General features: G+C 39.4%; 3 protein-coding genes across 8 annotated transcripts; 1 reads left to right on the top strand and 2 right to left on the bottom strand.

Moving 5' to 3' along the window:
- Positions 1 to 13333: 13333 nt before the first annotated feature.
- Positions 13334 to 35308, bottom strand: snx27a (sorting nexin 27a). The gene is made up of 13 exons (XM_026927911.3): positions 34949 to 35308; positions 25796 to 26027; positions 23628 to 23820; positions 23427 to 23491; positions 23227 to 23331; positions 22850 to 22928; positions 21882 to 22045; positions 19640 to 19729; positions 18992 to 19141; positions 18717 to 18845; positions 16377 to 16436; positions 16212 to 16254; positions 13334 to 15950 (listed from the first exon to the last, which is right to left on the bottom strand). The coding sequence occupies exons 1-13, from the start codon at positions 35245 to 35247 to the stop codon at positions 15883 to 15885; spliced, it is 1677 nt and encodes a 558-aa protein (XP_026783712.1). The 5' UTR covers positions 35248 to 35308; the 3' UTR covers positions 13334 to 15882.
- Positions 35309 to 35314: 6 nt separating this feature from the next.
- Positions 35315 to 70544, top strand: trim46b (tripartite motif containing 46b). Of its 6 annotated transcripts, none has more exons than XM_026927908.3 (13): positions 35315 to 35489; positions 50513 to 50800; positions 57277 to 57514; positions 58225 to 58375; positions 58741 to 58939; positions 59699 to 59845; positions 61274 to 61369; positions 61665 to 61918; positions 63364 to 63485; positions 63805 to 64143; positions 65850 to 66079; positions 67279 to 67346; positions 68218 to 70544. In XM_026927908.3, the coding sequence occupies exons 2-13, from the start codon at positions 50798 to 50800 to the stop codon at positions 68648 to 68650; spliced, it is 2280 nt and encodes a 759-aa protein (XP_026783709.1). In that variant the 5' UTR covers positions 35315 to 35489; positions 50513 to 50797; the 3' UTR covers positions 68651 to 70544. The 6 variants fall into 6 exon arrangements, with proteins under 6 accessions (XP_026783709.1, XP_026783707.1, XP_026783710.3 ...); XM_026927906.3 differs by having other exon boundaries at positions 50513 to 51093; XM_026927909.3 differs by lacking the exons at positions 65850 to 66079; positions 67279 to 67346; positions 68218 to 70544 and adding an exon at positions 65059 to 65800 and having other exon boundaries at positions 50513 to 51093.
- Positions 40835 to 43392, bottom strand: s100a10a (S100 calcium binding protein A10a). The gene is made up of 3 exons (XM_026927912.3): positions 43274 to 43392; positions 42020 to 42177; positions 40835 to 41709 (listed from the first exon to the last, which is right to left on the bottom strand). Exons 2-3 carry the CDS (start codon positions 42158 to 42160, stop codon positions 41545 to 41547), a joined length of 306 nt encoding a protein of 101 aa, XP_026783713.1. The 5' UTR covers positions 42161 to 42177; positions 43274 to 43392; the 3' UTR covers positions 40835 to 41544.
- Positions 70545 to 72089: the final 1545 nt, after the last annotated feature.

Raw genomic sequence — 72089 nt, 5'->3', positions numbered from 1 at the left:
CTTAAGAGACAGGTTTATCTACTGACCTGCTCCCTTAAATGTTCTGATGATTACTGCTACAGTGAAGCAGCTCAAATTGGGGTGCACTCTGTGTCCTCCTTCCTGCAGGCTCATTCCATTATTGATAACATTTTCAATCAGTATGGCTGTAATTTCATTTGAAGTGCATTGGCGTCCTCTTCCTCCACCTCTATTTCTTCATCTACCTCTAGCCCTAGGTGGCAGTTGTTCAGTACACAGCATGTCTGTGACCATTTTATAATTGAGAACTGAGCATAGACTTTGGATTGATCGTACTTGCCCAAGTTAAGGCTTTTGTGGTTCATTAGCCCTTTGAATGTTATCAGGTGTTTCATGTACTAGCAGTAAAGGTACTAGTGTTCTTACAAGATTGTTGTGCTTATATACTGATCACTGTGTGTAGTGTTTTGCAACTTGAGTGGACTTCAGTTGCAACTTGAGCTGAAGCAAGTACAAAGTTTACTCATTTCTGGCAGTCTGTTATAAAGATCAGATCAGTGTGTGTGTGCATTTTGTGACAATGCGAAACCCGGGAGGAAGTTCAGACAACAATGTCGCATGGACATGGAGCAGAGTCCTGCAGGAGCAATAGCACCAGGCTCTTGTGAGTCTGCAACAGCAGCAACAAGAAATCCTTGCCAAATTTATGGACAAGCAAGCTGAGGACTGAGTTGGCATCCAGAGCCCATTAACCTACTTCTCTTCCTTTCCTGTGAGCCCCTCCATAAGCTCCTTCTCTATGGACCAGATGACACCCGTTTGAGGGTACCACCTCAGCATGTGGATGGCCAGGGACAGAATGAAGACTCCATATTCAAGCTCACCACACAGGTGAAACACAGCTGACTGTTCGTAGTCTCCCACCCAGCTGAATTATGCAGCAATGAGGAGAGCTGTGCTTAAGCAGGTCAGACTGTTGCCAGAAGAATCACTGGCAATTCCAGTGCATGCTGTTAGAGCATAGAGAATTGGCTGTTTACTTATGCCCACCAACTCCTTGGCTCCTGCAAATGCTGGCTGACACTGGACCCTGCCCATATGGAGAAGGTCATCAAACAGTTCGCAGTTCGAGCAGTTCCCACCCAGAATATCAGAGTAGGTCCAGTGCCACCAAACCGACTCACTGAATGAAGGCGTCTAACTGCTGAAGGATCACATGCCCATGTACCTGGACCCAGGGACATGGCGAGCACCCTGCCCACTTCCAGACATTCTCTCACCCTGGCACCACATAGAAAGAGACTGCTACAGCCTGTGGCTGCCCGGAGTGTGGTAGCCCCGCCCTTGGACGTACCTTTCCTCCACAACCAAAAGTTGGAGATCCAGACAGGGGCATCAGGAACAAAAGCAGTATGCTCGGGCTATCTAAATCTCTCCTCACCCTGCTGTTAATTTTTCCTTTTCCCCTGGGTGTCACTGAGTCGCAAAGAGCTGAAATGGGGCCTGGGCAGGTTCGCTGGGGCTGTGGAGAACCAGAGCATTTCCAAGCGGAGTGCCAAAGCATGGATGTGAGTCAGGTGCTTCAGATCTCCACAGTCCCAATGCCCTCCCCCAATCCAGAGTAATCATACAGAATGCCAGTTAGTACTCAAGGCGGTATACATATAAAATGTTAAATTCAGTTATTGTAATTGAAACAGGAGGAATATTATTATGAAAAGAAAACCCCAACAGATTATTTGATTACAAACTACCTGACTGACTGAGAAGCAAGAGATACTGTACTATCAAATCTTTATTCTTTAATCTGAGCTGTGCTGGTTTAATGCTTATTATGTAAGATTTTTTTAAGATGACCTTTGCCTTTTTTCCTTACAGTCTTTTTTTCTCTTGATGGGCCAAAACTTTACTGTTGCAACCAAGTGTAGCAGATGGGGGTGTGGTTTAGTAGGAGTCAGCAGCAAGAGTGTGGGGGAATAGGCAATTAATGTGGCACACCTGTTGCTTATTTTTTGGTGGGTTATATTAACAAGCTGTGTTGTCTCTCTCTCTCCGTTTGTGAGCTGTGGGTGTGAGAGTGAGAAAAGAGTTGCACAGACACTGCTGGAAAGCAGCCAAGTGTTTTTTCTTTCTGAGCGAAATAATAAAAGCTCAGGTTTGTTGGGGTTGTGGAGAACAAGAACATTTACAAGTGGAGTGCCAAAGCATAGATGTGAATCAGGTGCTCCAGATCTCCACAGTCCAATGGCCCTCCCCCAATCTGGAGCAGACATAGAGTGCCAGTTGGTACTCAAGGTGGTATACTTCAGGCCTTGGTACATTCAGGCAGTGGGCAGACCTTGATCCACTAAAGCCTGATTCAAGACAAAGCTTTGGAAAATTGTTAGGAGGTTAAAGTGAGGTGTATTTACAGGGATTTGCATCTCACCATCATATATAAGGGAGAAAAACGTAGCATAAAGGTGGCGGTTAGTCCCCACCTTGCCCACCCAGTCATTTTCCAACCCAGTAAACTGGACTGATTGGCCAGGGTTTAGAGTGTTATCTGCAGTCTACTATCTAGAACAGTGTGGGTCCCAGCAGTTAGCACAGTGAGCACAGGGCTGACTTCAGGGTACATCAAACCAAGAACAGGAGGGGGTGAGCAGTGAGATTGCAGGGCCTCCTGAGGGAGAAATCCTGCTTCCTCTACTTGAGCCCCAATATATTTCCCACTGGAACACCATGTGACAAAACTTTGAAGAATGCATTCAGGCAACAGTGATTGACAGGGAAAAAGTTTAAGTTGGGGCAGTACCTTTCCCCATTTTGCTATTTTTCAGGATTGTTTATTCTGAGAGGGCCAGGACACTTAAAAAGGAGAGCCCATGATCCAGATGTTGGTACCAAAAAGCCACAGGGAAATGCTTCTCCATGCAGCTCAATAACCCTAGGAGCCCCATGGCAGGGCACCTCATGGTGGATAAAACAATAGCCCTAGGAGCCATTAAATAGGTTCCTGGCTCCTTTTTACTGGCCAGGCATTCATAATGATGTCTGGCAGTGGTGTGTGTCTTGCTGCAAATGTCAGCTGATGAATCCACCGGTCACCCAAACATGCCCTTTATTGAAAGAACTGGCATGAATCCCGTCAGGCCATTAGACAGGTCAGCACGAGGATATCAGTTTTTTTAAAATTCTTGACTATGCAACGCTATATCCCGAAGCAGTGTCTCTGAGAAAAGCGTAGTGGAGGCACTGTTTGGAATGTCCTGAGTTGGGATCCTGAAAAAGATTCTAACCGGACAATGAACATCATTCATGTCATGTACACTATGCAAAATGTATGAATTATTAGGAATTAAAGCAATCTGCACTGCAATCTACAAATGGACAGGTTAGTGGAGTGATTTAATAAAATGCTTAAGAACATAAGTACATGAATGAGGATAGCTGAAATTGAGATCAATGGTTGGAAGCCCTATTATTTGAAGTCCGGGTAGTTCCCTCAAGTAGTTCCCCAGGCCTTCAAAGCGTTTTCCCTATCTGAACTATTATATGGGCAGAAGCCCGTGGGTGTGTTGATTAAAGAAAACTGGAAGGATGGGTCAACGCCGGGGAACTGAGGAAAATGTTAGAGATAGGAGTAATAGAGGAATCCCACAGCAAATGGAACAGCTCAATCATGCTGCTGCCCAAGGCCAACAGGGTGGTCCATTTTTGTGTGTATTTCCACAGAGTGAACATGACTTGAAATTTGATGCCTATCCCATGCATCAAATTGATGAGCTCCTGCATTGGATAGACTAAGGGCTGTTGGCAGACTCCCTTGTCACCAAAGTCCAAGGAAAAAACATCTTTCTATACCCTGTTTGGTTTCACCAATTGTCACACTTCTGTGTGGGTTTTTCAGGCAGTGGTCAAAGGATTGATGGATCCAGTGTTACGGTCCCACAGTGCATATGCCCTTAAACATTTTACATAATAATCTATAGTAATGATTGGGAGCAGGATATGCAGCATGTGAGGGCAGTCCTAAAATTTTTGAGATGGCCTCATGGTGTACCTGGCGAAAGTGTGTGATTGGACTGGTGGAGGTATGGTATCTTGGCTTGCACTTGAGACTTGGGCAGATGTGTCCCATCTTGGGCAGGTGTGTTCCTAAATTAATGACTGTTGCAACTGCGGCCTGCCCGAGACCCAGGACCAAAAAGGAGGTGAGACATTTCCTGGCACTGGCAGGATATTATTATAGGTCTGTGTGTGTGTGTGTGTAGGCTAGTTAAAAACAGAAATACTTATGAAAAAGCATTAGTACAAACTCTGCCTGTCTATTCTCACTACAAGCCAGATGAGTACAGAGTGAGTTATACTATGCTCATAATAAAAATGAACTAATTTTACTGTAGATATTTAAGTGTAGATAAATATTTAAGTGAAAATAATATATGAATATGTTATTTAAGTCACTAAATAATTCAACTGAAGTGAGCAGGGAGTAAAATTTTATATCCATTTCAACTTGAGACTATTAAACAAATCAGATCACAGTCTCTTGAGCTATACTCAGAATAAAAACTGTTTTAATTTTACTGCAGAATTTTAAAGTAATTGGTATTCAAATTCATAAGATAATTCAATCAAATTGAGCCAGAAGTCAAATTTAAGATACAATAAAATGGCCATTCACTTTATGGCACCATAAAATGAACTGATTTCACTGGAAAGGTTTTACATTTACATTATTTTTTTTTACATTATTTAAGCAAAGAATTTATTTGTCTCGATTTTATCTTTCTTAGGTTTTGTCAGGAGTATGTACTGCACAGTTGTTGCTTACATCTTGTTGGTGATCTTGCACATCTCACCTTTGCTTTGTGGTCTAGAGGGCACATACAGTAATAGCATACTCTCTCAACAAAGCTATGTAATACTACCATAATATTTCACTTCCATGGTTCTACCATAGGGTCAACAGATGCTGGGACCACTGCTGTAGCAATAAATTGTGTTATTTAAAGAAAATACAAGCAACTGAGACAGACTTGGTTCATCATCTGACTCTATTGAACTTGAGGAGATGATACAGTAGCTAATGCACAGTTGTTTCCTTACTGAATTCACACGAGACTTTATCTTTCATTTTTATTACATAATTGGTTGAATATTATAAATTGTTCTTGACAGACTAGTCTTCTATAAACTTTGTGCTTGTTAAAGATGATTTTAAAAAACAATATTACAAACATTATCAAAAAAATTTTCTATTATTAAAGAACATTTTCAGATTTCTTTCAGAAATTTCTTGGGGCTCTTTTCCCAATCTGACAATGAAAAACAAATCCATGCATTAATCTTCAACATTTAATTGTTTGTTTAGTGTGTTGTTTATTGTTGATTGTCAGGCTGTATGAAACCCAATTACCATCAACACCACTGTGTGACAATAATCATGAATGTTGAATTAAACATGTCAAAATACTGCAGCAAGATCATGGTAAGAAGAAGAAAAAATTTAACTTATAACTACTCTCCTTAGATCACTCCATTAGGTAGCAATCACTACAGAATTCATTTAAACATATATTTACTTGTCTACAAAGCTCTTAATTGCATTGCAGACAAATATACCTGCTCACTGTGGTATAAATGACCAGAGCTCTCAGCATGTCATCCACTGGTATTTTAGTCATTCTTTGAATTTAAACTAAATGCTATTAAATATATATCTCCAACCATTTACTGATCCATTTTGAAATCAAAAAATAAAAAACATTTTTTTTTTCTTTTCCATTTTATTTTATTACAAAACAACCTATCTGATAGACCATAAAACCAACACAGATGAGTACAGAGTGTGCTACACTATGCTCAGAATAAAAATGGGAAGTAATTGGAAGTAACTCAAAGTCATTAGTACATAATTCAATATAACTGACCCAGGAGTCAGTTATAAGTTATAAACGGCCAATAAAAAATGGCCATTTCAAATTGGTAGACTACCAAAACAACTCAAATTAGCTCACATTGTGTAGGCCTATTCTCCAAATGAATACTTTTTAGCTATCCATTGCTGGGAGCCAAGGGAGCAAAACTGGCAGTGCTGTCTGGGTGGGAGGAATGGAATACTCTTACTCCACTGACAATTACAGTGAGACTATCAGCCAATAGTAGGTGTCTGTGAGTACATATATGAGGAAGAGGGCGGATAGCACTTTCCTCTGAGTGTGTTACGCTGCCCTGTGACACAGCATAAACAGAAGTTCAAAAAAATTGGCCCGATGTGTCTTTAAGGAAGCACGTGTTTGGGGCATTCAAAAACACAAGATCAGTCAATCAAAATAAGTCAACTTTTAGGTACTATACGTTCAGTTCAAATTGGTAGACTATCAAACCAACACAAAGAACTGTAGTGTATAATTGGAGTATAATAATATGGAGAATAATGGAGTAGAACTGTGGTCAGAAATAAAAATATTAATTTTACTGCAGAATTGTAAAAAGTAATTGGAAGCTTAATGACAAACAGCAACTATACTTGCATGTTAGATTTGAACAATTTAACTTTACAGTTTAAAAACAATTTTTGCATATGCATCACTGGACACCAGTGATGTATTGGGCAGTTTTCACCACCCGCTGGAGGGGCTTCTGATCTGAGACGGTGCAATTGCCGTACCACACTGTGATGCAATTGTTAAGACGCTCTCAATAGTGCAGCAGTAAAAGTTCAGTAGTATCTAGGGGGATAAGTGAACTTTCCTTAGTTTTCTAAGGAAATAAAGGTGCTGTTGCACCTTTTTGATCAGTGTAGATGTGTTGAGTGCCCAGGAAAGATCCTCAGAAATATGTACACCCAGGAACTTGATGCTGGTCACACACTCTACCTCGACTCCATCGATGGGGATGGGTGTGTGTGTATGGCCCCTTCTTGTCCTCCGGTGGTCCAAAATAAGCTCTTTAGTCTTCTGAGTGCAAGACTGTTGTTGGCATACCAGGCTGCCAGGTGCTGAACCTCTTCCCTGTAGGCCGTCTCATCACTGCCACTGATCAGGCCTACCACCGTGGTGTCATCTGCAGACTTGGTTATGGAGTTAGAGCCATGCAAAGGTATGCAATCGTGGGTGAAGAGGGAGTAGAGGATTGAGCTCAGCACACAGCCCTGTGGTACGCCAGTGTTCTGAATGAGGGTGGAGGAGTTGTGGTTGTCCAAGGTCCAACTACTGATGGAGGTGCTGATGCCAAGATCAGTGAGCTTGGAGATCAGCTAGGGATGGGATGACATTATTGAAGGCAGAACTGAAATCAACAAACAACATCCTGACATAGGTGTTGCTATTGTGTAGGTGAGTCAGGGCGGATTGGAGAGCTGAGGTGATGACATCCTCAGTTGACCTGTTGGGTCTGTAGGCAAACTGATATGGGTCCAGTGTTTGGGGCAGGCATGTTTTCAGGTGAGAGAGGACCAGTCTCTCAAAACATTTGGCAGTGATGAGAGTGAGAGCGACAGGGCGGAGTCATTGAGGGTCATAGCAGCAGCATGTTTAGGTACTGGTACAATGGTGGCTGTCTTGAAGCAGGTGGGATCAACTGCCTCGGCCAAGGACAAGTTGAAAATGTCAGTGAAGACCTCAGCCAACTGCTGTGCACAGGACCTGATCACACACCCTGGGATGCCATCAGGGCCAGCAGCTTTCCATTGCGTACAACTGTGCACACGAACGGGTGATAAATACCAATTTTCTTGTGAGTAAGGGCATCTCTACTGCACAACATTAGTACTTGTTTTATGCACACTTTGATAAATGACACCCCAAGTCTTCTTACTCAACATCAGGGCCTAACCTCACTAATGCTCTTTTGGCCGAATGAACACAAATCCCAACAGCCACGCTATAAAATGTAGTGAAAAGCCTCCCCAGAAGATCGGAGTCTGTTTTGGCAGCAAAAGGGGACAAAATCTGGGATGTTCAACAATCACATTGGTTGATGGTCATGTCCACATACTTTTAGCCATATAGTATATTTTCAATGCTTCATTACATACTTATATATCAATGTACTGAGTAAAATAACTCACTCACTTGATATAACCAAGTTTGAAATTCAGAACTGTGTGTGAAAGTGTTGGAGTGTTGGCGCTTTCAGGTGAATTTTGAGAATGTTGTAGACGTAGGCAATGCCTTTACTCATTTATTCATTCATCTTCAGTTCCCACTTCAAAGGAAACCTCTTTTCAACATCTGAGCTGTTTGTCTGTGTGAATGGTAAGGCATATGTTAACCCCCTGAAGCTGTGTGCGAGAGGCCAGTGTATTATGGGAGGCAATCTATAATCAGGGTAAATGGAAATAAATCTTCTTAATGAAGCACAGCCACAGCAGGGCACTGCAGGGATGCACATTGTCAATGTGCCTTTGTAGTGCCTGAGCTGATTTAGGCAAATCATTATTTAAATACATTTTATTAAATGCACTGCTACGTAATGTTATTCTGTTAGAAAGAATTCACCTCTGTTAGTAGGATTTCACCTGAGCCACACTGTTGTGCAATGTTTACAAAAAGCCAGACTTGTCATTTATAATATATGATGCATGCTCCACTGACAAATTATATGAGATCTAGTGACTGTGAAGGCCATAGCTTATGATTTACATCATTTTAATACTCATCAAATCATTCAGTGAGCCCTCTCTGGAAGAGACTACTCCAATCAGGGTAGAAGTGGTCTAAACCATGCCAGCAAAATGCCACCACAGCATAACCCAGATAGTTTTTCCTTTAATTTGTCACGCATCTATATGTTATACAAGCTCTCTGCATTACTGATTTATGTGGTTGTATGCATACACCCTCCCAAGCATAGTATATATCATCATCTTGGAACCCCAACTCTAAGACAATCCAAAGCTGCATGGAAACGCTGTGAAAAAGCATGATTCATTTCAAAGAAATCAATTTATAGCCTACAGTCATGGGGAAAAAAGTACACCCACCTTCACTTCTAAGTTTTTATTTATCAGGGTCTAAATAACAGTTGTGTGGTCCTCACCAACTTATATAAACAAACAAATAAGAGATTTCATTGTGTTTCCAAAAAGTAAACCAACATTCAGAAACCAGGTGGGAAAAAATAAGTACACCCTATAATTCAGTAACTTGTAGAACCACGTTTGGCAACAATAACTTGAAGTACCCATTTTCTGTAGGAGTTTATCAGTCTCACATCATTTTGAAGAAATTTTGGCTTACCATTCTTTACAACATCGCTTCAGTTCATTGATGTTTGAGGGCATTTATTTATGCACAGCTCTCTTAAGATCCCACCACAGCATCTCAATGGGGTTGAGGACTGGACTTCGACTTGGCTATTCCAACACCTTGTTTTTTCTTCTTTAGCCATTCAGATGTTTATTTGCTGGTGTGCTTGGGATCATTGTCCTGTTGCATGACCCAGTTTTGGCCCAGCTTAAGCTGCTGGAAAGATGGCCTCACATTTGTCTCAAGAATATTCGGATATAAAGTGGAGTTCATTGTTGTCTCAATAACTGCAAGTTTCCCAGGTCCTATGGCTGCAAAACAAACCCAAATCATCACCCCTCCACCACCATACTTGACAGTTGGTATGAGGTGTTTGTGATGAGACACTGTGTTTTTTTTTTGCCAAACATGGTCCTGTGCATGATGAGCACACATCTCCACCTTGGTGACATCAGTCCAAAGGATATTGTTCTTTTGTGGTTTGTTCAGATGCAATTTTGCAAACCTGAGTTGTGCTGCTATATTCTTTTTGGAGAGAAGGGGCTTTTTCCTAGCCACTCTTCTATTAAAGTCATACTTGTTCAGTGTTTTTCTGATTGTGCTGTCATGAACATAAACATTCGGTGTGCTTACAGAGGCCTGAAGATCACATGATGTAGCTCTTGGGTTTTCTTTATATCTCTGAGCATTAAATGGTCTGTCCTTGGATCTGCTGGGACATCCACTCCTGGGATGACTGGCAACTGTCTTGAAGACTCTCCATTTGTAAACAGTCCTTCTTAATGTAAAAAGGTGAATTTCAAATTGTTTGGAGATAGCCTTATAACCCTTCCCAGATTGAGCAACAATTGCTTCTTAAGTTCATTTTTATGGGATTGTTATGGTAGAGGAGTATATTATGCATTTTCAATACAATCATAATACAGCCCTGATATAGTAAAAAAAAAAAAAAAATCAAGAGTTGTGTACAAATAATAAATAATTAAATTTATTATAATTAATTAATATAATTTAAATAATATTAAAGCACCATCCAAATAGCTTTTTTTTTTTTTTTTTACTATATCAGGGCTGTATTATAATTGTATTGAAAATACATAATATACTCCTCCACCATAACAATCCCATAATGATTGTTATATGATTATAACCCACCAGTCTGGTATATGATTATATATGTTTATATATATGATATAAACATATATGTTTATATATGATCATGTAATTATATGATTACATTATTACCAGACCCACCAGACCAACTCCCTCACTTTGCGAAGTGTATTTAACTAAATAGAAATCTCGTATTTATCTTATTATCTCTTATCTCTTATATCTCATCAGTGCCCGTGACCTTCTCATGCTACACAATACAGTTCGCTCTATAGCTATTCATGTGTGTGTCTGAATGTGGATAAGCCACCAGACTGCAGTGAACTTAAGGTCGAGTACCCCTGGCCCTACCTCAGCAAAATGTTTCAATTTGCTTGAGTAAGCAAATACTCATATTAAATGAGGCATCTCCTTTTGCCTCCCTAGAGGGCATGAACTCATTTGAAAAAAGACTTCGAGGCAAGTTTCACTAATTTGCTAATGTTAACTGGCTATATTTAACTAAATTAGCCTGTTTGCTATTGGCTGAGAAGATTAGCATCAATTCTAGTAGCTTACATAATTGGCTAGGCAGTAAGTCAGATAGTTAATGGTAAATGTTGCAAACTTACATGCCTCCCCTATCCCTCTCTCTCTCCCCGTCTCTCTCAAGCAACATGTTACACCTGAGATACCAGTGATCCTGATTCCTTCTGCCCTCTGGACATGGATCCATCCTGATGCACCCACTTCTGCTCAGAGCCACGAGCACCTGAATATCACTCACTGCTGCTGAAGATGGCCCTGCATGGATAGCCTACAGATCACCATGGGTTTACTGTTGATGGTACCACACAGACACCATAAAGATGGCTGTGGATGTTCTTTCTTGGATAGCCTTAAGCCAGCAATTACTAAGAACAGTTTACACCCAAGTCTCTATCAGTGAACAGCTGATAACTTCAGTTTGATACAAGAAACGTAAAGTTTAAACTCTAATGATGCTCATACTCTTAAATACTTTTAACACACCTAGCACTGCTTGACTTTATAGTATACAGTTATAGAAGTGGAATGATTTATAATCTTCTCAAAGTTTCTTCCTCTTTGCCTGTCTCGCACTTCTGGGATAAATTTAAATTAAAATTCTACATCTGGATTTCTGTAAAGCTGCTTTGTGACAATGTCCATTGTTAAAAGCACTATACAAATAAAATTTATTTGAATTTACTTTCACTTGAGTACATTTTTTGGCTGGATACTTCCAATTTTATTTGAGTAAGATTTTGGCACATTAGTACATACTTTCACTTAGGTATGATTTCTAAGTACATTGTCTACCCCAGCCCAAATGTTAGACGTATGGAATACGTAGTGCATTAAATATATTTAATAAATATAAAATTTGTAATTAAATAAATAAACCTGATCCCACACTTGAAATTACAAAAAGAGTGATTTCTTTGGAATTCTTACACATAAGGAAAGCTGTGACTGCAAACTCTAGTTCTCACCTTAAACTTAACCACCCACAATACCAGCTTTTTATGAGCTGATTTATGATTTGATTTATGAATTCATACGACTTTGCAATTATGAAATCTCATTGCACCTCTACTGAAAGGACAACTGCATTCTGAAGTACACCGTTAATAAACCAGAGTATAATAGGTACCATACAGTAAATGCTGCTGGAAGAGAAGAAAAATGCCCTTATCAACAACAAAACATTCGACCAAGTGAGAGGGATGAATTTAATCAGTAAGGCTGCTAGATAAAGAGCGAAATCATTTCACAGCAGATCAACTAAACAGAGGTCATGCAGAATCTCTTGGAGCACCTCTGACTCTTACGCCTCTCATCCCAGCACCCAGCCATCGACTGGTGCTCTTAAAATGCTGGACTGTGTCCAAAGCTCTGCATGCATATTCTAGCATCCTCAGCTGTTGTAAAGCACCTATTCAGCACAGCTGAGGGGCTTCCAACAAGCTCAATATTAAAGAGGAACTTTGGCAAGATTAATATAGAACCACAACTGCACTATTCATGAAATTTGTATGTGCTAAGCAGAATGAAAAGAGCACAAACAGGTATAGTGTGAGGTCTGGTTCAACACACAAGCCAATATATATATTTTTTGCTTTATTAGAGTGTATTCAAACAAATATAGAATTAAGTATATTTTTAGTTCAATTTTGAAAGGGTTGTATTCTATTCGCAGATATTCACATTTTTATTTATTTCCAGAAAGAAGAAAACTGCCAATAAAATTAACCTTTTTTCACCATGAAATGAGTAAATAGGTCTAGAAATAGTTTTATATTTATGTAATAATCTAATTATGAGAAATATTAGAAAAACTTCTCCTTTAATAACAAACTCTTCACTTGCTAAGATATTTTCTGCAGTGTGATTTAAGCTGCTTAAACATCAAACCCAAAATTGCAATTTGCAAGTATTTTATCCATTCCCAAAAATGCATCTAATAATATTACAACAGCAAAGTAATGAAATATATCCTACAATTCATTATAGCATAAATATATAGCAAGTGTGATTGTGTGTGCATAGGTTGACAGTTGGCCCCAAGTACACAAGGAGCAATTGTGTGAGTCAAATCCCTGCTGCTGTGCTTCCTCCCCTATATAAACACTGCACTACAGTTCCTTCCAAAAGTATTGAAAATGAAAGCTGAAATTCTGATCCATTATCTTATATTCATTTTCTGATCTCAAACCCAAATGTCTCCAGTGTATTGCATAAACAAACAAAAAAATTGGCCTTGCTGTTCCAATACTTTTGGAGGGGATTATATACGCAAGACGGTTTTTACACACTCTCTTATTGTGTGTGTATGAACTTTCAAAACAGGTCAAATCTTGACTGCATAATCAGCAGCTTCAGTAGCTTTCAGAAAAAAAGGCAGGATAGATTTATCTCTCTCTGAAAGAACGTTTGGGAATATGGAAATACTCAGACCTGGATCTGCCAGCAGTGAACAAGCACAGCATCTTACCTCCCTCCTGAAAAAAGACAATCACTTTCAAGAGACAGTTTTATTTAAAATTATGTTAATGTTTTATTCTACATGGCATTTTTCCAAACCAAGCTTTTATAACTTTTTACTGGTTAGTGAAATCATACATTTTAGATATAAAACTATCATTTACCAATGGTGATTGTTATTTTTTTTATGAAGCTATATGAAATAAAGCATCACTGTTTCTCCATTTCCACTTATAAATTAAATCCCTTCCCATTCAAGCCCTAAAAGAGCCTCGGTTCAATTGCCTATCACAAATAGGCTTAATTAATGTTGATTAAGCAGGAAAATAATAAATTAATAATTTCAGTCAAAGGCTACAGTGAATGCTTTGTCAAAAGGACACATAAGCAATACACCAAAGAAAAACACACAAAGACAAATGCATTTTCAGACCAGCTCATCACCTGACAAAACCCTCTAACATGTCATGCAGGGGAGGAATAAAACAGAGCAAAACAAAACAAAAAAATATTTGTATATAAATATGATCTAAAAATTAGAAACTTAGTTTTAAATTTCATAATTACAAGTTCTCTATCAGCCTGCTGTGGACCTTTTGTATTTGTAAGTCAAATTTCAGCTGCAAAATTCTACTCCATATGGGGAAAAGGAAACCATTTGCATTGCAAATACATTCTGGTACGTTTATATTTTTTTAGATGTTTTGGATGAACACAGAAAAATATAGCCTACTTTGTGTAGCGCTGGATAATATTACGACAAACGCACAATAACCACAAAAGAACCAGCGATACCTGTGGCTACAACAGACAATACATTCACGATGCAAAATATATGCCTATTATTTCCATTTTTTAAATGAAAAATCTACTTCAGTTTAGTATGGAATCTAAGCTGACATATTACGCTGCCAGACAGTGGGACATTAATGGATGAAGACGTGCACACACGGGTAAAGCAGGTTTAACTGCATTAGCACTGGGCTGCTAATGAGTCTTTCAGATTTGCTAAAGTAGGATTTGAATGGTGAGGTGGTTCATTCCTATTTTATCTCTTTTGTTAGAGGGAAGCACTATGGAGCAAAAACATACACTGACCCACTTATACACTGAACACACAGCCTCCCACATTCACTGGGAAGGAGGGAAGGAAGGAGAGAAATACTTATCAATACTTATGAATTTCTAAGAGATTCAGATTGCCTCTAGTTTTCTATGCAAATCGACAGAGCAACAGGACTTTAATGAAACAGGCCTCTTGCATCTAGAATAGTATCCTTCTCCTTTTCTCCCAGTCTCTTGCTGCACTCCTGACATAGTTAACTGACTGCATGCACTTCTCTGCTCACGGTGAATTACTGAACCCCAGGGAACCATTGCTCTGAAGAGTCTGGAAGATCTCTCTTTAACTACTCAATAAGGATAAAACCCAGACTCCCAAAGCAGACTCGTCTGCTCCTGTACAGACACGCATATACACACAAAGAAAATGGCTCTGTGTAAAGAGCTGAAAATTAGTTAAATACAATGCAAAATTGTTCAAACTTTCTCCCTCCATCCTTACACAGTTCACATTATAGCTGACACAGATTTTCATGTGTGTAGCACTGCTGCCCCCTATAGGAAGACGACAGCACTGCACCTCAATATCCTATTCCATTCCTGCACAACTGTCAGTCAACGTCCTAGTTTGTTTTTATTGCCAGCTTTCCAAAATCTCCAGTTACGAGTAGAAACATGTATGGAATAGGCATTTAGCTGTCAGACATTCAGTCCCATACATCAGTCTTAAAGCCTCCAACCAGTACTACCCTTACCCAGCATCTCTTTAGTTGCTATCGGAAAAACAGGGTTGATCAACTTAACCACATGCTTCATAAGGAGAAGCTACCAGCCAACAAGCACCTTTGCAAGCATTATTCAAGATTAAGCCTTGGGGTTAGTGCAATTTGGTGATGTAATGCAACACCTTTTAAAATGACCTTTAACTACCTTTATGTTCAAACCTCAAACCTACTTTAGTTACCTCAAGTTACATATTAGCTAGTTGAGTTTACCTGCTTTCAATCAATGTGGTAAAACGTTTTCTACTGAACTAGTCCAAATCCAAATCTGCTGGCTTGAGACATAGTGGCCTTGGGACTCAGAACACAATCATGGTAACTATTCTGCAAAGATGATGAATGGTGACAACATGCTCTTCTTCAGTTTATGGTGTCTTGCGCTGCAGTAGTGGCCGGCCAATGGGAAAACGAGAGCCTACTTCCAGGACCGCTAGCAGATTTTTTTGCATTTATATTACACATAATGTAAATTTATAAGGAGATGTATCTACTGATGTCATGACCACAATACTTTTATGAGCTGTTCATCTGTAGCAAAACAACCCTTATTTAGCTATAAATGTGTGTTACCCTGGAAATAATTCTCAGTTGCCTAGGAGATGGTGGCAGGACTACAGAGCCCTCTGCAGCTCAAAAGAGCCTGGGTTGTTGCCCTGGTAACATGGTGGTAATTTTTTTTTTTTTTTGTTCTAGTATGGTGGTCCAGGTCAGTTTCTGCTGGTGTCTAGAGAAAGGTCTTCCTAAGAAGTGGCGATTTCTTTCCCTAGGTGGTGCCATCCCTTCTGCTGTTCCAAAGGAGGGAGGTACTCTGAAGTGGAGAATATGTGAAATATGGGTACCGTTTAGACAGGGGATGACATTTCCAACAGCTTTGAATGACGTGCAGATGGAACAAACAAGTTTAGCAGTTTTGTATATATATCATTTAAATTATATAAATAAATTATGTACATATAAGGATGAAGATAAACTGTGTGATTTCAGTCTAAGAGAACATGACACAAGTGATACTATCTGTGTGTGTGTGTGTGTGTGTGTGTGAGAGAAAGACAGAGAGAGAGACTCATACCATTGCAACTCTTGTTGTCTTTGTCTGAGGCCTCCTCTTCCACCTTGGCCATTTTAAAGAGGAACAGAAAGCTTAAACATGCCCAAAAAGTGTACAGAAACAGTGTAATAAAAATTAAATTGAAATGCAAAAATTAAATGCAACTTGTGTTCCATACAGACTTACCTCTTTCCTCCAGTTGAGCTCATAGAAAATCCTCTCAAAGCACTCATGCATGTAGTTAAACTAAAGGTAAGGAAACACAATCATTAGTTGCCTATAAATGACATTTTTAAAATGTTCTTTAAAATTTTAGTCAGTCATTAATTGCCATATTGATTTGATTAATTGATTTAATTATGTAATTAACTGGATTTTCATAGAATTTCTGCACATTTATCCAACTGATACAGAACAAATCAAAAAACAATTTCAAACATTAACATTTATCTGGACATTTTTCACTACAGTACTGCTGCACACAGTAAAATACAGTTTGTCCTGTTTTTAAGGTTTTCAGTGTCAGTGGAGCACGCCTCCAAAACATCCATTCAAATAGTAAATGTGAAATGTGCAAAATTATTTATTTAAATTTGTCTGTGTTGCATTTGTGCCTTAAAAAATCATCTTTATAAAACATAACTTTATATTTTATGACCTGAAGTTACTTCTCAAGCTATGCAAATGAGCACATATTATATACCTGACTCTTTTGGACTTTGATGGGGTGCTGAGTGGCATCACAGGTCATAAAAGATTGTTTTAAAAAAGTTTCCTTTAACAATCACCTGAAATTACCATTTGTCTCATCACTGATGAAATTTAAAGACCTTTTATCAACGAGCACTCTTGTCTGCAATTTCACTGACAAGATTAACACAGATAAGAGTATGCTGTCAACCTTCTGTTCTTCAATCGATCCAAGAAATTGCTAATTTATTTCTGGCACATTGCACATTCTGTATATATGCAAGGCTGACCTGTTTATCATAAACCAGGGTCTGAATGGATCAACATATACAGTGGATAGAAAATTAATACTTTATACCACTTTAATACTATATATCCTTTATTACTATTTTCACATTTAGTTGACCTATAAGCTGGAATTAAAATAGAATACATTTTTTCCTTGCTAATCTACACACAACACTTAAACAAAGTCAACTACAATATCTTAGTTTAATAAGTAAACACCCCTTCAGAATAACATCTATTAAATAATCTCAGGAATAACCAAATTCCCTCAACGTCGCATAAATTTCCAAAACCTGTGTGGAGCACAGCAATTAACTTTATAGCCTGAATAAAAACAGCTGTTTAATATGGCCCTTCAGTTTTCAAAAGTGCAGAGCCACACAAGAGTATCATTAAGAACATGGTAACACTCGCGCTCTGCATCCATCAAAATTAGATGACTGGTAGAGAAGACACTTGGTCAAAGAGGCCACAAGGAACCCAATGAAAAGACTTTAAAAGGACCCTCAGGATTTTAACGCCAACAGAGGAAAATGTGCATGACACAACAATATCAGAGATATTGTACACATTTGGTCTGTATGTGTGGGTGGGTGACAAGAAGAAAGCCATTTCCAAAAAAGTCCATCTGGAGTGATGTAAGAAGTTTGCAGAAAGACACCTGTAGGGGCCTGCAACAAACTGGCAGGTTTTGTGCTCAGATGACGTTTGGCAAAAAGTCAACACAGCCCTATACACCTGACTGTGAAGCATGGTGGTGGAAGCATAATGTTCTGGGGATGCTTCTCATCTTCAGGGACTGGGAAACTTGTCAAGATTGAGGGGAGGATGGATGGAGACAAGAACAGAGTTTCTGGAGAAGAACCTTGAAGAAGTAATCTGCAAAAGTCTGAAAATAGGTTGGAAATTTGTATAGGACAATGACCCCAAGCATAAGGCCAAAGCTACCATGGAGTGGCTTGCTAGGAACAAAGTGGATGTTCTGGAGTGGCCTGGTCAAAGCCCTGACCTAAATACTTGAAAAATTGAAAATCTATGGGATGACTTGAAGGTTGCTGTTCATCAGAAAAAAACAACCAAAAACCTTTCCCAAATTGAGAAGTTCACTAAAGAGGAGTCTCCAAAACCAGGTGTACCAGCCTTATGAAGAGCTACCCAAAAAAGACTGTTAGCTGTAGCTGCTGCCAAAGTATGAGTATCTACCAAGTCAGTATCTACCAGTTATTGACTCTGGGGAGTATATACTTAGGCAATGATGAAATTTTAGTTCTTGTCAATTTCTCTTTTTTCAAATTAATATGAATTCACTGCATTCATGTGGTATGCTATGTTTTTGGATAAAGCAAGTTTACAGAACCTGACACAACAAAATATAAACATTTTGAAAGGGGGTGTATTCATTTTCTATCCACTGTATGCAACAATTGGGCTTAAAGCACTACTGTTAACATCCACAAAAATACACAGCTCACCAAATATAAACGTATTTAAGTCTCTTACACACTGAATATGTGTGTGCGTGTGTGCATGTGTTTGAGAGACACTTACGTAAGGAGTGAAGATTTTGACCCAACGAGGCTTTTTCTCCCCTCGTACATATTCAAAGCAGAAAGCCATTCCCTCCTCGTCCGTGTCCCACCTCTGCATCTCGGACCATTCGAAAGCTATAACCTGGTTCTGGACGATTTAAAAAAAAATATACACACACACACACACACACACAATCAGACAAATCGGAAGGGTTAAACACATACATAAAAACTTTAACAATAACATCTAATGCTGTGAATACAGTTGTGGGAGTGTAATCCGTTTGCACACACCTCTAGCGTGCCATCCTCAGTGCAAGCGTGAAGTTTGAAGTGGTGAATGCTGACAGCAGCGATCACATGACCTCTCCTCCGTGAATCACATGAGCAGTGGGGGAATGCTACTTCATTATAGCCCTCACATGTGCGTAGCAAATTCAGATACTAAGCAAGAGAGAAATAAAAGAATAACACTGTATTGCCAACATAGCTACAGATTTTCAAACTGGATATAACATGTCTATGAAGCTTTGCAGCCTTTCATTCAATCAATACTGTTTTATTTTAAATATCATTACTGTACAGATACAGACTGCATAATCATAACATTGTTGAAGATTTACAGCACATTGTAAATTCTAAGAGATCTAGAAATTTGAAGTATGTGATTTAAATGAATTTCTATGGAGCCAAAAAGTGAATAATTCCAACAAATTTAAGCAGAGAAAGTAAAACAAATGCAGGCAGATGAAAGGAAAGGTATCTTTACACATTTGGTGCTTAGAGCCAGATCAAATCTTTGTTTTGTTGTGACACAAAGCTAGAATTGTCAGTTGCTATATGCTCTTGGACATAGCTGATAATAATCTAATAATGATAAAGCTATTTTCTTAAGAATGTGAGGATAGTGTGCCAGTAGAGGTGAACGTAGAATCATGTTACCGTGGCCATCTTTCTCTGCTCAGCTAGCTTCTGAAGCTGATAGGACTTATCCTCTGCTTTGATGAATCCCTTCTTCACATCATCCTGAGCCTGAGAGGATGAGAAGGATGAATGCCAAAAAAGAAAAATAAGAAGAGAAAAAAAACATGAAAAAAAAAATTAGATGCACTCACAACTACTGCACTGTTCTGTTAAAATTTTCTTTGTAATAAAAAAAAATCATCAATGTAATATTAATATTAATATTAAAAGATGCATCAATAACATATTTCACGATTTAACTGATTTGAAACTGAATTGCTAGAGAAAGAGCAAAATGCCCAACACTGATCTGGTTTCAGTTAGGGTTACTTATCTAGTGCATTTTCCAATCACTTGTGTTTGTGAATTTTAAATATTTGCACAATAAACATGAAGATCTCTTAAAGTTGGTAGGTGTAAAAAAAAAGCCATTGTGAGGCACTCGCAGATGAACATTTTGTAAGATGGGTTGTGCTGTGTCATTCTTCATCAAGTATTACACATTCAGTGCTGAGACCCAAACTGCATCTGATCATTCACAGCTCTGACTGTGAGTGTTAGGATTCTTAAATAGCAATGACACCATTAGCAACTCAAGATGTAATTATCTGATTCCGTTATTGTCATCTCCTCAGAAGAGAATAAAAACTTTACTGTTACAGTTACTGAGTACTAAGAAAATTAGCAAACTCTCTCTCCTTTAAAAAGAGCTTGTATTTTAGTTAATACTAGATAATAATAGTAAGTAATAACTAGTAAGTAATAAGTAATTAGTAAGCAATTAGTAATTAGTTACTTCATTATTTATTAGCTCATTGCCATTGGCCATTTTGTGCTTTATCATAATTCCCCAGTGTGTTTTGAATCTTCAGCCCACTGCTTGCAGTCTTGCGGAGTGAGTTTATAGGCTCTACACAAGGCTCTGTGCGTTTCTGAGGCTAATGGTAGCTAGCCAAATGACAAGCTCTTATCGTACAGAAGAGGGCTGCTTTGGACTAATCATGCAGCTCACTGTTTGCACAAGCCAGTGGTTTGAGCTTACTGAATTCTTCATGTGACTCTGAGACAGATGTTACCAAGCTAGGTGGCAAACTTTAGCTAGCTAACTAAATAAAAGAGAGCGGCAGTTAAAAATTCACGCTCTGGGTCGCTTCTAGGGTGTACATTTTGATTACCTGTATTCTTAGTTCTTCAGGCTCGCTTTCAGCTAACGTTAGCCAGCTAGTTTGCTACCATCAACTTGGTTTTAAGCTGTCACATACTTGAGGGAGTGGCTTTGGCTGTACACCTTTTGGGTGTGGTGTATGACATGTGCATTCGAAAACTTGCACCAATTCAAAAATTTAAAATATTGTATGCACTATAGCTGTATATAGTAATGGCAAAGCAAAAAACTACAACAAGTGTCTTAGTAAGGTGCTCTGCCACTGTGGCCTGCCAGAACTGCTTCAGCGTGTCTTGGAATAGATTCTACAAGTCTCTGGAACTGTTCTTGAGAGACAAACATCATTCTTTCAAAAGATATTCCCTCACTGGATGTTTTGATGATGGTGATCAAGAGCACTAACACTTCAGTCCAAAATCTCCCATAGGTGTTCAACTGGATGGAGATCTGGTGAATGCCATAGCATATGATTTACATCATTTTCATACTCGTTAAACCATTCAGTGATCCCTCGTGCCCTGTGGATGAGCCCATTGTCATCCTGGAACAAACCATGCCCATCAGGATAGAAATGTTTCAGCATGGATCAAGCATGATCAATCAGAATAACTTGGTATTGGTTTGCAGTGACTCTTCCCAAAACATGCAGCAGAATGCCACCTATAGCAAAACAGTCACCACAATTTGTCACCTCTAACATTTCTATGTTTTCTAGTTTTCACCACAGGTCACATAACTACTGTAACTCTTTAGTATGACAGTTTGCAGATTTAGAAGCAGTCTAACACTGTCTATGATCAGGTGGTGTAATCGTCTTGCCCTTTTCATGATATTCACACAAAACAGACATTTTCTTCAAAAATTTGTTTACATTTACAGACCTGCCAACTCTGAAGATAACTGGGATAACTCATTTGAGTGATAACTCATACCAGTGCACTCTTATATTAAATGCAGAGTTCCTACACAACATGCATGAAGGCTGGCAGGTCTGCATGTATGACAACCGAAGTAGCATATTGGGCTCAATCTAAAGTGAGATGAGTGGAAACTGACCTGGTGGAAGCAGTAATGCAGAGCTAGAGGATTTTCCTGTAGAAGCTCTTGCTCCTCTATGCTGAAGAGCCACTTGCGCAGGGCCAGACAGGTCCCTGGCACTGCCGACGTGTAGTTCTGCACATACAGCTTGTGAGGGAACTCATTAGGGGCCAACTTACGGACTGAAAGGCAACCAAACAGAGAGATAAGAGGATCTCACCAGTGTGACTAATCTAGAACAAAACCTTAAACTAAGGAACTGAATCCATCTAATTGAAACTTTACCATTACCTAAAAACCCTTCATAATTGCTTTAGCTTTGTGTTTTGTGTCACTGTAACAGTTCAAGGTAAATTACTTACTGCTCACTGACTTTCATCATATGCATTTATATTTAAGTTTCTCTTATTCTACTTGTCCCATTAACTGCATGTTCAGGAGTATGATGTCCATAGGTGGGACAAAACTGCCCTTTAGGTGGCTGGTATGGGACCATATGCTTCATTTGCCAGACAGTAGCAGGGTGAAGAGGCCTAGGGTGGAGTATGCGGTGTCTGAGTGCGAGTCATAGTCCAGCAATGCACAGAAGGAGAAACAGATATCTGTTCCCCAGGCAGAAAACTGGTTAATCATAATTAATTGTTATAATTGGTTATTGATTCTTCCTGATCGGACACTTGCCCCTTGAAGCAGCATCGTCATCATCATTATCATTATCATCTAACACAAGTCTTTATGCACATGGCTGAAGACGCACAGAATGTCACTGTGGGTCTAATCTGGAATAATCTGGAACGCTCTGATTTATTGCTCTCTGAACAGATTCAGCAACTGAAACTCTGGCAGCAAAATCTAATAGTAGTTTTGGTTCGTAGCAATTCCAACTGGGGTAAAAATGTGTTCATGAAATTTCTGTCAGCCTTCTATCTTTAAAAAAAAAAAAAGGGGGGGCGGGGGGGTGAACAATAAAAGATTCTCCTGCTCACCAAAGGAGTGGTTTATCACTTCAAAAAGGGCAAAATAACTGGCCATGATGCTGTCCATGCCAACCTTCATCACTAGGGCCTGAAAGAGAAAAGAAAGGGTTTTTAAGGCAACATTACAACATGTCAGAGAGAGAGAGAGGCAATCTGATGTTTTCAAACAAAACACAGAACAGAGTTAAGCCCCTTTACTCTGGTGTGAATCTCAGCTATTCAAGCACCCGTTCTAGCCTACAGCAATCTGGGAGAAGGTTGGAAAGTAAAAGGACATTGCTAAAAATAAGCTGTGCTCTTGACTGAACATTCTAGGTACATCAGTATTTATTTAAATGAGCTGATTTTTGACATAATTGTAACTGTTCACAGGAGAGCCGAGTTACCTGGTAGACTTGGTCAGTGGTGCTGTTTTTGCGCACTCGAACTGAAACAGTGGTCTTATCTGGCAGGGCTATTCGCAACTCCACATCGGTTACACCATTATAGTTCTGAAACACACATACACACCGTGAGGTTTCGGTAAAAAGCCTCAAGAAAAGAATCCACAATTTCAACACACACACATCCACACACACACACTCACCTCATCTGACTCAGAGAGGAACTCTTGCATGATGTCACTCTCTCCAATGACCCTTACTGAACACACTAGGGACAGAAATCAGATGCAAAAGTCAGAGATCAGATGTCACACATCAGCATTAGCTTTATCACAAACCTCATCTACATCAAAAAAAAAAAAAGAGATGTCTCTATATATTCTACCCTTCAGTCTGTCTCTCACCTTTCTCCAAGTATTCCTCCAGGCCTCTCCTACGGGCGTCCAACTGTTGGTCAGAGAGAGAGAAAGGCCATTTCCCTGGAAGTTTGGGAAACGAGTAGGATGCAAACTCTCTCTTTAGGTTCTGGTGCAGAATGGAAAATTCCCGGTAGCGCTTTGAGCACAACTGTCTGCCAGATATATAGACATTATATACCTGAGAGAGAGAGAGAGAGAGAGAGAGAGAGATAGAGATTTTTTGGCTGAGGTTTTGGCCACATCGGTCATATGCGATCTCAGAGTCATCAGGTCCAGCTTCACACAGAGCTGATAGCAGGTAGGTAGACAACCAGCTGACCTTAGTCAATTAGCTAAACAATAACACAGTAAAACAGATTAAGTAATAAAAATACACATACTGTGAAAGTTTCATTCTCCATACTGTTTAGCTAGTTAGCATGCTACAAAATGATAGCAAACTGCTACCAAAGGTGGCAGTAAAAAAAACCCCACATTTTTACCTGAATGTTTTACTTTTTAATTTAAAGACAAATTGTAAGATGTTGTAGTCATGAGAAAAAGAAAGTACACCCTACTTCAATTATATGTTTTTATTTATCAGGGCTTTAAAAAAAAAAAAACACAACTAGTGTTGGGCGATTTTTACAATTAATTCAGTTAATTCAAATTACTGTCTTAATGCGATTTTCAAAATGCTCTAGTCAAGACTGCACATTTATATAAGCATATTTAAATATTAATATTTAATTTAATTTAAAACATCCATAAATGCTATTTAAAAGTTTAAACCAATACGAAGGAAAAACACAGCCTTCTTAACCTGATAAACACATCAGAAAGCCTGCGTTTCTCCCTAACACTGTGCTTTAGATTAAAAAAAATATAAACGCAAGATAAACAGGCAGCAATTTGCCGAGGAATGAGCTCGTAGCAAAGAAAGGTTCAAATAGGTTCACTTCAGAGATATGGAATTGGTACAAGTTTGAAAAGTCAGATGAAGGGTTCAAAAATATTAACAGCATCATCTATAGCAAATAATGCAAACAATGTTTGTTTTTTTTTTTTTTTTAAATATCCTTTATTTAAAAGAACCATTGTTTGCTATAGATGATGCTGTTACAATTCTACATTTTCCAAAGTCCATTCCAATAAATTAAAAACTTTGAAAAATTACACAATTTTTTTATAATTGTATTATGTAAGAACAAAAAAAAAAAAAAGAAATCATAATTGAGAATCATTCATAAAGTTGGAAAACAAAAAATCGAGATTTTTTTTATTTTTGGCAATATCGCCCAGCCTTATGTCTACCTCTATAAAAGTAAAACTTTTGGCAGTTTGGAGCACTCAAGTGTGTGTCTACATCATACCAAAAAAAAGGACATCAGCCATGACCTCTGAGAGGCAACTGTTGTTGCTCATTAATCTGGGAAAGGTTATAAGGCCATCTCCAAACAATTTGAAATTCACCATTCTACAGTGAGAAGGATTGTTTACAAATGGAGTGTCTTCAAGACAGTTGCCACTTCCTATAGTGAGTGTCCCAGCAAATTCAGCCAAAGGTCAGACCATCTGATGCTCAAAGACATAAAGAAAAACCCAAGAGCTACATCATGTGACCTACAGGCCTCCGCAAGAACAATAAATGTTTATGTTCATGAAAAAGACTGAACAAGCATGGCTTTCATTGAAGAGGGTGGCTAGGAAAAAGCCCTTTCTCTCTAAAAAGAATACGGCAGCATGACTTAGGTTTGCAAAATTGCATCTGAACAAACCACAAAAGTTCTGGAACAATATCCTTTGTACTGATGAGACCAAGGTGGAGATGTTTGGTCATCATGCACAATGCCATGTTTGGTGAAAACAAAACACAGCATATCACCATAAACACATCATACCAACTGTGAAGCAGTGAAGGGGTGATGATTTGGGCTTTTTTTTCTAGCTACAGGACCTAGGAAACTTGCAGTCATTGAGACAGGAGTGAACTCCACTTTACACTGGAATATAATACAATTGTTATTTAGGCTCTGCTAAATAAAAACAGAATTGAAGGAGGGTGTACTTTCTTTTTCTCATGACTATATGTAGTTATCTTACAATTTGTGTTTAAATTAAATTGTAGAACAAATTTCACAAAAAACCCACATAAATGTGGATCTAAATCTTACAACAAATCTTTCTCCATGCTGCTCCACATGCTTGTACGTGGGGATGGAGATGGGCACAGCCTGCTTGTCACTGTAGTCATAATTAGGTGAAGCTGAGCCGTCCTCTCCAGAGTCCAGACCATCTACTTCCTGCGGTGGCACAGACAGAACAGCGAGCACCAGCTCCTTCTCTCCTGTTCGAATCAGATCCACCACTTGCTTATGTGTAGCGCCCTCCACACTCACGCCATTCCTACAAACAGACCAAGAGGGAGAAAGAGAAAATCAGACAGTGTAGGGGTTGTGATTTTGTGTATTGTGAATGAAGATGCCAAGCTTGACCCTGAGTATTGTGTTTGCATTGCAAAAGTGCACCAACCAATGTCTTATTGCTCCATTTGATTATAGTTGCTGAAAACACACAAATTGCATTTAAAACCGCTGACAATGGCTCCCAATGGCAATTCTCATATATAAACAACACAACACTGGGCTGTAACTAGGGGTGGGCAATATGACCAAAAAAATCATATCACAATATTTCAGGATATTTCTATGATACACGATACGCATCGTGATATACAGGCTTCCTAACAAACTGCCAGAAAAATAGTAGTGTTACGCTGAAACAATAAAAATTCTAAATCGTTAGTTTTATTTAATGTGTACAAGAAAAAAAAGGAGGGAGGATTTGTAAGAGTTTGTAATTGCTATTTAAAAAACATTTACAAAAAATATATATCAAGTTACACTTTTTTGAGATATTGTGGGTATCATGACATAATTTTTCATGACATTGATATAGTTTATCTTGAAGCTGGCTACTTTGTTTCGTGTAAACACAAAGTTTTGTGTCAACTTTCCACTATTACTAATTCACAGCATCAGTAGAGAGAAACAGAGAGACAGTGAAAGTGAGACAAGAAGTGAGACAGAAACTAAACAGTGACAGTGTGCTTGGAGGAGAACATGAAACGCCATTTGGCCAAATGAAGTCAATGTTTGTGTTCCTTCAATTCAATGGCAACTGAGAAGATCAAACTCTGGTGCGGTGAGCTACTCAGTACGGTTTATTTGGGCTGGTGTGAATATAACCAACACACCTGTGTACAGACCAAGACAACCATTGTTACTAGAGGAGGTCTCAGTTTTGCTTCTGAACGAAGTCCAATGCAGAGAGAACACAATTGAACTCCAAGTCAACTCAACAGCAGGAAGTTAAAAAAGCATGCTATGCATTTGGGGCTGCTATTTCTGCCATGTGAGCTGCTAAACTGAAATGCGAGGTGGCAAAAAAACAATGAGTATCACAAGACAGCAGACTGTCTGTTGACTTTTTATTTCTTTTTTCTTTCTGGTTGACTTACGTTAATGCAGAATGATATCAAATCTGACCAATAAGAAAAGCTGAACCAGACTAAAAGGTGAGAAAGCATATAACGACACAGGATATAACAAACCATTCACATGACTTCAAAAAGCTGTTCTGAACACAGTGTATATTACAGCAGTGCTATGACTGCAATCATTACACAAGACAGCAAAAAGTCAGAAGAGCAGCCAACGGGGAGAAATCTCCAGCTGAAGACACACACACACACACACACACACACACACACACACAAGAAAGGGTAAAGAATGCATTACTAAACTAAATTAAGCATTATTATACTATTGTACTAAAACTATAGAGATTAACATTGATAAAAGAAGCTCACATTACATTTTCCACAATAAAACAAAATAAAAAAATATTTTCCTTTACACAAGCTTTACTATCCACAGCCTCTTCTTTCTGAATTTGTTCAGGAACACAACCAAAATTCAATTCAGTTTTATTTGTATAGCACTTTTAACAATGGACATTGTTACAAAGCAGCTTTACAGAAATAAATAGATTCAGGATATACATTGATCAGCCGTAACATTAAAACCACCTGCCTAATATTGTGTTGGTCCCCCTTGTGCCGCCAAAACAGCTCTGACACATCGAGGCATGGACTCCACAAGACCTCTGAAGGTGTGCTGTGTTATCTGGTACCAAACGTTAGCAGCAGATCCTTTAAGTCCTATAAGTTGCAAGGTGGGGCCTCCTTGGATTGGACTTGTTTGTCCAGCACGTCCCACAGATGCTCGATTGAATTGAGATCTGGGGAATTTGGACTCCAACTCAACACCTTGAACTCTCTGTCATGTTCCTCAAAACATTGCTGAAAAGTTTTTGCAGTGTGGCTGGGTGCATTACCCTTCTGAAAGAGGCCAGCGCCATTAGGGAATACCGTTGCCATGAAGGGGTGTAACCTGGTCTGCAACAATGTTTAGGTAGGTGGTGTCAACATAACATCCACATGAATTCCAGGACCCATGGTTTCCCAGTAAAACATTGGCCAACACTGCCTCTGCCAGCTTGCCTTCTTCCCACAGTGCATCCTGCCATATCTTCCCCAGGTAAGCGACGCACAGGCACCCAACAGTCCACATGATGTAAAAGAAAACGTGATTCATCAGGACCACGCCACCTTCATGGTCCAGTTCTGATGCTCACAAACCCATTGTAGGCACTTTCAGCAGTGGACAGGCGTCAGATGCTCTGACCCAGTTGTCTAGCCATCACAATTTGGGCCTTGTCAAAGTCACTCAGATCCTTACACTTGCCCATTTTTCCTGCTTCTAACACATCAACTGTGAGAACTGACTGTTCACTTGCTGCCTAATATACCCCACCCCTTGACAGGTGCCAGTGTAACAAGATAATCAATGTTATTCACTTCACATGTCAGTGGTTTTAATGTTATGGCTGAACGGTGTAAATTTTAAGCGTATGAATTTATCCCTAATAAGCAAGCCAGAGGCGACAGTGGTGAGGAAAACTCTCTGAGACAATATGAGGAAGAAACCTTGCGAGGAACCAGACTCAAAAGAACCCGTCCTCATCTGAGTGACCACGGATTGTGTGATTATAAATAAATCCCTTCTATAACTGTGTAGTATGTGGTCAAATAGTGCAATTGTGTAACCAGGAAATTCATCACAGTTTTCACATGAAGTCACACAAGAAATACGAGAAAGCATTTCAACAAACAAGCTCAGTGGTTACCGGGTTACTGATCAGGGGTTCAAGCCTCAGCACCAACTAGCTGCTACTGTTAGGCCCTTGAGCAAGGCCCTTAACCCTCTCAGCTCTGGGGTGCCATATTATGGCTGACCCTGCGCTCTGACCCCAGCTTCCTGACAAGCTGGAACATGCAGAGAAACCATTTCACTGTACTGTAATGTATATGTGACAAAGGCTTCTTCTTTTTCTTCTGCTATAAACGAAGTAACATCGATACTATATGTTCAGTGGAGTTTATGAAAAATAAATGTCAGCTGCTCTAATAATAGTATGCAGTCCATCACAGACGCTTATGTAACCAACAAACTGACTACAGTCACAGGAAAGGAGGAGATGGGATGGTCCCTACTTGACATGAAACTGCCTTTTCCTGCAATCACGTCCGGTACGGGAGGTTTCCAAATACAGTTGGGCAAAATGAGTATAATGCTACATTCAACTAAAGGTCATAACTCATAATTTCCCACCTCTGACTAGGGAAAAATCAAGAAAACTTGGTATTCCTACTCGGGAAATCGGGAAAAACTCAACTGTGATTTCAGCAAGTAATGCAAAAATCAACATGGCTGCTCACACAATCAACAAACAACAACAATAAACAAAGCAGCACTTCTCACAGACATCACTCATCACATCACTTTTCAGTGAATGACTAAATATTAAATATTATAACTCTGAAGTGACAACACAGAGGCTAATTCTAAACTTTTTCAGGTCACTCTTAGCATTCAGTGGGTATTGCATAGAATTAAAGATATAGGTGTTTCAGTTTGATTATGCTGTCACTTGCCTAGTGAGAACTTTAACTGGTCTGATGTTCAAACATATTCTGGCACGTTTTCTTCAATGAGAGCCAGGCTTTGAGGTGGCAGAGAAAGAAAATACAATTGTGTAATAATTCCAAAAGAGGAATGCAGCAATCTAATATAGAACTGTTTCATAATATGAAGTGCTGTTTCAAGCGTTACTTGTGTCCTGTTTCCTGAATGTTGTTAGTGGTAACTATTGTGCTCACTTCCTGGCCAGGGCTAGCTTGAAAAAGATTTTATCTCATTGTGACTACTCTGGTTAAATAAAGCTGAAATAAATAAAATAGAATAAAACAGACGCATATTCTGATACCAAAGCCTGTATAAATAAAGGCAACCATGTTATGGATGTGAAGAAAAGTACATTACACAAACCTCGGTTGGTATCACATGGATGCGCTGAACTCAGCGAATAGTAGTCAGCACAACAGGCAGTTTCATATTAAATCATTACTGTAAAAGGCAACTTCATTAAACAGAACCATCAAGAGAACTGAATAAGTCTGGTTGTGAATGTGATTGCTTATGCAGCCCCCACACTCTTACACATGCACACTTTCACACGCACACACACACGCACGCACTTGTGTACGCCAACTTGTATCTGAATGCTTACACCAGCACGGTAGATGAATGAATAGGGCCTTGATAAGTGTAACAACCAAAAGCTTCCAATCTAATCTTATCTACCTCATCAGCCTACGTGTACTGATACTGACAATTCCTGACTTTTGTCATGGACACGTTATCAACACACTCAAACCACCACCGATGGCCTACAGTGCTCTTGCCAAATACCCCTTAGACATCACTTAGCATAACAGTTACTGTGAGCTAAGTTAATCATAGGCAAGTCAATAGTACAATTTTTTACCAACATATTGGGTAGAAATTAGCCACATAATTAGCAAACAACTTTAAGGAATATAAGTGTAAGTTAACATGTTCCATTTCCATTTCTCTTATTAACGACAAGTTTATATCCTGGATACAGGAATGCTGTTACAAAACACGCAGCATCTCGAAACACTTTACAGGCAGAAACAAAAACCTTACATTTAGTCTTTAATAGCATGCAGAGGTGTAACAATACATTGTGGCATGAAGCATCGTGATACAAAAATGTTACAATGTGCATCGTGGAAATGTGTGATTCACACCATGAAAATAAGCATATTGTTAATTATGCATTTAATGCAGTTGCACTGTTTGAACACTTGAGGTCCCATTCTGCGCATAGAGGTAAAATATATAGAACGTACGCTGGTCATATGATTGCATTCTTTCATGGAGAGCCTGCGACATCTGCACTTGTGAAGTCCGATAGCCCTGGACTGCAACAACCAACAGGCATTATGCGTTACACGGTTACACAACTATGTTATAACATAGTTTTCTTCAGTAGCTTTCAAACAACACCAAAGGCTGCTGAAATTGGGCATTTTAGCTGACTTTGGAGCTCTATTTCAGTTACTTAGCTCATTATGTTTAACTCAATCAATTTCAAAGTCTGCAGGCCATACAAGGTAGAGTGAACCTGTAGTACATTTTGTTCACAATATTAAACCTCTGCTTAATAGCAATTTAGCAAATTTAGCAATTCTGTTTAATAGCAATTTTAGGTTTAGATTTTATATAGACAAAAATGAATGTTTTCATTGTTTATGATTCAGAAATTAAGGAGTCTTTTCAGTCATAATTTTTCTTCATTCAAATTTTGTTCACTATATCCTGAGAATTGAATCGAATCGAAATTGTGAAGCCAGTATCGTGAATTGAATCGAATCGTAACTGGAGTGTACCATTACACCCCTAATAGCATGTTCTGTGAAGAATCAGAGGTGTGCTTAAAGACAATTTGTGTCCTCTGTTCATGAGCAAGGTCTGTGTTGTGAGTCATCATATATTTTTATGGCAGAAAATACAGTCAGATCAGTAAATATAGCAAATCTGTGTAGTATCAGCCACAATAGTGATATTTGGGGAAGTTTCACATTAACAGCCTACAATTACTAGCATTGTTTGAAGGTGTGAGGAGAATTAAATTTGTTTTAAAAATCGACATCCCACATACATCTAACTGTAACAAACATGAGCAGCTAACTTTCTAGCTACAATAGTTTAGGATTTGCTTGCTGTTTATTTCTATAAGCCAACAAGGATGAAATGTTTAATATATAAGATTACATCTCATCACCACTAATTTTCAGCTTTAATTCAAGGGGATTAACAAAAATATTGCATTAACTGTTTAGGAATTACAGCCATTTTCACAGGCTCAAAAGTAATTGGACAAACTAACAATCATAAATATTAGGCTTATTTTTTAATACTTGGATGCAAATCCTTTGCAGTCAATGACTGCCTGAAGTCTGGAGCCCATGGACATCACCAAATGCTGAGTTTCCTCCCTTGAGATGCTTTGCCAGGCCTTTACTGCAGCTGCCTTCAGTTGCTGCATGTTTGTGGGTCTTTTTGCCTTCAGTTTTGTTTTCAGTAAGTGAAAAGCAGCTCAGTTGGGTTGAGGTCAGGTGACTGAGTCAGCCATTTGAGGACATTCCATTTCTTTGCCTTAAGAAGCTCTCTGGTTTCTTCCATGGTACGTTTTGGGTCATTATCCATCTGTACTGTGAAGCGCCGTCCTGTCAGTTTTGCAGTATTTGGCTGAATCTGAGCAGAAAGTAGCTCTGTACACTTCAGAATTCATCTTGCTACTTCTATCAGCTTCATTTTATCAATAAACACCAGTGACCCAGTTCCACTGGCAGCCATACATGCCTATGCCGTAACACTGCCTCCACCATTTTTGACAGATGATGTGGTATGCTTTGGATAATGAACCCTTCCTTTCCTTCTCCATACTCTTCTTTTCCCATCATTCTGGTACAGATTAACCTTGGTTTCATCTGTCCAAAGAATCTTGTACCAGAACAACACTTTTTTGTTTAGATGTTTCTAGCAAGGTCTAATCTGGCCTTTCTGTTCTTGAGTGTTACCAGTGGTTTGTATCCTGAGGTAAACTGTCTGTATGAAACTGCCAACAGTCAATTGTCCAATTACTTTTGAGCCTGTGAAAGTAGAGGGACTCTGCAAAAAAAATGGCTGTAATTCCTAAACAGTTCATGCATCTTGATTGCTTCATTTCAAACCCATTGTGGTGGTGTACTGAGGCAAAATTACGAAAATTGTGTCACTGTCCGAATACTTACGGACCCAACTGTAAATCTAGGACAAAATACAACAAAAAAAATTGTTTGGGAGATATTCTAGTTTCAATTTTATAGTCTATCACTTCTGGGGAAAAACATAAAGAAAAATTTATGATTTAAAACTTCCTGTTGTGATTGTTCAATTAAATGCTCTCTAGAACTGTACATGTCCCGCCCCCAGAGGCAGGTCATGCTCTACAGTAGTAGCTTGTTAGCAATAAACACGGTTTGTTAGTGCATTTTGGCTGTGTGTTTTCCCACACACACTATTTCCTTTTCTAACCATTGGTTGGTTGAGGAAACAAAGGGTTGGAGTTTAGTTGTTTTGAATAGGGTGGAATTTGTATGAGATCATGGTTCTGACAGGCTCAATTTGGAGGTGTTTTACCATAATGGGGTTCTTCAATGCTGGAAATGAAGAGCGAGAACATGATTCCATTAGTGCTTCTCCTTCTCCATCAATAAGAGCAAGTAAAAGGCTCTCGTTAATCTCTTCACTGTTCTCCATATTTAGCTAAATCCATGACAGATTTGTTTACATTCGACGTGCTGAAGCTCGAACGCTGTTGCCTGTTGTGTAAGTCAATCATGCAGATGAACACAATGTCACCCTGACTTCCTGTTTTACAAGGAAACGTGTCAACATACAGAATAAAATCACAGCTAAGCAGCTATTCCATGGGGACAACAGACACACGTTCACAGCCATTACTAAAGTCATTACAAAACACATTGCTTCTATTGCTTTGAAACTATAGAAAACTATAGAACAAAATGCTTTGAAACTATAGAACAAAATGTATCCTGACAATGTACTAAGGTTGTTTATTTTATTTTATATCTATTCAGAGGTGAATAAGGAGGTCAGGTAGTGGCGTCTCGACATTACATTATATTTGTTACAGGTAGAGGAGTTGAATATATACTTTGTTGACCTTCAATTTAATTAAGTATTGGAATTTAACATTTGGGTTTGACTAAAGCAGACATCTGTGCGTAGTTGTTACCAAAGTCTCATATGTGAAAGAGGATATGAATATCAAAAAGGGGAAATTTAACAAACCTCAAAGCTCAGTTGAAAAGTGTGTAGGTTTAAAAGACTGAACAGCAAAACAAGCGGCTCACATCATACCTGTAGACCAGGGGACTTTGTACAATCCTGTCAAATGTGTCGAAACCAGAAAATATTAGTGTGATGGTTTTTTTGTTTACTCGTTTGTTTGTTTTTAAAGGTACAGTACATGTCGGCATTTTCATAAGCAAATAAAATGTAATAATGTAAGACTTTAAGTCACACCAATATTTTAAAAGGCAAAATAGTGACTTTAAGAGTATAACTGGTCCATATCCATATCCACATGTATTCGTACGCTCCTATAAAGTGGGAAGCTGCTTGTGGTGCTTCAGTGTTGAATTAAACCTGTTGGATAAACAGGAACTGTAAGTTTAATCACTCCTGAAGTCTCTCTCCCATATATGTGTGTATATTTATATGTATATACACACACACACACACATTATATATATATATATATATATATATATATATATATATATATATATATATATATATATATATATATAAAGAGAGAGAGAGAAGATCTGAATGCTTACAGTTCATTTTGGTTATAGTGAGATCCTAGTTTGTTTGTTTGTTTGTTTGTTTGTTTGTTTGTTTAGCTGGCTCCAGAAGATCAGAAAGCACAGTTATGTAATGAAGTAACTAATCAGAAGTACATTAAAACGTATTTGTCGAGTGCAGGACTATCACCACCACCGCACATGATTTAATCAGGTTTTAGAGTTAGTGGTTTCTCAGCCTAGCTAAGCAGATCTCTTTACTCGAACTGACCTTCCGGCTGAACTCAGATATTTGAGCAGATATCTGGGGTTTGAGTTAATAAGAGCAGCCGAGGCTTCCAGCTCGCTAGGCTGTGATGTGAGCAGTGTGTGTCGGGTCTGGAGAGCAGTGCCACAGCGCTGCCCGAGGGCTTCTGCTAGCGCCATAATCAAGTGAAATACTGAATGAAATTGCACGTACACCTCGAGGATTCTGTCTCCTTTCGATATCCCGGCTCGGTCCGCCGCTCCGCCGGGTAACACGGCGCTGACGTGCTGCAGAGGCGCGTACAGCTCTCCGTTAATGCTGCGCAGCTGGCCGCCTTCGCTCACCTGACCGCGGACGTTAAACCCGTAGCCCGACTCCGACTTAATAATCCGAACGATGCGTGGTCCCGCCGTTACCGTCTGACCCCCGGAGCCGTTTCGAGACGCCGCGGGCAGCGTTACCGGACACGAATCAGGAGCGCCACGAATCTCGTCTCCCTCGACGTCCGCCATGTTCAGCCGGCGCGCCGCCGTGACTGGAGCGCGCGTGCAAAACGAGCTGAGCTATAACGCTGCATCCGACTTCCGACTCGGAAAAAAAAAAAAAAAAAGAAGAAGAAGACGTCACCTCAACTCGGAAATCCTACTCGGGAAATCGGGACGGTCACCTCACCCCCGAGTTCAGCAAGTGACATCAAATCAACATGGCAGCTCACAGCATGAGCAGTAAACACAGCAGCACTTCTGACCTTAAAGTGAGTTACACTGTATTTATACTGTATTTATACTGTATACACACTGTATTTATACTGTATTTATACTGTATACACACTGTATTTATACTGTATTTATACTGTATACACACTGTATTTATACTGTATTTATACTGTATACACACTGTATTTATACTGTATTTATACTGTATATACAAGCATTAGCTTTAGATCAACATCTATAACACTGACAGTACAGCGGTACAGTGAAGAGGGAAAATATACATCACTAGGCATGAGACAGAATATGGTCATCTCGAATATCACGATATTGGTGAGATGAATTTTGCTTTGTGATATTTGGCCCACATGAAACTGCCTGTAGTACACCATTGCTCAACATTTTCACACTTTTAACACCAAACTTTTAACACTGGGTTAAAATCAACACCTGTGTGATGTAAGTCATACTCACACCTGAAACGTGCAGAAGCACAGTGTTGTAACCAAAAACTGATTTCGGAGGGATGAGGAAATATCCAAAATAAAATCATAATTGCTTTTCTTACTGGTGCAGTTAAATTGGTAAGTGTGATGTGTTTGTGTATTTAATATGGATGTCAGTGGTGCAGTGGACACACTCTGGGCAAACGCTATAGTCTCCAGTGTCTACCTCATAGAGAGATGCCTAGACAGAACCCCTCAGAATCCTACCTAGAGGGCACTTACTGAAGTTTCTTCCCTTTTGGTTGGAGTTGCTATAGTAAAGTAGACTCCATAGTGCAAAACAAGAGGTTTTCCTCCCCTTTTCTCACCTCCTCACCTGATCCAGGCCTCAACAACCAGCATCAGTGCCTAGCTACTGCTGGAATGTCTCATCTGTGATGTTACGGAGCTCATTACTGAGTTCACTTTGAGTCTGAGTGCTGCAGAGTGAGAGAGGAAGGTGGATGTGTGAGAGAGGAAGGTGGATGTGTGAGAGAGGAAGGTGGATGTGTTCTGGATGGCTTGGACTTTGGAAAGAGCACATAGAAGCCAGTTGTTTATATACAGCAACATCCTAATACCAGTGACCAGTAGAGGAGACAAGGCACCTGTATGCACCTTCTGAAAGGTAGGACCTTAAACCAGAATGCTTGACCTTGTAAGGCAAACCTTAAGAAAATGTGTCAATAGGAAAATAAAGTAAGCATCATGCAACTCCAAGGATGTGCAACAGTCCTGTGGCTGCATGCCTTGAACATCTGTCAAACTGTCTTTCTTTTGAACAAGAAAAGAGACTTTTGTTTGGGAAAGCCCCTTTCTCTTTTGGAAAGTCAGTGCCTCCATGCATAAAGCAAGGTCTGTAATGAAACGGATTGCTGTGTTTGGTGGGATGAACTTGACTGGGTCTGATTCAGAGCCCTGACCTTAACCCCATCCAACACCACTGGGATGAACTGTAATCACTAGTACATACCCACCTTTACAAATCTCTCCTTATATAAAACAAGGTTTTCACTAAAATATAACTTTGGTCTCAGAGGTTTATCTTTTAAACACACCATATGAAGAAGTTAGTGATTTATTTTTAAACACGCATATAAAACATGTTACTTTTGTAATTGCTTCTCAGAGGTTGAATTAAATCTGTCTAGCAGGAAATATTTAGCTATACCTGGCCATTGATTTAACTTTCTATTGCCTAAAGATTTAAGAAAACAATCCATTAAATTAATTTATTATACAATACATCAAAGAACACAAACATGTAAAATGTAACATCCACTCAGAAAAACAACGGAGGAACCGAGAGGGCTGACACTTGCTAAATTTTTGAAATGGACAATGGAGCATAATTTTTGACGATGGAGATATTGTATTTTAATCCATGGGTTCAGCTTCTTGATGGGTGCCATTCTGTTGTCAGCCTGTTATAACACCTCTGTGTCCTTTGGTTAGATTTTTTGGTTGATGTCATATAATTTTTTGTCATTTTTGTTTTACATGTCAAATTCTTAATAGTGACAGTGTGACTGATTTGTTTTTTGTTTGTGCCTCCTTACACAGGAAACACAAAAAATTTAGGGAATAAATGTCTATTCATACAGAGAGCAGCAGAAATGTAAGATACATTCAGCAATGTAGGTGCTGCATTTTAAATCTACTGTCCAAGTTTCGTTAGAATATCAGTAATTAAGCATATTCGGAAACCTAGTCTGAATACTGTGTAAATATTTGCGTAACTCTTGAACTTAAGTCACCATCTCTAAATACGGCCTTTTATGCCTGATAACACACCATGTGTGACACCTTGTATTTTTTAACTTCATCTGCCAAAGTTTGTACTCTATAGAAATGAAATAAGTACAAAACATACATGGAATATCTTCTATCATTCTGTACATGTAACCATTTAAGTGCTCTGTGTGAATTATTGTCAGGTCTATCTGTTCTTACATTCATAAAAAGTAGTATTAGATTTCATTGAATGTTGTTTCAGGAGTTAGTTATTAAAGGCACATATCCTAAAAAACAGGCTAACTGAAGTATCAGTATTCCTTTTGAACACAGAGACCCCTTTTACTGTTAAAAATGCCCATGGACCCCCTCTGTACATATTTATTTCATAAGATTTAGTTTAACATGTAAAATAATAGTTTGGCTAGTTATTTGCTTTTTAATCATTTACCACTCACAGAATACATTTTTATTAAAACCGTCATCAGATTCAGGCTAACATTATTTATAGGCCTACTCTTGCTTTTGAAGTTTGGATTAAATCTACTCATACTAACAGAATAATAAGTATAAGAACTAAGTAGTAAATATAATAACTTTAATAATGGTGTGCGATGATTTTCACTACTATTTAAAAATCTAAACCCCCTGTCTATGCTTCATGGACCCCTGCAGGTCCCCATTTTGAGAACCGTGGCTCTACAGTCTCTCTGTTTTCACTCCATTGGCATGTTTGAGTGCACACTGGCATTACTTCAGAGCAGCAAACTCTGTGTCTCATGTTCATTATTAAAAATATTTGGAATTTATGTTTGTACAAGTTTGTAGGATCTGTAATAGTAAAATGATCAAACTTGTTATTGGAAAGGTAGCTTTCTTCTCTCCCATTACAATATCAAAGCAACACTAGCCAAAGCAACACTAGCCAATCATGAATTGTTACCTTATATAAACTGCAGATGCCGAAGAGCACTCTCCTCCAAGCCTGTCTTGGAAGCACCTGTAACCTTCCACATTGGTATATTTTTAATGTGGAGAATTACCTAGATTTTGTGTTTGAGTTTTTACACTCGTCAAAGCAATCTACTGACATGAGCTTAAAGCGTACTTTCAGGGCAATATATTTACGTACTGCCCTTAATTAGTGTATGGCTAGCGTAATAAAAAAAAAGTGCGTTCAAATTATTCTCCAGAGTAAAATTTAAAACACGTCATAATCCAATTCAAATACACAACTAGTACTTGGACTATACTAGGAGTATATAAAGTAGTCATGGATTTCAAGACAGCTGTTCTAAAATATCTGCTGTTAGAAGTGCCATGCAAACAAAATGGAATAGAATTGAATAGAATAGAATTGAGTTGAGTTCAGTTGAGTTAAATTGAATTTTCTGACAGCAAGCATAATGGCTCAAACCATTTTGGCTATATTAGTTCAGTAGTAAGATTTAATTTTTTTCACCAGCCATTGTGGTTTCAAATATTTTGATTCCAGTAAGAACTGTTCCTCAAAAACAGTGATAACTATAGCTTATTAATACAACAAAAGCCTGCTACAGTGCATTTTTCTGCTCTTCTTCCAGTGATGAGTGTAATGGTAGTCTGCAAGTGCCCCAGAGTTTTACTATAGAAAGGTGGAGTGTGTGGATTAACTATAGGAAAGATTATTTTAAAAGAGATCCACAGATCATCATATTCTTTCTTCATTAATTGTATTTTTCATCTAAATTGCTAGAAACACGACACAGGCAATAGATTTAGGCACTGCAATCCTGTTTTTTATTATGAGTAACATTTATTTCTTTATTTTTGAAAACAGTTTTCAAACTAAGACCTTCACCTTTTGCTTGTGGTCTAGTGACTTTTAAGGACTAGGGAATATAGCAGGTATGGAATCATAACGGTTTGGTCCACCATGCATCCAAATACCTGGAAAAGAAGTTCCTGTGTTGAACACTCATGCCACCTTGTGGATAAATCGTAGAATCTGAATACAGATAAATTGAGATAAATAAGGAGGAAATCACTGCACTCCTCTCTCTCAGCTTTGATTGTAGGCACAGCACATAACTCTGTGACTCATTTCAGCTACAAGGAAAGATTAATCATTCACTATGCTCAGTAAAATAATGAGCTCAATGCAAGCCATTTAGAGATATCAGAAGGCTACACACACTGAAACTCGTGTCTGTCTTGTAAAATATAAAGATATACTTTGTATATACTTCATAAATCCCTAAAGTGTGTATAGTAGTTTGGCAATCCTCTGAAACCGTATGCTTGAAGACACGACAGCAATTACTGTCTACAACTGCTGTTTGTAGTGTGTTAATGATCCACTAAATTGTAAGACAGTCATGTTAGTAACATAACTTACATAATCTTTATTACATGATCTTTTATCTTCTGTAATCAATGATGTATGCCTTTCTCTCAAAGGAGCGTTGAATATGAGAAATGATGTTTATGAGATTTTGTGTGTGGATCATATATTACTCCATGTTACATGGCCAGCCTTGACACACCTATAGACTACATATTTCTACTTTTTACTCAGTATTAAGACAATAGAGTATGGTCCAAAAGTCTGAGTCGAACTGTTTTATATAAAATCAGTTATGAAATCTAATACAATTTTGATAAGTTTGTAAATCAAGATTACATGGGATCTTACTAGTATTAGTAATGCTATTTATTGAACAGAGTAACACATAATGCATAGGGGACTGTATTCTTTCCACTTAAGATGGAAGTCATTTATATCATTTACTACAATATACTCCTGAATAATATGAATAATTTCATTAGATGTTGATAAATGATGAAATAAAATGTTTACTTACTTAGCCCATTACCTAAAATAAAAAAAAAAAATGTTGGTAGTGGGTTAACTACCTTATGCTTACACGTCTAAACACAGTTGTGCTTAAAAATGTGCCTTATACTCTAACAAAACCATCTGTATTCCATGAATAATTCAGCAGCATAAAAAATTGCTTTTACACTCAGGAAGAGGTGAAAGGGGAAACTATGTAGTTCTCTCTGGCCTCCGCCCTATAACAACGACTGGTCACTGAGCAACCTCATGTTTGCATGGAAACCAATAACAGTGCCTGGCCACAATATGTTGAGCAGTGAGGGAAGCAAAAATATATCTCAAAACAAAGTTATGGAAAAAACAAGGCATTTACTGAAAAAACCCTCAATCACATGTTCACATTTGTTAACACTTATCCTCAGAATAAACAGTGACTAATCAGTGGTTTTCCAGTTGCTTGTAATAGTTTAGGCACCATGGTGTCTATAGATCTAAAGTCTGTAGTGTCTTGTGACCTCTAGAGTCTAGAACATTCTAAAGAGTTTGCACAGGAGTGTGAGGACAAAGTTTAATTCCAGTACAATGGCCAAGCAAGCACAGGCAGGTCCAAATTACAAAAGACTTAAAGCAGTTTAATGTTTTTTGGTTAACCTTTCTGGATCAGGTGCCAAGAAAATGCAAAAATGTGCAGATCAAGGCATCTTAACTTACAAACTAGTGTTGGGAATGGCATTCCCCAGACCTTGAAAATACTGAAATGTTGTTGGAAGCTATAAAGTAAAGTATGCAGGGCAAAGAGTAGAATGTCATAAATGACATGCCATGCCCACTTTCCCACTGGACTTTTACCTCTAATGCCTGTGCACTGAGAGATAACGGCAAACAGGTTTGTCAATCCAATCTCCTCACTTCCTTTTTGTTTCTTTTCTCTTTCTCTTTTATTAAAACATACATACAATGTTCTTTTCCAGTTTTAAAAGCAATCGCACAATCTGCAATTAAAGGACAACATCATTATTAACAGCACAAACGTGTAAATACTCCTTGTTGCTCGTCTTTTCATTTTCGGCCTCCTATCTTCTTCAAATGTAACTGATAACACTGTTCGCAGGCGATGGACAGACCAACCACTAAAGACACAAACTCCTCAAAGCTCACTTCTCCATCTCGATTTGTGTCCAGGTCCCTCATGATCTTGTCCACTGTACCAGGGTCTTTTTGAGACTGTAGGAAAGGAGGAAGAGTGCAATGTGAACATATGAGAAGAACCAACCAACCAAACCCCACCCAGATGCCCATCATAACTAAAACTCTTTTACAGAAAGTCTACACCTGTGGTGAACCTGCGGCATTAATCTGGGGAATAGAGCTATAGGAATCTTACATGGAATCTCACAGGATAAGCAAGGAGGAACTTCAAAATCTAAACCTCACACAGTCGTAATTCTAAATATAGTCTTCATATGGTATAGTCAGAAACCTCAAACCTTCCTCCCTTGTGAGGAAAAGAGTGAGGATGAAAGAAGCTCATTACCCTGAGGAAGTTGGAGAGCTCGTTCTCCATCAGCTCTCTGAGCTCACGGCGGCTCAGGGTGTTGGTGTTCCCCTCTCTGGACGCGTAGCGGTGGAACACCAAAATCAGGGACTCCATAGCCTTTTCGAGGTCTGACGGCATGGCTGTGGTGGTTCTCTCTGTGTGTTTGTGTGTGTGAGTGTGTGAGAGAGAAAGAGAGAGAGAGAGAGTCCAAAACTTAGTATAACTACCATAACACAACCCGTATAGATACACTAGTTATCTAGCCACTGCTCAGCCTGAATTACTGAACAAAACTTCATTCAGTTGGTAATAGCAATGAGATGAAACCTGCAATCCAACCTATGCCCACTCAGACATGTACAAATACACATTTATCAACTGCAAATGACAAAAAAATTTAAAGAAAGAAAGAAAGAAAGAAAGAAAGCCATTCTCCAGCTGATGAATGACAGTATGGAAAAACAGTGTGGAGTACAACCACTGGAAAATAAGCAAGAGGAAAGTTGTGGGAGAGAAGATGGAGACGCCAGAGTGTTTATATAAAATGCACTTTTGGCTCATTTTTGACAAGAAAAATGCCCAAGATGTGCTAATCCTTGGCAACTTGGCATAAGATCTGCTTTTAGAGCCTAAAACTGAAGAAAGGACAAAGTGGGGGATAAAGAGAAAGAGGAAAACAGAGGACAGAAACCAGGGTAGAGATGGAAAGAGATATGACGAGAGGTATATAGAGAAAACAAAGAGATAAAGGGAAAAAAGTAAGGGAGAAAAAAAAGATGGAGTGAGACAGAGACAGAGAAGGAGAGAGTGAAAGACAGACAGACAGTATGTTCAGAGCTGTGTACTCACTAAAATATTGTTTATGAAACCTTTATCCAAAATCTCAGACTACTTTAAGATAAATTAAAATAAAATTACACAAAGGCTCCCATACACAACTGAATTAAACAAATAAAACAATAAGAACACAAATAGGTATATGGAATGAAAAACTGCTTAGTGCTTATAACCATGGCAAAGCACCTCAAATATCAACGGTGTTGAATTCACTGTCACAAATATTCACAAATGTGAGTAAATTCAACAATTTGTTAATTCAACACTGCTGTGGATTAATGAATAGACTAGAGTCAAATTCTACCTCAAGGCTAAATACAGGTAATAGCAGAAACAATATTCAATTTATCCCATGTCTACACTCATCCAAATATCCAAACCCATTCATAACACAAATTGGCAGTGCAGCCTTACCAAGCAGGAGTGTGAAGAAAAGAAGAGGACAGCAGAGCCGTGCTGGAGAAGTGTAGTCTGTAGGACTGCGTGGTTGTGAATTTATAGACGGGCGCCGCCCTTTAGTAGGAAACTGAGGGAGTCATCAGAGTGAAGCAATGCAATGATGATAACTACAGAGTCTATTCACTCAAAAGCATATGTTTGTAAGGGTTAAGTAAAAAAAAATTAGTCATGGAATGCGTAATTGTGCAAAAGTATGACGGAGTGTGAAGAAATTATATCATAATTAGTCATGCAAGAAGCAGTCATGTGAAAGTGTGTTACAGTGTTGTGCTTTTCAGAAGAGCTGGACTGAGTTACATGACAGAGTCTATAATTCTTTTACATGAACAATACTCAGCTGGGTTAAAGTGGACCTGAAAGGGAACTATCTGCATATGGCCTACCTGCATATGCTTTCGGTTTTCAAAATTACAAGTGAATTCAAAATGGAACTGCGTTTAAAAATGTGCAAATGAATGAAGATGAATGAAAGAATGTGTGTCGCACAACGCTGTGTGAGCACCCAGTGCTTCATACCATACACCTACTTGTGAGTTTTATTTGGTTGTCATAAATAAGATGTATGAATACACTACATGCAGTGCCTGCAGAACAGAAAGTATTCACTCCCTAGTGATTATTTCTCTTTTTGCTGTGTTAATTTAATTTTTTAAGTAACTCTCTATAGAAATAAAAGTAAATAAATTATTTAGATGTAATCAGAATTATTTAAAAATATAGTGTTTAACTGAAAAGTATTCACCCCCCCTTTAGAGTGAATTGTAGTTTTGCAGCAATTACAGCTTTGATGTGTGTGTACGAGCTTTGCAGATTTTGATTTTGGCATTTTCTTCCATTCCTCAACACAAATTATCTGCAACTCTCCCAAATTAGATGGAGAATGTTGGTGGACAGCAATGCTCAGGTCATGCCACAGATTTTCAATTGGATTTAAGTCTGGACTTTGATTTCTTCCAAAACACAAATCTTCTTTTTTCCAAGCCATTTCTTTGCAGTTTTTGCCCTGTGCTTTGCCTCATTGCTCTGTTGGGATGTAAATTTTCTGGCTAACTGGAACATAAATTCTCAAGAATTTGAGTTCAAGATTTTGAGTTCCTCCTGCTGAAAAGCAACCCCAGAGCATGATGCTACCACCACCGTGCTTGATGGTAGGAATGGTGTTCCCTGGGTGTTGAGCTGTATTTGGTCTCAGATTTTGTCTCATGCCTAGGCATGCCTTTATGTTAGCCTTTCTCAGAAGTGGCTTCCTTCTGGCCACTCTCCCATAGAGTAGACTCTTCCTGTGAAGATCTTCACAGGCAGTTCCTTGGTCTTCATGACAGCAGGTCTGATCTGATCTTTAGTGACTGATTTTTTAGTGTGAGGGCTCAAGAAAATTAAAAGCTAGTCCTAATTTAGACTGTTAAAAGAAAGGGGAGTGAATACTTATCAGTTAAGCAGTTTTTAGAGTAGAGAGTCACTTGAAAAGGAGCAGAAAAAAATCTCATTCTAATATACTTTTACATTTGCTGTATTGCAGCATTTCATGTTGCAATACAGTAAAAAGAGAAATAATCATCAGGGGATGAATACTTTCTGGAGGCACTATATACCGCAATGCTAATATAATGCTAATTTATTGTCTTGTCACTGACACATTCATTATTATTAATGTTGCTGCTGCCTAACTATCTAAGCTTAATAGCATAATTGCTAGTTCCACAATGCACCTGTCATTTTTTTTACCTAACACTGCTTACTTTGTTGTGAGACCAGACGACCCCACCAGCAGCCAAAACAATTACGTTTTTACTTGGTTTTATCTGATACGTGACAGAAAACAGCAGCTACATATGGACAATAAGCTTTTAGCCACAAGGCAGCAAGTTCTTTAGCCTGAGCAGACCTGGACCAGTTTGTTGTCACAAGATACAAATAAAATAGACCACAAAATGAACTACAGTGTGTGTTTGTGGGGTTTTTTTAGAGGACAAAACCCCCCCCACGAAAAATGCTGAGTCATCAGTCTGAGACCACTTGAAATGCTAACACCCTAATGTGGCATTCGTGACGAGGTTGCAAGTTGTAATTCCCCATCTACAACAGGTAAAAGCCACCAAAACGCCCCCTCAACTTTCAACTCGTCAACTTGGGGTAGTCTTCACAACTACCAGTTCCTTCCCTGTTCCTGGAGATACGTCAAATCAACATGGCCGCTTGCACTGTGAACAGTGTAAAGTTCCCCTTCTCGACTTTTAAATTAGATTATAGCAGTATTGGCTTTAGATCAGTTAGTATACAGACACAGTACTTAAATCTATAATATTGACCATACTAATCATTGTTTTGAGAATCTAATCATCAACATTAGAGTTATCACTAATGTTAGCTGGCTAGTTTGTTGCTAGTGTGTTATGCTGCAATTTCTGTCCAAAACGTTGCATGAATGTTAGAAGTTCACTACAGTAGAACAGAACCAGTAGCCACTCAGGTCTGTAACTGTTAACGTGCAGTTAAAGTAGCTTTTTATGAGCTTTATGTTCTCTGACAGATCAAACAAAAGACACGCTTTCAAGGAGGTGTCCATTTTGTTTCCACTTCACACGTCAAACCTGCCGAGGTGGGAAATGACGTTATTACAGCTCTCAAATTACCACTTACAAGGCACCATGAGCGCAGCATAAGTGTATGGCAGTGCATTGATAGAGCTGGTATAAGCAAGTTTGAAGAATGCAGTTTAAAGTACTGAAATAATTTTTAATCTACCCTTACCTCTAGAGCTTAGCCTATGGTTAATTTCTGCTAGCCACAAGTCTAGCAAAATTTCCCAGCCCACATAAGCTCCACTATCCTCTGCTTAGTCTGCTGTGACCACACACGCCCAATAATACACTGCTGCAATGAGTCACTCATAATCACTCTTTAATGAGCCCCTTAAAATGCACAAGTTTATTTTTTTATACCACAGCATGGTTGAGTTCTCAAATCTGATTGGTCAGAAGGTGCGCATTCATTTTTATTTAACAACACGACTTGGACAGTAGCTGATTTATTTAACATTTAAGGAAGGAGTCCTGGTTGTCAGGACAGAACAGTTTACGCTTTCCAGTTTATCAAGTAAAATGACAAGCTTTTTTTTTTTTTTTTTTGAGAGAGAGAGAGAGAGAGAGAGAGAGAGAGAGATAGATGCTGGTTATGGAATGACTGTTTACTGCAGCTTTAACGTAAGTGACAACAGGAACTAACTTGTCTTGAGGATATTCCACATTAAATCTGCTATGAACCATTAAAATGCATGACATGCCCTTCAGTAATAAAGGAAACATTGTAATCGTTCTGAATCACACACTCCAGACTGTGCTGTTATATGAAAATAATCCGATTCAAAAATAATCTACCCAGACATTGGATTATTTTTGTATCTGGACTGTTATTCTTTACTTATTAGTTTTTTGTGCAAGACTACATTACCCATCAGCCCCAGCACATCACATGACCTGGTCACATGCCTCCATCATACCTGTTTCCTGTTACACTTTAATAACTCCCCTATATGAATTCTGGTTTCTGTGTGGCTTTGTTGAGCTTTTGCTGTTTGTTGTCATGTGTATGCAGTTATCACCTATGGCTTTTATGGCTGCATGTTCATAGTTCATGTTGATGGTTTTTGTTTTGACAGAACCGTGGCTGCAGCAGGCATGCTGAAGTTTGTGCTTCAGATGATTCATATAAACTATAGGTGATAACTGAGAATAGAATCACAGTGGTTCAAGTTGGGTCGACTGGGTCGACTTGCGGCATTCCTGCTTTCTGCTCCACTGAGGGCGCTGCTCCACCTGGCTGCTTAGCTGAGAAGTTTGCTCCACTTGCTCCCTGCTAAGTGTATTGCTCCTGACCTCGTCGGCCTGAAGACCTCAACAGTGGATGGATGTTCTGACTGGCGTCTAGGACCTCCTCTGTATGTTGCACTTCGGGAGCTGTGCTTTATGGGGTGTTCTTTCATAAGCCCTAACACATCACATGACCTGGTCATATGCCTTCATGATTGCTCACGCATGTTTTCTGTTACACCTTAACATATTGTATATTGAAATGACTGCAGTGAGGACTATCAGGAAGATGTTCTGCAAAAAATGGCAGGAGTGATAGACTGTTATCATTATTAGTTGCATTAGTAGAACTGTAGTTTGTATAACAAATGAACCAGAGTATATAACAGTTAATAGGATTGTGTCAGGTAGTTGTAGTGAAAGCAGATGCAAATGCTGGCAATTTATTGTGAAAAGTATGATTGTATGATCTGACACATGCCATGGATTTCTTGTTTATTACCTTTGTTCTTTGTCTGCTGTCATGTTTATCTATTTTCATATTGTAAAGTGACCTGGAGTTTGCAGAAAGGCACTATATAAAATAAACGTATTATTATTATTATTATTATTGTTATTATTAAAAGTAGAAAAAAAGATAGCAAAAACTACACAACAAATGACAAAAGCTTGATAAAGACACACACAAAGCAGATTTTATGTGTGTCTTTATCAAGCTTTTGTCATTTGTTGTGTAGTTTTTGCTATCTTTTTTTCTACTTTTAATAATAACAATAATAATAATAATAATAATACGTTTATTTTATATAGTGCCTTTCTGCAAACTCCAGGTCACTTTACAATATGAAAATAGATAAACATGACAGCAGACAAAGAACAAAGGTAATAAACAAGAAATCCATGGCATGTGTCAGATCATACAATCATACTTTTCACAATAAATTGCCAGCATTTGCATCTGCTTTCACTACAACTACCTGACACAATCCTATTAACTGTTTTATATACTCTGGTTAATTTGTTATACAAACTACAGTTCTACTAATGCAACTAATAATGATAACAGTCTATCACTCCTGCCATTTTTTGCAGAACATCTTCCTGATAGTCCTCACTGCAGTCATTTCAATATACAGTGAAAACAATTCTGGATATCTCGTAGTTTCAGTTTGTTCTTGTCCCACAGAAGTATTATCCCAGTTTCTGGGTGACATTTTCCAACTGTTGTTCACTCTTTACCTACATTTGCCACAGTCTCTTCACATTTTCTACAAATCCTTGAACAATTTAAATAACAGCGCCTGCACAACAATCCTCTACTTTTTTCTATGGAGATCAAAAGTCTTTATACAGTCATCCCTAATGAAAATGGATTAAGAGACCTAAAACATTTTCTGAATGCACAACTGATAAAGGCCCCACACACTGACATTAAGATTATCACACTCGTGTTAACAATTAACTGTTTCAGCTTTAACTCTAACATTTACTCTCAGATAAGAGGTGTTCATATGGGCACTAAAACAGGACCCTCCTACCCCAACCTCTTTGTGGAATTTGTTAAGCAAATTTCTTCCAACAGTTCACAGGACACTTGCCCATACTCTTCCTTAGGTACGCTGAAGACATTTTTGGAATCGCTACCTGCAGCCTTGAAGAAGTTCAGATACTCATTTCTTCCTTCTCCATATTTCACCCAGCCCTGGAATATACGTGGAGTATTGCACTCCCAGCCTCTAGCATACACTTTTGAACTCTTTGCATCCCAGGCACTGCAAAAATTCCATTTTTGTCCTTAGCTAATGAGACTTCAATGCATTTGCAGTTTGAATGAAGACTTCCTCCACAAAAAGTGAGGGAAATGAATGATTATTTTTATAACTGTGAATTCCCTGAGCAAGAATGGATGCACTGACCTCTAATTAATCCTCTTTCAATACAGAAAATTCATTTGGTGCTTACATACTTATTACACAGTAGCTGAAATCTTACCTAAAAAACCTGAGACTGCTTCCTTTTTTAAGGATCCTCCATTCACGTCTACAGTCAGGACAAAAACATTAAAGAAATGCTTGTTAGGAGTAAATTAAATGGCCAGCCTATTCTGCATGCTTCTGCTTCTGCATGCAGCCATTCACAATGTTCCACTTGCAAATTCTTTAACACATTATATGTCTTGAAATTGTCTTGCAAGAGATGTAATCAGCTATGCATTGGAGAAAGCAAGGCTGTTTTGTCAAGCACCTTTGTACCACCGGAATAAAGGATTTCTCCTTTCCAGTGCTGAGACACTTCAACAGCGATGGACATAACATTATTGGCATCTTTATTTACATTGCTAGTTGTTAGTACATGAGCAATGAAGAGTACACGTAGGGAGAAGGAGCTACATTTTTGTATGAATATATTACTGTGTAAAAGAATAAATATTTATAGAAACAATTGAGAAATGCACAAGGCCTATTTTAATAGAAATACATTATGTGGCCAAAAGTATGTGGACACCTGACCATCACACCCATATGTGCTTGTTGAACATCTCTTTCCAAAACCATGAGCATTAATATGGTGCTGGTTCCTCCTTTGCTCCACTCTTCTGGGAAGCTTTCCACTAGATGTTGGAGCGTGGCTGTGGGGATTTGTGTTCATTCAGCTACAAGAGCATTAGTGAGGTCAGGCGCTGATGTTGGGATGTCGAGGAGGTCTGGGGTTCAGTCGGTGTTCCAGTACATCCCAAAGGTGTTCAGTGGGGTTGAGGTCAGGGCTCTGTGCAGGACACTCGAGTTCTTCCACTCCAACCTTCACACACCATGTCTTCATGGAGCTCTCTTTGTGAACAGGGGCATTGTCATGCTGGAACAGGTTTGGGCCTCTTAGTTCCAGTGAAGGGAAACTGTAATGCTAAAGCACACAGAGACATTTTATGCAATTGTGTGCTTTATACTTTGTGGCAACAGTTTGGAGAAGAACCTCATATGGGTGTGATGGTCAGGTGTCCACATACTTTTGGCCATATAGTGTATTTTCCTCAAATGTTGTTAAAAAGCTCATTAGTCAGCTGACTGTGACTGGCTAATGACTGGCTAATACTTGATTAATAAATAGTTAAAGCAAGTGAAAGAACAAGCTTGCAAAGAATAATCTCAGCTTTCAAATAGCCATGACCATGATTTCTATATGATATGGACTTTTATTCCCATAATATATTTATGCCGTAGCCCTTGCAGCGCGCGCACACACACACACACACACACACTCTCTCTCTCTCTCTTTTGAAAGCTCACAGCAGGATTCCCAGCTTTAAATATTCTCTATAACAGAAGCCTTTTGAATTTACGCGTAGAGGTTTTAAAAAGCAGACAATGACATCATGTTTTTTTTATAGTCTGTTTTAGACGCCAGAGAGGATGGCGCATGCGCTCTGGAGGGAGGCGAGAGGATGCTGGTCGCTATGGAAACGGGATGCCGGCACGCTGCGGGGATGTCGCACAGAGGCGGGGAAGGACAGGGAAAAGAAAAGAAAAAAACCAACAGGCTTGAGAGTGGCGCACTGACGACGCCGGCATCCCACTAACCCACATTCCCCTGCAGTCCGAGGGCGCGGAGCTGGGAGAAGGACGTGCTGCTTTCTTTAACCCGTTAAGGGCTGCTACACCCGCAACACACAGCAATGGTAACGACTGGCGTGTATTTGTGCTCGTTTGTTAAGCGCCTGCTTTAGACTGAGCCAGGTGACTGAATAGCCGCGTACTGTAACGCGTAAGGAGTGAGGTGTGGTTCCTCCCTGGGACACCGTGTGATCCCTGGGTATGGCAGCCTTAAGCGAAGAAAAACCGGTGTAGATTTGATTTGCTCTTATAGCACTAATCTAACGTGTCGGCCATGCTGTACGCGTCCACCGGGATGTTAGAGCTCCGGTAACGGGGGGGATTCACTTCCATCATGGCGCCCAAATACCAGGTGAAGGTAAGCGCAGTGCTCACTGATGCAGGGACCGGTAAGCTCTCCAGACGCTTCATAGCCTACTCTAACTAAACCACCCAATACTCTAAGCATTAATATAGTTATTCTGATGAAGCATGGACTGGAAAAAGCCTGAATTTGATTTGCTGGTGGAATGAGTGGTGTGGTGTGAGGGATGGAGGTGACGCAGAGCCCTGCTTTAATGACATTGGCGAATGACAGTGACAGTGTGGCTGAATCAGGATTACTATTGGAAATGTAGGTGCAAAAGCCATTATTAAGCAGTGCCGCTGTAGTAGTAGCAGTACAGGGTGTCCCAAAAGTCTGCATACATAGTGGAAATTAACACTTTTTAGCAAAATGTAAATGTTGATTTACAAAACATCTTCTACATGATTGCCATTTGGGGCACAGTGGCTTAGTGGCTTATTGTCGCCTCACACCTCTGGTGCTGGGGGTTCGAATCCCGCCTCTGCCCCGTGTGCAGAGAGATTGCATGTTCTCCCCGTGCTTTGGAGGTTTCTTCTGGGTACCCCAGTTTCCTTCCCCAGTCCAAAGACATGCATTATAGGCATTTCCAAATTGTCCATGGTGTGTGAGGGTGTGCGATTATGCCCTGTGATGGGTAGGCCCCTAATCCAGGGAGTCCTCTGGGATAGGCTCCAGGCTCCCTGCGACCCTGTGGAGGATAAGTGGTACAGACAATGGATGGATGATTGCCATATCTTCGTAAACACACACGGAGTTGTCTCTCCCACTCATGTTATGCATTTAACTGCACTTTGAATGCCTTCCTGTAAAAATTTTGCTGTATCTTTCCATGGTGCACGATGGCCTTCATGTGCCCCCACAGGTAAAAACTGAGTGGGCTTAGATCTGGGGATCTCGGAAAATAATGTACACTATGTAATAAAAATTTTGGAAGACATTTTGCTGAAAAGTGTTAATTTCCCCTCTGTATGGAGACTTTTGGGACACGCTGTAGAATGAACCCATCCCATTTTGACAAACATTTTAAGAGGAATGCCTAAGTGTGAAGCCTGAAAGTCTCAAGGCAAAGCTTATCTAATAGCATCCACATCCACATGGCCTGCTTGGTATATACTGTATATGTATATACTGCTCTCATGCTCCCATCAGGATCGAAATGTTTCATCACAGGATAATGATAATAACCAGTCATTAAATATTGATTTGCAGTGACTATTCCCTTTAAACTAGTGTAGTTTGTAAAGGTCGTGTTACATCACATCCCTTGCCTACAAAGGTGAGGATAAGCTGCTAACATGACTGAATGGCAACAACCACCACAGAATCTGAACAGATGAAATTTTTTTATTTGACACGGGAAGAATAAACACATACACACATGTTGTCCATTTGTCTTTAAACAGTCTGTTTTCTTTGTTTCCCTTTTTTTAAAATAAGCCATGTCTTCAATTTGTAATCAGACCAGAGAGGGTAATAGAATGAAAAGCTCTGTAAGGTCACTTTTCTGAGCTAATGTCTCAAGCCCTGTAGCTAGTCTCTGGTTTGATGAGCTGCCTTCCCTTATATAACTGACAGAAATGCATGTGATAGGGTAGTAGGATCTGCTACAGATGTCATGCTGGTTCATGCTTAGAAAATTAGAGTTGCTAAACTACTGTCATTTTTTTCATACTTCTATCAACTTTGCTACAGTATGTTTTTTTCAAGTACTTGGTTTGGTCAGCTGAAATACTTTGCTGGGTCCTCATGTGGACGGCAGTCCGCCAGTCGCCATCCCCTGCCCTAAAGAGACAAGTGGACCCAAACCATGCCAGAAAAACACAGCATAACAGAGTGATATTGAAAGTGGTCATTATTTTATAGAGCCAGCATCCTGTGAAATCTACATTAACAGGTGAATATCTGTCCAACTTGTGCATACTGAACAGGGCCTGAACCCACACCCTGTCTCAGCATTGCAAATATGCCTGTGTAGTGCTGTGTAGCTAGAGTTTACTTCGTAGTTAATGCCATACCTTTGCAATTTTTGCAGGTATATGTACACAGGTTTATGTAATCTCTATTGTCTTGTATGTATGGAGACACAGTATTCTGTCTCATTGTGAGTGATATACAGTATAAATAGTACTATTTAGCTCAAATTTGCTGTCCTGTTTTTTGACCATGTAAAGGAACTTGAACGTGTGGTCCACCATTTCATAATTAAATGTTCTGCTAATGCATAATTTATCTAATGCAGATAGTGTGCTCTAAAAAGTGATTATGGCCTTATGTAGCTTTTATTATTTTACTACAATACATTACGTTTATAAATGTACATACAAGTGTAACATAAACCTGCCATTATTAACCTATTTACATTTTGTTGAACTTACATATTTCACTCAAGTGGAAGTTGTGCCCTTAATTTAAATACGTGGATCTATGAGTTTGGTTTTTTTTCTGTAATAACATTCAATTCAAATTCAGTGCAGTCTCACTGCAGCTTTGAGTGTAGTGAGTCGACTTGTCTCTGATTTTGTTATCACCAGCTCCTATTAAAAACGTATGTCCTTTTTTGGAATCCCTCACTCTTTGGAATATTGGTAGCATATATACATCTAACTACATTGTCAGGTTAATGAGACCTTTATAAACAGTAAACCTAAATTAACATAAGGAAAGTGTGTAAATTGTAGCGTCTCTTCTGGCAACTTGGGTCATGTGAAAAACCATCAACTCATCATGGAAACACATGCACAGTTTATCAGTTTGGTCAGTTGGTTTTTGGGCGTTTTAGCTCAATTTCACTCACCATCTCACTCACCAAACCCTTTTTAGCAGGAGTAGGGGTTGAACATACCATATTTCATTAGATAGACCATCAGGCAATTAAAAGCTCCCTGTGCTTGCCCACTCCCATGTTTGGTTGGAAACATGGTATCTAATGTAATGTAATAATGTATAGCCAGCAAGTTATGTAGTTAATTGCATTAATACAGACTAGGGGTGAGGATTTGGGTATTCAAAGCAACGCTGCCAACCCTGTGTGGACTTTGAGGACTTTGAGGAAGACAACAACCAACATGACTATAAATAAATACAGAAAGGACATTATTCATATCACACTCTCCAGTGTCACCCAGATGAGGATGGGTTCCCTTTTGAGTCTGGTTCCTCTCAAGGTTTCTTCCTCATATCATCTAAGGGAGTTTTTCCTTGCCACAGTCGCCTCAGTCGCCTCAGGCTTGCTCACTAGGGATAATTTTGTCTAACATCTAGGACTGTTTGCATGTTTTTGTTTCTGTTTGCATGCTTTTTGTTTCTTATGTTCTGTAAAGCTGCTTTGAGACAATGTTCATTGTTAAAAGCGCTATACAAATAAAATTGAATTGAATTGAATTGAATAGTGAAATGCCAATATCTGTACATGTTTATTGTTTCAGCGTTTAGGTCAGGCTACTGGAGGAAACCCCTGACGATAAACAAAACAACACCATTAAAAAACCCAGAATAGTATGCCTCCTAATCAATTAGATTAGATGCAACTTTACTGTCAGTGAGCAGAGACAATTTCATGTTAGTGAATGTAGTCTTTGTTCCTTAAGCTAAATACTCATGCATGTTTTTTTTTTAAAAGCCATCCATTTGTGAAATCCCAGTTGTGATGCTGGTCTCAAATCGATGCCCCACGAACCTTTCTGCCAAGCTTTCTAAAAAAAATTATTGTGTGCCTTTCCCTTTAGAACACATTATCTTTTCAATCAGAATAATGTATTTGCATTTAGTATCATCTCTAATACCAAGTGAAACAAATGAGTTTATGATTATTATTCTCTTCTAACAAAAAGATTCTCATGTACCAGATTGTGTTTGCACCCTCAAAAAAGTCAGCAAGTTGTTGGCTGATGTTTCAGCTATGAGAGGAGATCATGTAAAAAAAGGTATTATCTGTGTTTGGCTAGCATAGTATTCATTTTCTGTGAACACATTTAACAGTGAGGAAACGACTTAAACATAACTACATACCAAATGAAAACTTTTGTTTTGTGAAAGTCGATAAGGAGTAGGTTTTTCTGGTTGTTAACCTACACACTCAACTATGAGAAAGAGAAATCTGCTTGTCTTTGGCTCCTGGGCTCATGATTTGTCCACCCCTGGAGCGTCATGTAATATTCGGCAAACGTAATTATATGTTTTTTTGTACTTAGCTTGTTTTTGTGGTAATGAAAATTACAGTGTCACTGAATTAACGCAAAATGTCATAAATTGCTGAACATACACCGATCAGCCATAACATTATGACCACTGACAGGTGAAGTGAATAATACTGATTATCTCGTTACAATGGCACCTGTCAAGGGTTGAGATATATTAGGCAGCAAGTGAACAGTCAGTTCTCGAAGTTGATGTGTTGGAAACAGGAAAAATGGGCAAGCGTAAGGATCTGAGTGACGTTGACAATGACCAAATTGTGATGGCTAGACGACTGGGTCAGAGCATCTTTAAAACAGCAGGTCTTGTGGGGTGTTCCCGGTATGCACTGGTTAGTACCTACCAAAATTGGTCTAAGGAAGGACAACTGGTGAACTAGCGACAGGGTCATGGGCGCCCAAGGCTCACTGATGCGCCTGGGGAGTGAAGGCTAGTCTGTCTGGTCTGATCCCACAGAAAAGCTATTGTAGCACAAACTGCTGAAAAGTTAAAGCTGGCTATGATAAAAAGGTGTCAGAGCACATAGTGCAGTGCAGCTTGCTGCGTATGGGGCTGTATAGCCACAGACCTGTCAGAGCGCCCATACTGACCTCTGTCCACTGCCAAAAGTGCCTACAATGGACAGGTGAGCATCAGAACTGGACCACGGAGCAATGGAAGAAGGTGGCCTGCATCGTTTACCTGGGGAAGAGATGGCACCAGCATGCACTATGGGAAGAACACAAGCCGGTGGAGGCAGTGTGATGCTCTGGGCAATGTTCTGCTGGGAAACTTTGTGTCCTGGAGTTCATGTAGATGCTATTTTGACACATACCACCTACCTAAACATTGTTGCAGACCAGGTACACCCCTTCATGGCAACGGTATACCCTAATGGAAGTGACCTCTTTCAGCAGAATAATGCTCCCTGACACACTGTAAAAATTGTCAAGAAATCATTATGTCTGAATTTTTAAATGTCTGGCATATTTATATTCTCGGTGATAGATTTTGTAGCGATGTTCTTGTGTTTGTGACCCCCAAATCCTCACCAGTTTCATGAAGATCTAGCTAATTGTCCCAAGATACATTCATTTAATATGATAATCTGTACAGTATAATAGATCGGGAAGATAAAGGCATATTTAGATATTTAGTCAAACTGTTCCTTTATGAGCTGCAAGCAAAGAATGCTGGCTCAGACTGTAGGAAGCTTACTGTAACAGAAGTTTGGGATTCAGGGTTACCTCAGCAAAATTCATGAGAAGGATTAGAGACCATCTGTCAGAGGGTCTGAGTCGAACACTGTATTTATATGAGCTTAAAGGGGAACTTTTTTCTTTCCTGATCTTAGTGCTAGTGTGAAGGTTTTGAGTGCTTTGACCTAAACTTTTGTGTCAAACTTTCATATCTTTCATGTCTTCTGGAATATCACTTAACGGTGACATCTAGTAAACTTAAGTAACCTCAGAAACATCTGGAGTGGAGCTAATCTGTTTTCTCCTAGAATGAACAGCATCTATCAGTCCAGTGTAGCAAATTTAGAGAACATGATCAGCTTCCAGTGTAGGAGACCGGTCCTGAGCTCAGCACTCTGTGTTTAGTGAGCTAATGAGTTCCAGTCATCTGGATGCTTACTGAATGCTACTCTTACCACATGTATACACAGAACTGATTGCTGTTGGTTTCTTTTTCCTTTATCATCACACTTGTCCCTGTTATTGCAGAATGAGTTTCAGATAGTAGAAAAAATAAAAATGACTACAATACACACTGCTGAAGTACAGGAGAGTATACTGTATTATGAGTACCTGTTTCCATTATTATTATTTTTTTTTGTAGTTTATTAATGTGTTAGAAATACACTAGAAATAATATCATTAATTGCTTTGGTATGTTGATTCTAATTATTTTTGTCCTTATTGTCTTTACATATTTATAGTTTATATTTATATATTAATAATTTTAGCTGGAAACATTGTAGTCTCTTATGTCTAAATCCTCTCTCTCTCTTGCCTCCAGTCTAACATGAAGAGCATGGAGCGGGAACTCCAGTGTCCAGTGTGTAAGGACATCGTGAAGCAGCCGGTGGTGCTTCCTTGCCAGCACAGCGTGTGTTTGCTGTGTGCGTCTGAGGTGCTGGTGCAGAGCGGCTATCCTCAGCCCGAGCTGCCCCCGGAGCCCCACTCTCCCGCTTCCACACCACACACACGCTCGCCGCGCCAGGCCCACCGGTCTGTAGATCGCCCATTGCGTCCTGGTAAGGGTGCGTGTGTTTATGTTGTAGGGCTGAAATAATTCGACTGTGAAAGTGGGGGCAAGTGGTGGCTCAGTGGTTAAGGCCTTGGGCTACTGATGGTTGAAGTCAGGAGTTCAAATCCCAGTATGAAAGAGCTGCCACTGTTGGGCCCTGGAGCAATGCCCTTAACCCTCAACTGCTCTGTTGGGTCCTGTCTCAATTGTAACTTGCTTTAGATAAGAGTGCCGTGTAAATGAAAAACTTTTAACATATTGATATTTTATTGTTAATTTGTCATGTAATGTAAAACCACATAAGCTTGATCTAATTCATAGGCAATCAAACTTATGGTTACTACAGAAAGTGATACAAGCATTATCATGCAATACAAAGAAAGTAAAAATATGTATTGAAATAGATGCACAAAAACATTTTTGGGAATTCTCTAGATTACATGTGTGCATTCACAGGTGTGAGCAAAAACAAGAAATGAGGAGAAACTAAAAATACATTTTAAATCCATCTACTTGTTGTCACGTTTATAATCTCAGCACTATAAGTACAATTTTAAAGGATTCATGTTAATTAGGGAAATTAGCCAAACACATAAAGTTTCATGTTTTTTAGAATTGTTCCACTATTAGGGAATAATCATGAGAGTAAAAAAAAATGATAGAAGAAAAAAACAGTGGAACAAATGAATAACCGGCTGCTCCTGTGTTTTTTTACAGGTTTTGGGACATATCCAGGGCGCAGGCGCAAGGAGGCCTCGACCCAGATCATGCTCTTCCCTTGTGTGCCCTGTGGTCGAGATGTGGAACTGGGTGAGAGAGGACTGGTGGACTGTATGAGGAACCTCACACTGGAGCGCATAGTGGAAAGGTAATGCTGTGAGATTTTTTTTTTCCATTTCCACCGATAATATCCTGGTCTGGGGTTTCCTTCCAGGTTTTGTAATAACACATAGGCTAAGAAGAACAATGGGACATGGCATAATGAAAGATTGATCACCAGTTTTGTAATAACTTTTGTTAAATAACATTGTAAAATGTCTTTGTTTGTAAAACCAGGTGTGAAAATGGCATTTTGTTAGAATAATTTGATTAGGAAATCCCTGTCAATGTTCTGTACTGGGCACTTTTTCTGTATTTTATTCTTCCTTCGTTTGTTAGAGAGAGGAATGGCACAGATGTGTGGTGACTCGTCAGTTCAGACAGTGACTGACTGACTGATTGATTGTCTCTCAGGTACAGGCACACAGTAAGTCTGGGCAGCGTGGCAGTGATGTGTCAGTTCTGTAAGTCTCCTCAGACTATGGAGGCCACTAAAGGCTGTGCTGACTGCAGGGCGAGTTTCTGTAACGAGTGCTTTAAGCTCTACCACCCGTGGGGTACTCCGCGCGCCCAGCACGAGCATGTACAACCCACACTCAACTTCAGACCCAAGGTGAGCATTCATCACACTCCAGAAGGATTATAAAAGTCCAAAATGAGACAGAATATGTTACCTGTCAGTCGGCGTAGTAGTGTTATTGTTTGGCTCATTCATAAATTGTTCATTTTGTATACCAACCTTACCCTACTTTGCACAAAACACAAAATGCTGTTCCTCTCCATCTCCATCTCCCCAAATCTAAAAACATACTCCCTTCTGATCAAACTACTCCAAATAAAACTTTATCTATTCTTTCATCTTAATAACCTCTTCATCTGAATAACCTCTTCATCATGATCAGGGTCATGGTGGATCTGGACCCTGGATAGGATGCCCGGGCAAAATGCCCACAGACAATCACACAATTCAATTCAATTCAATTCAATTTTATTTGTATAGCGCTTTTAACAATGGACATTGTCACAAAGCAGCTTTACAGAAATAAATGGATTCACAAAAATATATTGTAAATATTTAAATTTATCACTGTGAATTTATCCCTAATGAGCAAGCCAGTGGCGACGGCCAGTGGCGACGACAATCATTCACACCTAGTGGTAATTTGGTGTAGCCAAAGGTGGGAGGAAATCAGAGAACCTGGATGAAACCTAGGGGGAGAACATGAACAGAAACTTCACACAGACAGAAACTTGTGCTCAGGATCAAACCAGTGACCCTATAGCCATGAGGCCTAAAATCAGCTTTATTCATAATCGTCATAATCCTTTCCATAATCTCTCTCTCTCTCTCTCTCTCTCTCTCTCTCTCCAGGTGTTGACATGCACAGAGCATGATCAGGAAAAGTTACAGTTCTACTGTAAAACGTGCCAAAGGCTCCTCTGCTCCCTCTGTAAGCTGCGTCGGGCTCATGCAGGTCACAAAATTGTGCCTGTTAGCCAGGCATACCAGGCACTCAAGGTATTTTGCACAAATAGTGTACCATAGTTGACTCGACTTGCTGACTCTGAAATCTTGAATCTGAGATAGATAGATAGATAGATAGATAGATAGATAGATAGATGGACAGATAGATAGACACATAACTTTATTAATTCCAGAGGGAAATTCCCAGAAAAGCAGCAATCCAAAAAGTAGAGCATTCAAATAAGAGTGTTCAGAATAATAAAAAAATTAAACATATTTAGTAAAGCATTATAAAATGTGCTATAGGATATAATGTGAGTATAGCCTTATATACACAAGTCCTCTGAGAGATGTGAAAGTGTCTCCAGTACTGGAGTATTAACCCCTGGGAAGACGAATTATTCGTGTAATGTATAGTGCCACAGAGCCACAAATATGCAGCAAAGTAGCTGTGATCAACAGAGCAACCATAGGTTTTGTAATTGTTGTTCAGTTGTACAATACAATAATAATAATACTGGCCAAAATGTATATGGCCAAAAATTTTGTGGACACCTGACCATCACACCCATATGAGGTTCTTCCCCAGACTGTTGCCACAAAGTTGGAAGCACACAATTGTATAGAACGTCTTTGTATGCTGAAGCATTACAATTAACTAAGAGGCCCAAACCTGTTCCAGTGTGACAATGCCCCTGTGCACAAAGCGAGCTCCATGAAGACATGGTTTTCCACCATGTGGTTTGGAAGAACTTGAGTGTTCTGCACAGAGCCCTGACCTCAACCCCACTGAACACCTTTGGGATGAACTGGGATGCCGACTGTGAACCAGGCCTTCTTTCTCAACAACAGTCCCTGACCCCCACAGCCACGCTCCAAAATCTAGTGAAAAGCCTTCCCAGAAGAGTGGAAAGAGAGGTCCAACTCCATAATAAGAAAACCACAACAAATTCCTTGTGTGTCTGCGTGCACACTTGGCGAATAAAGCTGATTCTGATTCTGATTCTGATAATGTGGTGTTCACATACTTTTGGCCGTATAGTGTATGTTTATTAGTGCAGGGAATTTTGCAGCAAAGCAGCAAGTCATTTTGTTATCAATGATCAAAAAAGCCTATTGTTCTCTAAACAGCAAGCTGCTAAGTCCTAGTTTCAACTCTGTTGTGTAGCTCCAGTGTTTGCTTTCCTCTTGTGTTTTTGTACAGTATACTGTGTGAGTAATTGAACAGTATTCCAACATATTGAGGGAAAATAATATGAGTTTAAAGTGCAGCTATCAGTTTTAATCTATGGTCTTTACTTGGGGAAACAGTGTAGGATGTTATAATCACACCACGTTTTTTTTATAAAGGGGACCATTAGTAACTGGACAAATAACTGGTGTAGTCTTTGACATACACAGCTTTGCCTGCATCACGAGTTTTTCATCATTGATTTGTTACAGACTGCATGGTATGTGTTTTTTTTTGTTTTTTTTTTGTAGGAAAAAATCAGCAAGGAGCTAAACTACATCCTCTCCAATCAGGCTACAGTCCTGACTCAAATCACACAGCTGGAGAATGCCATCACCCAGACTGAGGTACTACTCCCTGTAGTATTACCAAACAACAGGGTCACTGTGTTCTACACAGCTGTCTACAGCTCTACAAATGTTCAGAGATTTCTTCTACTCCATTAAGACATGTCTTCCAACTATTTACAAAAACTTTCCTGGTTCTAAAAATACTGTTTGTTACTTTCCAGGAAATAGGAAAATAATATGTGCTGATGAGTTCCAAAGTCTTCTGGTAAAGCTGCAGATTTCAACACATGTACTCCAAATATGTGCCTGGATGTGGTTGTGTGTGTGTGTGTGTGTGTGTGTGTGTGTGTAGGTGAACAGTGTAGCAGCCCGTGAACAGCTCTCTCAGTGTGTGAGGGAGTTGACAGCTCTACTCTCAGAGCGGCAGGTCATCCTGGCTCAGGCCCTGGAAAACTCACGCCAGAGGCGGAGCGATGCTTTAGCCAGTCAGGTAGCAGAGAGGCGCAGCTTGTTGGAACATGCTGGCCTGATGGCATTTACCCAGGAGCTGCTGAAAGAGACAGATTCAGCCTGCTTTGTACATGCAGCCAGGCAAACATATAACAGGTAGCATTTACACACACTCACAAATATTATTTTAAATATAAAATCATTAAGAATCATAATGAACTGTCTAAGCTGCTTTGATGTTCAAGAATTATGACAGTCCGAGTGCTGTCATCTGAGAGAAGAGGGTGGATGTGTTCTGGATGGCCTGCATCTAGGTGGAGGCACACAGGAGCCAGTCATTCAAATGTGGCCATATCCTTATGCCATCAGAGTCTGCCTGTATTCATCTTGAAAAATACCTATGGTCCTAGGGAAAGAGCAAAAAGACAGGACTTTAAATGGGGATGCCTGCCATTAGATGGCAAACTTTGAGAGGCATCTGTGATCTGGGGCAAAAGGAACATAGAAATAAGCGTTTCACAAGTTCTTGGGTGTAAACCAGTTCTGTGAATGCAGTCAGGAGTATCAAAGGGAGGGTCTTCTTGAACTGGTTCAAACCTCACACATCTAAAATTGGACAGAACCTGCCATCCTTCTTTTAAACAAGAAAATTTTCGAACTAATTTTTTATAGCTCTTTTGTCCAGGAGGAAATTGAATCTCTGGGACAGAGCAACAACTGAACTGTTTAGAGCCCACTTGGTGTGGTGGATTAAGCTTACTCTGACATTTACCTGTCTGAGGGTAGGTGCTTAAAGTGTGAGGCAGATGTGCTTCCTGTAGGTCTTGGAAGATGGCACCCAGGTGTGGTGTCCTAAGGAACGGTCCATTTGGTCATGCTGGTTTTGCGAGTCTAAAACCTGCCCCATCCTATCTAGGGCTTCTTTCAGTAGCACTCGAAAAATAATGCTCCTAACATTAGAAGAAATGTGCACTCACTGAAGTCAAAATGAAAAAGAGGAGGCTATCTCCAGCTTTGGTGGACACCTGTATCACCCACTGCTTAGCAGCTAGCTCCATACAGTTCCTGTAGCACTGGCAATAAGGCAATGATTGTGATATGAGGGTTGTATTAATGCCGAATACTCAGTCATATGTCACTACTTGATCTTGCTGGAAAATCTCAACATGCCCCAGGTGGTATTTAGGTGTTATACACCACACTTGATGGATCAGAGAGGTGAACTAGAACATTCAATTATCTGTTTTGTTGTCTACCTTAGTGGGCTAGTTGAATAGCATGAAATGGAGATGCATACTGTTTAATAAAAAAAAGGCATGTGGCTATTTGGGCAGGACACCATACCTCAAAGTTTACTGTGTGCATATACGATAATGAAGCTATGCTCGAAGGTAGCACTGTATTCCATACACTCTATCAATATTTTCCCCTTTCAATATTAAAATATTAACTGTATTCATTGTAAGGATTTTGAAACCAGTGTTTTGTAGAAAATAGTAGCACTATATTTCTATTTTGTTATGGTAGTCTAATTGATGGCATCATTTATATTTATACTCTCTCTCTATCTCTCTATCGCTTTCTTTCTCTCTCTCTTCCAGGCTGGCCCAGTCTATTGAGTCCCTGCAGAGTTTCTCTCTCTCTGCTGATCCCTCATTCAGACACTTTCAACTGGACGTCTCCAGAGAGCTTAAACTTCTCACTGACCTAAACTTTATTCAAGGTGAGAATCAAACCAGATGCACATAAACTTAAAATACCTTCACTTGTGACTTGTGAGATTTAGAACAGTAAAAACAAGACCAACAGAATTCACCTCACCAGACTTCATGCCCCAGTTTCTGGGTGAAGGACAGTGTCCCTAGAGTGCTTGCTGTAACTTCTCTGAGAAATATGGTGTTTCAAGCACAGGCCTAAATGTCACATTTCACAGAGAAGACTTGGACAGACATTTGTTTGACCTGTCTTAAATCTTTGCCCTTTTTTTATTTTGGTTATGGCAGTGAGAACTAATCCAAACCAAACCGTTCTCATTTCATCAGCCCCTTTAGCCCCTGTGATTGACACCCAGCGCACTCTGGCCTACGATCAGCTCTTCCTGTGCTGGCGACTGCCGCAGGAGTCCTCCCCCGCCTGGCACTATTCTGTGGAGTATCGTCGCCGGGGCGTGGTGCCAGGGGGCGGGACGAGAGCTGGCCTCCGCGGGGGGTTGGCTGGAGCCCGCTGGGGCTGGCAGCGATTAGACGAGGTGAGCGGGACCAGTGCTGTGATCAACAGGCTGGAGATGGACAGCGTGTACGTTCTCAGAGTGAGGGGCTGCAATAAAGCTGGTTTTGGAGAGTACAGCGAAGAAGTGTACTTACACACTCCACCAGCTCCAGGTAAACACACAGCATGTTTTCAACACGATAAAACACAACTCTGATCATATGATGGATATGCAGCTGCAGTCTTGAGAGGCATATGGCTCAGCCAGTATAGATATAAATATATCCAAGCAGAACTGTTGATTCAGCGGCATGCTGGCAGAGCGGATAGTGTTGCTGCCTCACAGCTCCAGGGTCACCAATTATTGTCCCCCATGAGCTCAGGTGACTAACTGTGTGGAGTTCATGTCCGTGTGGGTTTTGTGGGTTTTGTGGGTTTCAGGTTCTCTGGTTTTCTCACGTGATATCCTAAGATAAATTCCCTTGGTGTGAATGTGTGTGTGCATGGTGCCCTGCGATGACACTTGCCAACCCTGAGTGACTGAGTGAGTGAGTGAATAAGTGCACTATGCCAGCTGTATTTTGAGGATATTTATATCTATGTTGGATGAGCCAAATCAAAACTCCTTGTTTTAAACCTAGTAATTTGGCAAACGACCATACACTGATAAATCCATACTTTCTAATTAAAGCTGACATCATTCAACATTTTAGTCCCATTTCCGAATTGTCTCATTTCATGCATAATTCATTTTGGACTGAACTTTTAATCATTAATAAGCATTTCTGCATGTTAAGGTACCATGTTTTATTATTGGTGTCCTAATTTATTTTCTGTTATTATTGTTACATTTGTTCATGATTTCAGGTGGGAGAGCCACACACTGACACAGTAAAGAGCGCACATGCATCCAGTGTGGCCAGTGCTCTGTTTTACCACTGTTCACCCATGAAGGATTCTCACTAACTCATCTTTTCTCTCTTTTTTTACCCATCCCCATTCCCCTGTCCACTTTTTTATTCTATCCGCTGAACTCCTGTACAACACCTTCATCCTTCATTTTTCTTTCTCCTCATCCATCCTTCAAGCTAGTCTTTCTGTTTTTTTTTTGTTTTTTTTCTGTCAGCCATTTATGCTTGCTTTTTTGTTCTCTTTTCTGTGTCTGAGCCATATCCACCAAGTTGTCTTACTTCCTCAGAACCTTGTCTTTGTGATGTATTTTGTTATGAGATTATATTTGTCCCATACAATTACCTGCTACACTGAGTACCACCAAAGTACCTCCAAATTTGGTAATTGTGGAAGTCGACAGATGACAAAAGTAAGCATGAAGTCTGCTATCTGGACAAATATTCATATTAAACTGCTAAAACGAGTAAGATTTAATGAATGCAAACTTATGTTTGTAGTACATTTCCTTTGCCCCTGAACTGAAATCTCCCAAGAGCTAACTTAGTTCTTAATCATCTGTTAAAACAACAACAACAAAAATCTTCCCAGTTAATCTTTACAGAATATTTGCAGTCTGTTTGTGTATATCCCATTTGTTCCACCCTAATTTTCTCTGGCTGTTTTCCTGATTGCTGCCCTTCTGCCTTGTCCTTTTGCCTCTTCTAACAATAAATCAATCAATCCTGTCTTTCCTTTCTTAACTCCAATCCCTTACTCAATTCCAATACTTTCTTTGTCTCTGTCCTCTTTTCTCCTCCTTTTCACCTCTTTGCTGAACACTTTTCTCCTGCAATTTATTCCCACCTCTCCTCTCCTCTCCTCTCCTCTCCTCCCCTCCCCTCTCCTCTCCTCTCCTCTCCTCTCCTCTCCTCTCCTCTCCTCTCCTCTCCTCTCCCCTCCTCTCCTCTCCTCCCCTCTCCCCCATCAGTACTGAATTTCTATTTGGATTCACGTTGGGGTCTACATGCTGATAGACTAGTGGTGAGTAAAGAGCAGCGCTGTGCCCGCAGCGTGCCAGGCCTCTCTCTTCTGCAGGCAGCTGACCGAGCCCTAACTTCCTGTCACCTGACCGCTGACCTGCTGGTGGGTGATGTGGCCGTCACACAGGGCCGCCACTATTGGGCATGCTCAGTGGAGCCTGGCTCTTACTTAGTTAAGGCAAGTACAGCTTCAAAAGTTAATGCAGTGACTAACAACATGAGAGACTGGAGAAAAATAGATCTCTAAACATGTTGATATTACAGTCCACTCCAAAAGTATTGGTACAGCAAGGCTAATTCTTTTGTTTTTCGCTATACACTGAAGACGTTTGGGGTTGAGATCAAAAGATAAATATGAGATGATAGATCAGAATTTCAGCTTTCAATTCTTGATATTTACATCTATTATAAACAACTTAAACATGGCATCTTTGGTGGCAGACCATCCAATTTTTAGGTGAGCAAAAGTATTGGAATAGATAAGATTTACTTTAAGATAACAGTCTTAAATAACACTTTTCATTAGGAAATATATTCCTTGCTTGCAATAGCTACATAAAGCCAGTGACTCACTGATGTCATCAAACTGCTGGATTCTTCTTTTCTGATGCTTTTTCAGGGTTGTAGCGTAGCTTCTTTCAGTTGTTGTTTGTTTTGGGGGTTTCTCTCTTCAGTCTCCTCTTCAGGAGGTGAAATGTTGCTCAGTTGGGTTAAGGTCTAGTGACTGACTTGGCCAGTTTAAACCTTATACTTTTTCCCTCTGATGAAGTCCCTGATGAAGTCTGTTGTGTTGGCAGTGTGTTTTGGGTCATTGTCTAGCTGCATGATGGTTGGATTGGATGAACTTCTCTGTAATTTGGCAGTGAGAATGTTTCTGTAGACTTCTGAATTCATTCTGCTGTTACCATCATGAATTACATCATCAGTAACAGTAGAGAGCCTGTTCCAGAAGCAGCCATGCAAGCCCAAGCCATGACACTACCTCCACCGTGCTTGACCAATGAGCTCACATGTTGTTGATCATGAGCAGATCCTTTCTTTCTCCACACTTTGGTCTTGTCATCACTTGCTTTTCTCTGACAGCTCTCTTCATGTTGGTTTATTTTTTTAATAAACAGGCATTTTTTAACAAATCTATGTTCTAAGTTGTTTAACGGATCTAGTTCAGAAAATGAAAGCTGAAATTCTGATCTATCATCTCATATCCATCTTTTGATCTCAAACCAAAACATCTTCAGTGTATAGCAAAAACAAAAGAATTGGCCTGCCGTTCCACTACTTTTGGACAGGGCTGTGTATGTTATTTATTTATTTATTTTTACCTTTCTTATGCCCCCCCTCTTTCTCTGTTGCTCTCTCCCTGTTTGTCTGATGAAGGTCGGTGTTGGTCTGGAGTCAAAGCTTCAGGAATGGTTCCATCTGCCACAAGACATGGCCAGCCCACGGTGAGAAATCAAAGATTCAGATTTTGAATTTGTGCGTAAAGGCTGGTTTATACTTCTGAATTAAAGCACATTTTTGTGTATTATGAAGACGTGTAGTGCACAAAGGTGCACTGATGAACCTTTAAAACGCTTACAGTGTGTCTGGCGGGTCGCATGTTACCCAGTCTTAAGGCAAACGCTTAGAGGTAGGGAGGTGTGTCGTCCCAACATCCCGGTACACTGTGACCCCTCTTCCATTTGTTTTTTTATCAAGATTTCCAGAGTAATATTACCAACATAATTCTTTAATCTGACTATAAACTGGGCAACGCTCAGAAGCAGGGCTGTAATGAGCACAAAAGCATCCAAAAAGTGTTGATGTGCAGTGAAAGTGAGAGAAGGGTCTGTCCCTGTCTATTCCACATAGTAGTGCTGTATCAGTATTATCTCATCCACTACTTTGCTTCTTCTCCATTTATTCTTTAGTGAAAAGGAGACTTTCATTTAGTTGATCAGTTTCTGCCCCCTAGTGGACACATTCTCATTATATGTAAGCATGAAGTCAGGTACCTATCACCAGGAACCAGGTGTCTATCACCTTGCTTTCAGCTGTGGTTTCTCCACATTCAGAATATTTGCATGATAGTAACAGTTTTTGCTGACTTTTTGTAAAACTTTACACGTATAATATGTTGAACTTTTGGATAGAAACCTGTAGAAGAAAGAGACATGGCATAGGGATCCAATGCTGGTAGAAAGACTGAACAAAATCAGAAAAACAAACAAACAAACAAACAAACAAACAAATAAAAGACAATCAACAAACCCCACCCACATTTTGCCACCTCATTTCAGATGCTCTGAACATTTAACTGTTTCTTTACCTGTGCAGGTATGACCCTGACAGTGGCCATGACAGTGGGGCAGAAGATTCTTCAGACTCTCTGCCCCCTTTCACCTTCCTCACAATGGGCATGGGTAAGATCTACCTGCCCGCCTCTGCCAGTGCCCACCAAGGAACAGTCAATCACAGGGACATCTCTAACGGCAACAGCCCCTCCTCGCCGACCGGTGTCACTTACCCTCTTCCTCCTAGGCTGGGCGTGTGTCTGGACTTCGAGAAGAGCCGTGTCACCTTTTATGATGCTCATTCTCTGCGCCCGCTCTGGGAGGGTCCAGTCGACTGTTCTGCTCCCGTCTGTCCCGCGTTCTGCTTTATTGGAGGAGGGGCTTTGCAGCTGCAGGAGCTGGTGGCGAATCGCAACGCAGATCAAACACCTGTCAGAAGAGTCACCATCCAATCCCGTGTCACTAAACTGAGCTGAGGTAGTTATCTCAGTGACCTCTCAGTAACACCAGGCTATCGTACTAAATTTGGTTTTATATTTCATACCTAAAAATAAATCATTTTTAATTGCACTGAATATGCACTTCCGATCAACTTTATGATTATTATTATTATTTATTTATTTATCTATTTGCTTGTTTTACACTATTTTTGATAGGGCTTTATTGCTTTACACTGCTTGTGAATTAATGTAAAAAAAAAAAATCATGAAATGAATCTTGTGGCCTATAACTTCTATATCTATATCTATATGTAACTATAGCTGTAAATAGAATTTCCTGCCTCTACTATCTAGTTGTACACCTCAAGGTTTTTGATAATAACTCACTGGTGTAATCTGAAGTGGTTTCTACCTTTAATCTTGTTACAAAACTCACATAATGTGACCTGAGTGAAATCTATCCATCATTCCAGTGACTCTATGAGCCAGAGTCAGTTCTGCTCTCTTCATGTGTAATTCCATTACGAGCTGATGTGTGGTACTGGCTGGAGAATTGGCAGTTACTAGTTCATGTGTATTTAATATCAGAATGTACAGATTACACACTGCTAATATACTAGGTGAGACAGTTAGGTACAGAGAAGAAGAATATGGGCTGTAAATATTAACTGGCTACATAAAACTGTGTTACTGTCGCAGTTCATTGAGATGCGCTATCTTACTTTAATTTGCTGTGTAGAAAGATCTTCATTTCTTTTCTGTGACAAGAATGAAGTAGTAACATTCTGGTTACAGAGTTAATGCTGAACCTTATACTGTATATGTCATGGAGAAATACGTAATGGCTGTATGAGAGTATAATGTGAGTATGCTACCTCATCCTCAATATGTAGATGAGGAAAGGTGTGTGTGTGTGTGTGTGTGTGTGCATATCATTGCTCTTTTATGCAATTTCTAGCTTGTAGAACATATTTTTAACAGATGGACAGTGGGCTTGATTTTAGCGTAGGTGTTAAGCTGTGCTTCTTTCAAATGGCTTATACTTTTAAGAATGAAATGATGTAGACATCAGCTGCTGGCGGAATATTAATCAGATTTCAACAAAGAAATGTTGAAAATGTGAAATAAAGACTAAGTCTGTAACACTGGAGTGCTTGTGTTTATGGCAGCAGTCTGATGCACACCACACGACGGTGAAGTGTGCACTACAGTGTTCTGAACAGTAGGGGCCGGCAGTATACCACGCTGTAATATAATGTACAAACTATCATAACTGTCCTGATGTAGATTTGTGTTCTTAATTCTCTCCCTAATCCTGCACAGCTTGCTTTGGCGTTGATTTTTAGCGTTGATTAGATGTGCTAGAGTTAGAATTGAACTTTTCACTAATCTAGTTGGTTTAATTCAACATATATAAAGAAAATAAAAAATACAGGCTTTTTTGAATGTGCGTAGGTAATAAAAGATATTTTTTGTTGATTAGGCATGTCATAACTGCACAAACAGTGCAAGTGCACTGAACTTGTAGAATATTTAATTAGACTAACTAGACTTTTTATAATATATACCTTACAGTATCTACTGGCATACACTAGATGATATGATTAAATCTAGTGAAACTTCACATGTAGAGATCATTCAGACATGCACTTCCAGTCATGGGAAAAAAGAAAGTACACCCTCCTTCAATTCTATGGTTTTATTTTTCAGGGCCTAAATAATACATATGTGATCCTCACCTACTTCTATAAACAAACAGATAACTTCAGGTGACAACACAAAAGCATCCTTCCTACTACAACAATCATTAAGTAATTAGTAATTAGAGTAATTAGCAGCCAGATTTTACTAATGAAATGCACAAGATTAGTTAATCGTCAATAAGTGTGACTACTTGAGTTTTGAGAGCGAGGAGTCTCTATGCAGATATTTTTTTCTTGCTGCTTTAAAAAATGCACATGTGAACACCAGCATGTGTCTTTAATTGCTGCCATCTTGAGCGGTATGTTTCGGTTCAAGCAGACCTTAAGAGAAAATACAAATGAGCGAGCAAGCCAGTGTATTTTTCCCCTGTGAATCATTACACAATTTTGTAAAGTATTTGACATCAAAAGTGAAGTCAGAACAAGACAACATGTAGCATGGCTCTTACTGAAATCACATCGGAATCTGGTGAATTGGGACTGTGGTGGATCAATCATTCCCCTCCCCAAAAAAAGTTTTTGCAGATGTTCTCTCCCTCTAGCTTTCATTCTTAACTTTCCAAATGCCGCCCTGCATTTTGTCCTACATTTGAGATGGCTGCGCTTGTGTCCTTCACTCTATATCCATCTGCTTTCCAAAGACTCCTCCTTCACCTGGCTCACATCATTCCATCTCATGGTCACATTAATTCCATCTCCCCTCTTCTGTCACCTTTTCTGGCCCTCCGTCTCTCATCCCATAACCTTTGGCTCTCTCTATTCCCAGTTCCCTCACAAAAATCTGCAACAGATTGCATTTAGGCAGACTGAAGGTATGTAGCCACAACACCACATGTACTGCTAGCCTCTAATCTCAGCAGGAAGCCTTACCCACATTCACGGGGAGAGAAAATGTCTAAATACAGCAGATTTGCCTTTGCTTAACCTTCTACAGTTATCATTTGATAAGTCCAGCACTTTCCCTGAAACCCCACTCTGTAAGTTGGTGAATATTTTTGCTTGGGATGTGATGTGATGTGATGTGATCCACTGATGTGACGTGATTAAGGCCAGGTTTGTACATCACTACCTATGTCAGGTTTTTTCATACCACACTGTACAGGAAGGGTGGATTTATTCCATATTGTACTGTAGGGTAATGATTCCTCTCCTCTGTTATTTGAATATAGTTTTAGTTAGTGATTCTGAGTAAATGATATCTGTATTGGTCATTGATGGGGAAAAGCTTAGTGACAGATGTTTAGTGAAGTTCACCATGTAGCCCTTTGATGAGCTTCAGTCTTGAGTTTCTGTTTGACATTTCTATCCTGGATAACTAAAAACCTTTAGACTCTGAGAATTTCTGTTACACCGTTATTTTATATCAGTAGCAGTTTTTAAAATCCTTGACTCAGGAAGATATGGTTTTCCATTTTTATGTTACTGTATTCACAGCACTCCTGCTAACACTGGGAGCACAAGATGGGAGAATTCACCTCAGATGAGACGCAGTTCATCGCAATTCATGGAAAGATGTAATGCTTATACATCACATATTACCCCTAATCATAATGTCTAATAGTCATTAGCAGACAAAAGATGTTTTCAGACAATTAGTTGAAATGTTTGGGTAAGGGATTGGGAGAAGCCTTTATTCTGACCTTGCCCTGACAGTGATACTGTCCCATATGGACTAACAACATTCCATAAAGCCATTAACTGTTTCAACTGTTAATGCAATTATAGCTTTTGTCTCAGGTGAACCTTTTGAGAAATAACAAAATAATGAGATC

Source organism: Pangasianodon hypophthalmus, chromosome 29 (genome assembly GCF_027358585.1).
Source record: "Pangasianodon hypophthalmus isolate fPanHyp1 chromosome 29, fPanHyp1.pri, whole genome shotgun sequence".
Lineage (NCBI taxonomy): Eukaryota > Metazoa > Chordata > Actinopteri > Siluriformes > Pangasiidae > Pangasianodon > Pangasianodon hypophthalmus.
The sequence above is the reverse complement of the archived record's forward strand: the minus strand, read 5'-3'. Positions and strand labels throughout refer to the sequence as shown.

Excerpts from the sequence above, each read along its gene's own strand:
- s100a10a (XM_026927912.3), bottom strand. The coding sequence starts at position 42,160 with ATGCCGTCAGACCTCGAAAAGGCTATGGAGTCCCTGATTTTGGTGTTC. Across the intron at positions 41,710-42,019 it reads AGCTCTCCAACTTCCTCAGG|TCTCAAAAAGACCCTGGTAC; the intron begins GTAATGAGCTTC and ends CCTTTCCTACAG.
- trim46b (XM_026927906.3), top strand. The coding sequence starts at position 51,070 with ATGGCGCCCAAATACCAGGTGAAG. Across the intron at positions 66,080-67,278 it reads CTGGCTCTTACTTAGTTAAG|GTCGGTGTTGGTCTGGAGTC; the intron begins GCAAGTACAGCT and ends TGTCTGATGAAG. Across the intron at positions 67,347-68,217 it reads CAAGACATGGCCAGCCCACG|GTATGACCCTGACAGTGGCC; the intron begins GTGAGAAATCAA and ends TTACCTGTGCAG.
- snx27a (XM_026927911.3), bottom strand. The coding sequence starts at position 35,247 with ATGGCGGACGTCGAGGGAGACGAGATTCGTGGCGCTCCTGATTCGTGT. Across the intron at positions 16,255-16,376 it reads AGCTCAACTGGAGGAAAGAG|GTGGAAGAGGAGGCCTCAGA; the intron begins GTAAGTCTGTAT and ends AAAATGGCCAAG. Across the intron at positions 15,951-16,211 it reads AGACAACAAGAGTTGCAATG|AGTACCTCCCTCCTTTGGAA; the intron begins GTATGAGTCTCT and ends TCTCCACTTCAG.